At 42.0% G+C, this 72,089-nt stretch overlaps 12 non-coding genes and 1 pseudogene across 12 annotated transcripts; 3 read left to right on the forward strand and 10 right to left on the reverse strand.

Annotated features, from left to right (window-relative positions):
* Positions 1-19,167: 19,167 nt before the first annotated feature.
* Positions 19,168-19,238, reverse strand: trnag-gcc (transfer RNA glycine (anticodon GCC)). Its single transcript has one exon. It is a non-coding gene; the product is annotated as a tRNA-Gly (tRNA).
* A 1,347-nt stretch (positions 19,239-20,585) lies between these two features.
* trnan-auu (transfer RNA asparagine (anticodon AUU)) lies at positions 20,586-20,659 on the forward strand. Its single transcript has one exon. It is a non-coding gene; the product is annotated as a tRNA-Asn (tRNA).
* Positions 20,660-21,329: 670 nt separating this feature from the next.
* Positions 21,330-21,401, forward strand: trnaq-cug (transfer RNA glutamine (anticodon CUG)). The gene has a single exon. It is a non-coding gene; the product is annotated as a tRNA-Gln (tRNA).
* Positions 21,402-22,353: 952 nt separating this feature from the next.
* trnar-acg (transfer RNA arginine (anticodon ACG)) lies at positions 22,354-22,426 on the reverse strand. The gene has a single exon. It is a non-coding gene; the product is annotated as a tRNA-Arg (tRNA).
* A 1,391-nt stretch (positions 22,427-23,817) lies between these two features.
* On the reverse strand, positions 23,818-23,890 carry trnaf-gaa (transfer RNA phenylalanine (anticodon GAA)). Its single transcript has one exon. It is a non-coding gene; the product is annotated as a tRNA-Phe (tRNA).
* Positions 23,891-24,798: 908 nt separating this feature from the next.
* trnat-ugu (transfer RNA threonine (anticodon UGU)) lies at positions 24,799-24,873 on the forward strand. Its single transcript has one exon. It is a non-coding gene; the product is annotated as a tRNA-Thr (tRNA).
* Positions 24,874-26,215: 1,342 nt separating this feature from the next.
* trnav-cac (transfer RNA valine (anticodon CAC)) lies at positions 26,216-26,288 on the reverse strand. Its single transcript has one exon. It is a non-coding gene; the product is annotated as a tRNA-Val (tRNA).
* A 389-nt stretch (positions 26,289-26,677) lies between these two features.
* trnae-uuc (transfer RNA glutamic acid (anticodon UUC)) lies at positions 26,678-26,749 on the reverse strand. The gene has a single exon. It is a non-coding gene; the product is annotated as a tRNA-Glu (tRNA).
* A 412-nt stretch (positions 26,750-27,161) lies between these two features.
* LOC145362415 (Ig heavy chain Mem5-like) lies at positions 27,162-59,066 on the reverse strand (annotated as a pseudogene).
* On the reverse strand, positions 28,394-28,466 carry trnav-cac (transfer RNA valine (anticodon CAC)). The gene has a single exon. It is a non-coding gene; the product is annotated as a tRNA-Val (tRNA).
* Positions 28,887-28,958, reverse strand: trnae-uuc (transfer RNA glutamic acid (anticodon UUC)). Its single transcript has one exon. It is a non-coding gene; the product is annotated as a tRNA-Glu (tRNA).
* Positions 31,377-31,450, reverse strand: trnan-guu (transfer RNA asparagine (anticodon GUU)). Its single transcript has one exon. It is a non-coding gene; the product is annotated as a tRNA-Asn (tRNA).
* Positions 31,860-31,930, reverse strand: trnag-ccc (transfer RNA glycine (anticodon CCC)). The gene has a single exon. It is a non-coding gene; the product is annotated as a tRNA-Gly (tRNA).
* Positions 59,067-72,089: the final 13,023 nt, after the last annotated feature.

A 72,089-nucleotide genomic window follows, 5' to 3' on the forward strand; every position in this document is an offset into this window, starting at 1 on the left:
TAACAGAAGATGCGGAGTGGAGTCCTGTAGGTGGTAATCTGTTGTCTCTCAGACAGCTCACTGACAACTCCCGCAACAGAGCTGGTACCAAACAGTGTTGGTTTGACCCTTTCCTCTGGACAATACTAACAGTTGGCAGAGGGAGATCCTGATGCCCTGAAGCACAGAATCTCTATTATATTTACATCTCCATGAGTCCTCTCATGGCAGGAATGTTGTCAATATATGCACCAGGTAAAAACTCAAACAAAGGCCAGTAGCAAAGGAAAAGCCAAGCAAGCTGCCTAATGACTCTCATCCTGTGACTCCGACATCCAATATTATGAAATGCATGAAAAGGTTAGTCATGGCATGAATCAGTTCCGGCTTCCCAGATTTCCTGGATCCACTACGGTTCACTACATCCACAACCGGTCCAAAATCCCATCTCTCTGACACTACAGTCAACCCTGTAACACCGACTCATGTTTATCAACGACAGCTGAGCCATTAACACCATTATTCCTATGCATGCGTCTGTGTGTATGTGTATGTGTGTGTGTGTGTGGCGGCGTGTTGTGTGTGAGCACCAGAGTACCTGATGAGTGCTCCTAAGTGTGTGTTATTCCGGAGGCTTACAACAATGTTGGCTTCTGAATTTGTGTGTGAGTGTGAACAAGTGTCTAAATCTGATTGCTTCTACCAGTAAATGTCTCTATTAATACATGTATGTTTGTGTTTCTGTGACCCCAGGAAAGTTTGTGGTGGTACAGGGGATAGTGTTGTTGCCTCATAGCACTAGGCTCCCTGGTTCAATTTCAGGCTTGGCTACTGTGTGTGCAGAGTCTACTCGTTCTCTCTGTGTCTGCGTGGGTTTCCTCCAGGTGCTCCGGTTTCCCCCAAAAATCTGAAAGTTGTGCTGGTTTGATGCATTGGCCGTGCTAAATTCTCCTTCAGTGTACCTGAACAGGCGCCGGAGTGTGGCAACTCGGGGATTTTTATAGCAACTTCATTGCAGTGTTAATGTTTGCATACTTGTGACATTGATGAATGAATTTCAATATGAAACATGTTTTCTCTTGAGATCCTGCTGTGCAAACATGATCAATAAAATGCATTCTGCAGCGTGGTGACTGGGTGGGCAATTGGCAGTGAACTGGCATTACATGTAGATGGTAAAAAACGATTCTGCTTTATATTTTTCTCACAAAGGATTAGTGTTAGGTCACATGTCTATGGATAGTCACAGCACACAGAAGACACCCTAGCCCATAGGCACTGAGACAATTGTCAGCGGCTGAAAGAATTAATAACTGGATATAGTGATTCAACAGAAACAACAAGAGCAGCAAACCCAGTACAGTAAATGACAAGGAAATCAATACAGTTAAACAGCCTTTCTAGAATTAGGAACTGGGGACAGAACTTTACAGCCTCACTTTTCCGAAAACTGCAAAATCCTCCCCGTGTTCAACAGATCTTCCCATGCTCTGACCCTTGCTTGCTTCGATTCCAGTGGCAGTCGGACTGGTACAATTCCAGACAGGGACTTACCCGGAACTCCAACAATCGCCAAGATGGGATAGTAAACGTGCTGAATCACCTTCAGTAGACTTTCAATCCGAAAAGCTAATGGCATCCTCCAATTATCTAAGGTTAACAAATAAATCCAATAGTATAAAGTGTTGTCGGTGACTGGAAACTTCCAATCCATTGTTCCCAGATTCTGATCAATTGTTGGAACATTCTGGGTCATTGTCCCCAGATTCTGATCTCTCCTCTCGCTCCCTCTCTCTCCACAGCCGCTGATCGCTGTTAGTGTTGGAGTTGTCGCTCCCGCTGACTCAATGGGACAACACACTGAACGGAATCCCTTATTATTAGAAGGGGGAAATCCCTCCAGGCACACTAATCAGGTCCATGGAGACTCACATCAATTACAGTCACTAAACAAACAGTTTCACCTCACCCTGTTCAATCCAACACTTTTTACACGCAAAGAAGAGAACTTACAGCCTAGATGCGGCGTTGAGGTTCAGGGAAGTATGGAAAGTTGGAAATAATGGAGAGGCAGACATGACAGTGCAGAAGGAGGCCATATGGCCCATTGAGTCTGCACCGAGTCTCCGACAGACCACCCTACCCGCATTGGAATGATCATAGTATATGTTTTCTTTTAAGATCAATGTAAAGGTTTAAGTGTGGAGACCTGAACGCACCTCTCAATGCACAAATATTATTGGTTTCGAGATCATTTACTTTAGCATTAACATAAACCCATTTATATTATATCAGGATATGCCCGTAAATATTACCGTAAGGATAATATACATCATTGAACTTTTTGCCATTCATCGCCTCCAATAGCTTTGTGACTTGATTCATTAAACGCTAAAATCATTCCTTTTTTTTCAGGCTTTAGAGTAAGAACAAAGAAAATTACAGCACAGGAATAGGCCCGTTTGGCCCTCCAAGCCTGCACTGACCATGCTGCGTCAACTGAACTAAAATCCTTCCCCTTCCAGGGTCCATATTCCTCCGTTCCCATCCTATTCATGTACTTGTCAAGATGCCTCTTAAAAGTCACTACCGTATCCGCTTCCACTACTTCCCCCGGCAATGAGTTACAGGCACCCGCCACCACTTTTGTAGAAAAAAAAATCTGCCTCGTAATCTCCTTTAAACCTTGACCGTCGCACCTTGAACCTGTGCCACCGAGTAAATGACTCTTCCACTCTGGGAAAAAAAAGCTTCTGACTACCCACTCTGTCCACCCCTCTCATAATCGTGTAGACTTCTATCAGGTCACCCCTCAACCTCTGCCATTCCAGTGAGGTCAAATTACGTTTTTCCACCTCTCCGCCCAAGTCTCCAATCGATCCATATCTTGCTGTATCCTCTTATGGTCCTCACCGCTATCTGCAAATCCATCAACTTTTGTATCATCCACAAACTTGCAACCGTTGTGTCATACACAATGTTGCAAAAAGGGAAGTTCTCAGCTCTGATCCCTGAGGAATGCCACTTGTCATAACCATCATTCAGAAAAAGACAACCTCCCACTGCTACACTCTGTCTTTTTTGACCAAGCCAGTTTTGTATCGACCTTGCCAGCTCACCTCTGATCCCATGTGATTTCATGTTCTGCATTAGTCTGCTAAGAGGGATCTTGTCAAAGACCTTACTGAAGTCCATGTAGATAACATCCACTACCTTCTCCTCGTTAATCATCTTCCTCAAAAACACTCGATCAAGTTAGTGAGACACGATCTCCCCTTCACAAAACCATGTTGCCTCTCACTAATGCGTCCACTTACTTCCAAATGGGAACAGATCCTTCTCGAAGTATCCTCTTCAATAACTTTCCTACCGTTGATGTAGGGCTCATGGCCTGCAATTAACTGGATTGTTCTTGCCACTTGAAGCATAGGGAGCAAAGTCACTAGCGACTGCATTGTGGTGGCACAGTAGTTAATAGTGTTGCCTCACAGTGCCAGGGACCAGAGTTTGAGTGCTGGCCTTGTTCACTGTGGGGAGTTTGCGTGTCCTCCCCTGTGTCATCATGGGTTTCCTCCAGGTGTTCCGGTTTCCTCCCTCAGTCCAAAAGACCTGCTTGTTAGGGTGCATTTGCCATGCTAAATTCTCCATCAGTTTTGCCCGAACAGGCGTCAGAGTGTGGCGACACTTGGATTTCCACGTATTGATATAAGCAGACTTGTGACATTACTAAATAAACTAAACTCCTCGTCGCCATCCAAACCAAAGATATATTCCAATAACCTCAGCGAAAGTTAGGGAGGGAATGGCCTAGTGGTATTATCATTAGACTATTAATTGAAAAACTCACCTCATGTGTGGTGGATCATTGGGTCGAATCCCACTACAGCAGATGGTGGAATTCGAACTGAAGGAACTTGACAGTTTATTGCTCTCAGAATCTGAGGCATTGCTGTCTAATCTTCTCAGGTTTTTATCCAGTATTGGAACATCGTAGCGTATTGATCTCAGATTATGATCCAGAATTGTAACATTGCAGTCTATTGTTCTCCAGTGCTGCGGAATTTTTGTTATGAAGTGAAGTTGAATAGACTGGGGAATCCGCCTCCCTTTCCTATTCTGGCCTACACATCACTCCAAATCCTCATCACTATGCTGATTTCATAACTGTCCTGTAAAAGGGTTCAGCAAGCCATTGAGTTGATTGGTAACTAGACACAAGCTACAAATGCTGCCCGGCCAGCGACATCACGTCCATGAATGAATGAAAATAAAAATAGCCATTCACATTGTGTTTGCTTTTTTATGGAAAATGTTGACACATCTGGTGTATTATTATTATTTAAAATGGGTTCCTTTCCTTATTAACCTTACCTAACCAGTGGATTGGTGTGATGTCTCACAGCACCAGGGACCTGGGCTCGATTCCTGGCTTGGGTCACTATCTGTTCAGAGACGACATGTTCTTTCCGCGTCTGGGTGGGCTTCCCCCGGCTGTTACGATTTCCTGCCAAATTCCAGAGATGTGCGGGTTAGGTGGATTGGTCATGCAAAGTTACCGCTTCGTGTCAGGGGGATTAGCGAGGGTAAATGTGTGGGGTTATGGAGATAGGGCATGGGTTGGTTTGTGTTCAGTGCAGACTAGAATCGCCTCCATCTTCACTGAAGGATTCTATGATATTCCCTATGTTATTAAGGCAGGTGTGGTTCAGAACGGGAAAACTGAACAACCTTTACCCAAAGACAAGACATTGCACATATTACAAATGCCATCTCACAACAGAACATTTTGTGAAACTGAGGGAAATGGAGAGCATGTTTCATTTCTGTGGTCTTTTATTCGGAAGAATTCAGATATTTAGGTTTTTTCTAACCAGTGCAGAGTCAGGGAAAAGACAGAGGGAGAGGAAGAAAGAACAAATGGTCTTGTGATAAGAGGGAAGGCTGGAGTTTTTTTTTATTATTTGACAAAGGGAATGATGCTCAGAGACAATAAGGAATCTCACAACACCTGGTTAATGTCCAAAAGGTTTATTTGGAATCGCAAACTTTTGGAGCGTTGCTCCATCCTCAGGTGAGTGGAGAACTGGGCTTACAAACACGGCATATATATACTATAAACAAACACAGATGCAAATGCAAGTAAGTAGTTGGAATGCGAGTCTTGACAGGTAATTAAGTCTTTAGAGCTACAGAAAATGCAATTGTTGAGAGGATGACTCACAGGTTAAAGAGGTATGAATTGTCTCAAGGCAGGATAGTTAGCAAGATTTCACAAGCTCAGGTCAAATACTGAGAACGATATGCAGTATAGCAAGAACTCAACGTTGAGGCCGCCCTCGTGCAGAACTTGGCTATCAGTTTCTGCCCGGTGATTATGCATTGCCGTGTGTCTTGAGGGCCACCTTTGCAGGACACTGACCCAAAGATCGGAAGATGAGCGGGCTTGACTGCTGACATTTTCCCGGATCAGCATTGCATCGACCTCCTCAGAATTTAAACACAGGACATGACCGACACATTATCCTTCATCATCCGGTACTTTCACGGACCAGAAAAGCTATGAGATCTTCTTCGGAGCCTTCAACATGTCATCGATGAAGACAAACATCTGGTCAAGGCCTCCCCATACCCCCAATACCTGCCTTCAGACAACCACACAACCTCAAACAGACAATTGTTGCAGCAAACGACCCAGCCTTCAGGAAAATAGCGATCTGGACACCAGACAACAACCTCTGTAGGACGTGCCGGATCATCGACATGGATATCACCATCACAAATGAGGACACTATCCAGCAGGCACACGATATATACTCATGTGACTCTGTCAATGCGGTCTACCTTACACACTGCAGGAAACGATATCCCGAGGTGTGGTACATTGGTGAAACAATGCAGACGCTACGACATTGTATAAATAGATACCGCAGGACAATCACCAGGCAGGAGTTTCCCCTTCCTGTCAGAGAACAGGTCAGCAGTCAGGGGCAATCAACCTCTGACCATTGGGTCAGCGTTCTCCAAGGCAGCTTTCAAGACACATGACAACACCAAATCACTGAGCAGAGACCGACAGCCAAGTTCCACATGTGTGAGGATGGTTTCAACCCAGATCTTGGGTTCATGTCACATTACATTTAAACCCCAACATTTGGCCTGAGCTTGCAAAATTTTAATAATTGTCATGGTTTGAGACAATGCATACCTCTTTAACCTGTGATTATCTCACCCTCCATTCGCATTATCTGTAACTGTAAAGACTTGATTACCTGCAATTCTGTCGATCTATATAGGCCCTGTTTGTGAACTCTCCATTCACCTGATGAAGGAGCAGTGCTCCAAAAGTTCATGTTACCAAATACAGCTGTTGGACTTTAACTTGGTGTTGTGAGACTTCTTTCTGTGGTGACTCCAGTCCAATGTCGGCATTTCTACTTCACGGATATCACCAACAGCACAAACCGTCGCTTCAAAGTGGAGGGGATCTTCAATTATATCATTTACATCGACACAGACATCAAATTCCTACAAAATGCAAGAAAGCAAACAAGGTCCTGAAAGGATACAGATCACGAACTCAGTCAACACGACCTACTATACAGATTGTGCCAAGAGATGTTGCCGTTGCATCTCTCTCACACTCCTCAACCACCTTGCACACTAGCTCTACAGCGGATGCCACAACGTGGAAACTAAGATAGAGGCAATATTCTGAACTTGCGCTCAGGACACTGCAGACCAGAAAGTAGAGACCACCAAGCAGAAAAGACAGCAGAAGTACACCACCTACATAAACAACAAGAAGAGGAAACCTGACAAACTCGGCATCACCACCAGCAGCAACCAAGCCTCCCCGGTACCACAGTAGAAAACAATACCACTACAGGGAAGTCCGTTGTCAACTTGTCGGACTACACCCTTCAACCAGATGAAATCGAAGTTCTCAGTCGAAGGTCCAATTTCTGTCCCATCACCAGAATGGACCCACTGGTTTTGTGGCAGACACAGAGGAAAACTTTAGTTGAATGAGGCTCTGGAAGTTCATTGACGACCCTTGAAGCCAACCCAATGAAACAACCAGATTGTATCACTATAATCACGTTTACAGTGAAAAAGGTTTTCAGAGTGTTTTTTAAGGGTAGGAAAAAGTGAATAAAAAGACGCTTACATCTTTTCCAGTAACTTACGGCGTGGAATGGTTGTGAATAGAATACTTACTTTGTTATTCCTGCTAATAAAGATGTCTGTTTTCGGCTAATCATTCCATTACGTTCTATTTTATTATTTTGAATACTTGTTCAGAATTCATTCAAAAAATTTATTCATAACTGAAGATAAATCTATTTTTGTCTGAATTTTTCAACAATTATTTACTTTTCAGACCCTTCACAAACAAAGACCAACCCTGCTTATATTCTGTTCTATGCATCTTTAATATATGTATTTGCTTATTTCACTTCAACACTCCAGTGCATTTGGGGCACAAACTAACTTTGATGTCTCACACACGCTGCAAAATCCGCGAGGGTCGTGAAATTTAATGCGCATTCGGCTGAGGTCTTTTAATTGAATTGTACCAAGTGCATTGTCAAATACTGCCATTGAGTTTTACTAAATGCAATCACTGCCACTCCAACATTCTGTCTCAAGCTGCTGTCTAGCACCGACCCTAAATCCTTGGAAGTTTAGCGTTAACATTTTGACCAAAGAGCAAAGAACAACACAGCATGGGAAACAGGCCCTTTGACCCAACGAGCTCACGCTGCATTTCAACATTATGAGTGCCCTCCTCTACCCATGACCTTTGTCTACACCTACTGGGGAAGATTTTCAACCGCCTTTGCCAAATAATCCATTCATCCATGAATCTCTAGTCCAATCTGTTCAATTCACCATTGCTAAATCCAATAATGAATACTGTGCAAAGGGCGCGGGACTGTTTGGGCTGAGGGTCGAGCTGAGCAGGAGGGTGGAGTTGTGGTGAGGTGGGGTGGAATTGTGAAGAGAGTTCACGGGTGTTGAGTTTTGATATTCATTTCATTGAGGGAGTTGTGTTGCAGTTGAAGTGAAATGCAAACATCCGCGCAAGTTAACAGAATGGTACAAAACTGGAGGTCAACATGATGTCCAGACTGGTTCATTAGTATTAGCTGATTTGAATCCGGATTTTTTCTGGACTCAATTCATTTTTTTATTTGTTTTTACAATTTCAATACACGTTTTAATCAGAAATGGTGACACAAAATATGTCTACACTGTGTATGTTTCACTGAGATATTGTTTTGTGCAGAACACGAGATAATCACCCTGTTCTAACGAAAAATATGTTTATTCTGCAAGTAATTTCACAATTGCAGTAAATGGAGATCTGATCACATTCTTTAGATCCTCTCTGAATTGTGTCTGGGTCACTGCGTAAATGTATGTATTGGTGCAGCAACTCAGAAGTTGGAGCATAAATCCTAATTCCCGCACAAATGCAGGAATATAGAAATAAATTAAGTTTACATTATATCATCGTTGACAAAAGGAGTGGATTAGCAACACTGACCATAGTAGGATAAAATTTCCTGATAGAGCAAAAAGTAAGATAATGGATTTTCTTCTCTTCACTGTCTCTGGGTCCTTTGAAGTGTCCATGCACTTGTGGCTCTGAAGTCTCCTGCGGAATTTGGTCGACCCTAGAATGTGTCTAATGGTGAAAACATTCAGCAACAGAATCAACAAAAAAGGAATGAACGGTGTTAAAATATAATGCAGATTTTCAACTGCTCCCCATGCTGCAGATGAGAGGGCATCAAAGTCTACATAACAAAAATGGGGAGTATTCCACATCGCATATCTATCACCATACATGAAATACCAGAAAATGTTCTTTACACTGAATAGCACACTCACAGTTCCGAGAACCACTGTTGCAGTTTTCTCAGTGCAGTATTTTATTTTCAGCTTCTGACAAGTAATAGCCACAAATCGATCAAAGGTGAATGTGACAGTGAACCAGACAGAGCAATCAGTGACTGCATAAAGCAGCACAGCATGGATATTACATATTTTAATGTGGTAAATGATTACAAATTCAAACTTAATGGGAATTTGCCTCAAAATGAGATCGATAATAATGACCAGTAGATCCGCTGCTGACACGGAAATGAGGTAACGTATCACACTTTTGGAAAGACCACACTTCCCTCGTGACAGGATAAGAATCGTCAATACATTCACTGTAAGGAAGAGAAACACAATTTACTCGTATTTTAGACTGAGCACAAGAGAAGCAATCTCTCAGGATCCTCGGGAACAGCTGAAACATTTTTATTAAATCCACCCCAGAATAGAATGAGTTCACCTATTCTGCTCGAGACAACGTTCACAGCAGAAAAGCCCCGCAATGATGTAGCCGGACGCCACATTCAGCAGTTCATAAAATCTCCAATTTGCTGCCTTCTTCAGATTTGTATATGGGGGGAAATGGTGCCAGTAGGTTTGGAGCAAATATTTCTGGTCTGGATGACTCTGCTTTGATTGTGCTGAAGGCTGTGCAGTTGAAAATGTTGAATCAGCTGATTTGGAATTGATTGTGAATCATAGGTGGCATTCTCTGGGTTGCTGCCTAGTACCAGAAGGGCTAGGAATAACGAGATCATGCAGCTGAATGCATGGTTGAGGGATTGGTACAGGGTAGAGGGCTTTACTTTTGTAGACCACTGGGAGGTATTTATGAGAGAAGGGCAACTGTGTAGGAGTGATGGGGAGAATTTGAATGGGAGAGGGACAAGTGTCTTAGCAGGGAGGTTAGCTGGGGTGTTTAGGAATGGTTTAAACTAATAGGGAGGGGGGGTGGGGATGTGACTGATAGCTCATTAGACACTGGGGCCGGGAGTGAGTTGGGTGAAAGGAAAATTATCAGGGAGAAGGAGGTTCCGAGGGACACTGGTGGGTTGGACTGTGTCTGTTTCAATGCGAGGAGTGTGACAGGAAAAACAGATGAGCTTAGGGCCTTGATGTTTGTGAGGAAGTTAGATGTGGTGGCAGTAATGGAGACGTGGTTACGAGAAGGTCAGGACTGGCAGCTGAATGTTCCAGGGTATAAGTGTTTTAGGTGTGACAGAGGAGGGTTGAGGAGAGGTGGTGGGGTGGCACTGTTAGTAAAGGAGAACATCACAGCAGTGCAGAGGGAGGAAATATGAAGGAGTTAGGGATTGAGTCGCTGTGGGTGGAGTTGAGGAATAAAAAGGGAGAGATTACGATGCTAGGGATATTACTATAGGCCACCCAACAGCCCGAGGTCAGTGGAGGAAGGTATTTGCAGGTGCAGATAGGTGCAGAAAGAATAAGGTGGTTGTAGTGGGTGACTTTAATCTTTCTGGAGTGGATTGGAAGGGGCCTAGAGCTGGGGGTACGGAGGGAGAGGAGTTTGTAAAATGTGTGTTGGAAGGGTCCCTAGAGCAGTACGTAACTAGCCCGACTAGGGAGGGGGCTATACTGGATTTAGTGTTGGGTAATGAGCCGGGGCAGGTGGTTGAGGTAGAGGTAGGCGAACATGTGGCTAACAGTGACCGCAAGTCCGTCTACTTTAGCATAAAAATGGAAAGGGATGAGTGCCGTCCGAAGGGGAGGGTGCTGAACTGGGGGAAGGCGAGCTATAGCCGGATTAGGAGGGAGCTGAAGGACACTGATTGGGAGGGACTGTGAGCTGGCAAGTCCACGGTTGGCAAGTGGGAGGCTTTTAAGGGCAAACTGAAAATGTTGCAGGAAAGGCATGTTCCGGTTAAGCGGAAGGATGGGAAAGGTAGAATTAGAGAGCCATGGATTACAGGAGGTATCGAAGACTTGGTCAGGAAGAAGAGGGAGGCGTATGTTAGGTCAAAGCAACTGGGAACGGAGAGTGCGCTGGAGGAATATAGAGAGAGTAGGAGGGAGCTAAAAAAAGGGGGAGTTAGAAGGGCGAAGAGAGAGCATGAAATGGCTTTGGCTGATAGGATTAAGGAAAATCCAAAAGCATTTTACTCCTACATTAGGAGCAAGAGAGTGGTTAGAGGGAAAATTTGTCCTCTTAGGGACAAAGGAGGGGAGTTATGTATCGAGTCGGAGGGAATGGGGGAGATCCTGAATGAATACTTTGCGTCGGTATTCACGAAGGGGAGGGGTTCGGTGTCATGTAGTGTCTTGGAGGGAGCTGTAGATCTGTGGCAGGAAATATCCATTACGAGGGAGGAAGTGCTAAGGTTTTTAGGTAGCATAAAAACGGATAAAGCTCCGGGGCCTGATGGTATTTATCCCAGGCTGCTGAGGGAGGTGAAAGATGAAATTGCTGGGCCTCTGACGCAAATCTTTGTCTCTTCTTTGGACACTGGTGAGGTCCCAGAAGACTGGAGGGTAGTTAATGTGGTACCGCTGTTTAAAAAAGGTAGTCGGAATAACCCTGGTAATTATAGACCAGTGAGTTTGACATCGGCGGTAGGAAAAGTATTGGAAAAAAATTTTAGGGGTAGGATGTATGAGCATTTGGAGCGTTGCAATCTGATTAGGGATATGCAACATGGCTTTGTTCAGGGGAGGTCTTGCCTTACGAATCTGGTAGAATTCTTTGAGTAGGTGACAAAAACGGTTGGCGATGGGCGAGCCGTTGATGTCATCTATATGGATTTCAGTAAGGCGTTTGACAAAGTCCCTCACGGTAGGCTGGTAGAAAAGGTTAGGGCACATGGGATACAAGGACAGGTAGCTAGGTGGATTGAAAACTGGCTGGGCAATAGGAGGCAGAGAGTAGTTGTCGAGGGGACCTTTTCGGGCTGGAGGCCAGTCACCAGTGGTGTGCCGCAGGGCTCAGTACTGGGACCTCTCCTCTTTGTAGTATATATAAACAACTTGGAAGAGAGCGTACGTGGTGTGATCAGCAAGTTTGCGGATGACACCAAGATGGCAGGATTGGCGGATACCGAGGAGGAATGTCAGGTGACACAGCAGCATATAGATAGGTTGGTATATTGGGCAGATAGGTGGCAGATGGAATTTAATCCTGACAAATGCGAGGTGATGCATTTTGGAAGGAATAATGCAGAGAGGAGCTACGTGATAAAAGGTAGACCGATTAGGAGTATAGAAATACAGAGGGACCTGGGAGTGCAGGTTGACAAGTCTCTGAAGGTGGCGACACAAGTAGAGAAGGTTGTGAGGAAAGCTTATGGAATGCTAGCCTTTATAGGAAGGGGTATAGAGTATGGGAGCTGCCGTCTAATGCTTCAGTTGTACAGAGCGTTGGTTAGACCGCATTTGGAGTACTACGTCCAGTTCTGGTCACCTTACTACCGGAAGGACGTGGAGACTCTGGAGAGAGTGCAGAGGAGGTTTACCAGGATGTTGCGTGGCATGGAAGGACTGAGTTACGAGGAAAGGTTGGAGAAACTGGGGCTCTTCTCCTTGGAAAGACGGAGATTAAGGGGGGACATGATAGAGGTATATAAAACACTGAAGGGAATAGATAGAGTCAATAGTGGTAGGCTGTTCCCTAGATTGGGGACAATTACGAGAGGTCACGATCTAAGGGTGAAGGGGGAGAAGTATAATTTGGATATGAGAGGAAGATTCTTCACGCAGAGGGTCGTGGGGGTATGGAACGCATTGAAGAGTAGGGTGGTGGAGGCAGGCACGTTGCACTTGTTTAAGGTTTACTTAGATAGACACATGAGCGAAACAAGGATGGAGGGTTATAATAGAGGGTATTAAATAGGGTCAAAGCCTCGGGACGACACCGGAAATGTAGAATTACATGTTAACGTTTTTGTCTTTTTATTCCGCAGGTGGAGGTCCACCTCGTTGTCCAACGAGGGGCATGCACACGGTGGGTCGTGCGTGGGCTGCTCTTGGAGGATCCGGGAGTGGCCTAGTAATTCGTGTCGCTGTGTGTGCTTAATCCTGGACCAGCAGACGGACACCACAACAGCTCAGTGACTAGCACTGCTTGCTGTGCAGATGCATGGATTTGGGCCTGTGTGTGTGGGAGGTTGCGCATTCTCTCTGTGGTTGCGTGGGTTTCCTCCGGGTGCTCCGGTTTCCTCCCACACCCCAAAGATGTGCTCTTAGGCTGATTTGGTGTACCAAATTGACACTACTCTCCCCTGAATCTGGCTAAATTAGGGGTTCCACTCACATACACACAGGGCAGGGTAGGTGTAGGGTGATGTGGCGGCGCGGGCTCGTTGGGCCGAAGGGCCTGTTTCCCGTGCTGGGTTGTTCTTTGTTCTTTATCAGGAGGTACTCCAATGCAAAGTGTAGGAACATCACCTGATCTCCTGATTTGGTACTTACTGCATTCCGGGCTGAACAATGAGCTCAACAACTTCAGATCATCTCTTTTCCTTCATCTTAACCCTATTTCCTGTTATTTTGTTTCATTTCATATATCGTATTTATTCTTTTTTTCACTATTATATATCTTCATAATTTCCATTTTACCTTGTTTATTTATAATCTCACTTTCTATCTTGTTTCCCCCCACTCCCTCCACCCCACTCGGGCCTTCTCTTACACTTCATTTATCCTGCCATTTACACATTCTGATCTCCTAATGGACAACCAACAACACCTTTCTTAGCCATGCTCACTACCATTGAAATTCTGCCTATTTTTGTATGTATATGTGACACCTTTGTCACCCACCACACACATGTATCCCTCACCGTTACAGTATCAATCTCGTCCAAATGTCTTTGTCTTCAGCTCTGACAAAGGGTCATCCAGACCCTTCTGTGATCACTATAGGGATTCACTGATTCATTCTATATGCTGAAACACCAGGAAGCTCATATAGGAAAACAGAACATTACAGGCCCTTTGGCCCTCAATGTTGTGTCGAGCATTGTCCAAACCCAAGGTCATGCTATCCCACTCCCTATCATTCTGGAGTGCTCCATGTGCCTATCAAATAACCGCTTGAAAGTTCATAAAGTGTCCGACTCCACTATCACAGCAGACAGTGTATTCCACACCCCAACTACTCTGAGTGAAGAATCTACCTCGGACATTACACCTATATCTCCCACCATGAACCTTTATGTTATGCCACCTCACACTGGGGCAAAACTATTCACCTGTTCTCTGTGTGGTGAACAATGAATTGATCCATATCAACTGACTGTGAATCAAACCGGAACCGTGGAGGTAAGCGGGTCGAACCTTCATCACTGGTCCTCCACTGAGTTGGAGACATGGGAAACCCATGGGTTCTCAAGATTTCAATACCGAATTTTTTTTACGTTTTGGTTCTGTTTTCCTTATAAATTTCTTTATTCACACATTAGTTTAGGTGTACATAAACAGGAACATATTTGAAGGATGACCTTGTGTGGCATTGAGAAATGCAGGAATTGTTGGAGTTAAATGAAACTTTCGTTTTCTATCTCATATTTTCAAATCTTAAACACATTAACAAATAATCTCAGCAGATAATTCACTCCATTCTTTAACTCAGTCCTGAAATTCCTCTGAGTCCCTGCATAAATAAACGGGTTGACGCAAGAACTCAGAAACTGAAGCACATATCCGCTTTCCTCCAAGATAAATGACCATTCACTAGTATCAGGATCTGAGAAATAAGGGACCTTTGCAATTTGGACATAGAGAATCGTCACAAAAAATAACGCATATGAGAGAATGAAACTGCCCGAGATGGCAAAGAGTAAAATAATAGACTTTCTCCGTTTCTCCATCTCTGGGTCTCTCTGTTTTTCTCCATTACTCTGTGCCCGGAGCCTGGTGCGGGTCCGATTGGCTGCGAGAATGTGTCTGATAGTCAGAGCATTGAACAGTAAAATCAGAATGAATGGGATACAGGGCATTGAAACTGTTCGAAACAAATCGTAGGCGTTCCATGCGAGGGATGTGTAAAATATTTGTTTTATAACACAGAACCAAGGTATGTTGTTAATTATATATAACGGTTCAAAAATAAAATACAGGAAGGATGTTTTCAGAGAGCTCAGTGTGCAGACGGTCACTATGACCCACGCCGCTGTTTTCTCCCTGCAGTATTTGATTTTCAGCTTCTGGCAACAAATGGCCACGAATCGATCAAAGGTGAAAGCAACCGTTAACCAGGCAGAACTATCAATGCTTGCATAGGTTATCACAACATGAAGACTGCAGATTGGGGTGACTGACAGAAAACTGCCAGGGAAATAAATCCCAGCAATCCGGTTTAATATCACGCTGGTAATAATGACCAAGAGATCTGTCACCGCCATGGACACCACATAGTAAATTATACATCTGGAGAGACCACAGTTTCTTCGGCATAGGATTACAGCGACTGCCAAGTTAGCTGTAAAATAGAGAAGGCAGGAGAATATATGCACAGCGACATGAGAGACAAAATGTTACTTTCTCAACTCACATCAAAATGATACAAGATTGTGCATGAATCTGAAAATCTTATGACTTCATTCTACATTGCAAACTATCCCTTGTTCAGGTTTCCATTCACATGATCACAAGAATTATAAATAAGGTGGGTCTTTGACATAGAATTGCATCATGATGCAATACAATATAATGAAAGATAAGAAGATATTGAAAACGCATAAATGCACCTTCAGGAATAGTCAGCAGTTTCCAACAGAACATATTGAATATGGAATTATAAAAAGCATTCATTTCAATATTCAACTGGAAAGTTTCCATCTCGCTCAGTTTCAATAGTTGTCCCACCTGGCGAATTATTCTTAAAATATTCACTGTTGGAAATGCTTGCATTAAACCCAACTCTAAATCTTCAATCAACGAAGGGGGGACTAATCGGCTTTTCTCTGAATTTACAGAGGAAATACTGAAAGGGGCTCCAAACCTGCAAATGAAGTGTAATTACTGATGTATAATGAATCTCTATAACTGACAGATGCAAAGGACACACTTGGAAAGAGTATTGCTCTAATTGCAGGGGTTAAAATATACAAATCTGAGTGAAGTGGATATTTGAAGATTAAGAACTCGCAAGCAGTACTGGGTCCTTTGAACCTCTCTTCTGAAATTTCTGAAACAGACGGGAAAGCATTTCCAGAATCACTTATATTCCATCCAAAATATACCAACAGTTACCCTGCCTCCGTCAAAATGGTCAAAGTAATCAGGAAAGAATCGAGAGAAATGATGACTTGTGCAATGAGTGTCGAGGGTCGAGACTGGAGACAAAACAGTGTGCTTTGCTTTTTATTGGTGTGTACCAATCATTCACCAAAGCGCCGCTATTGCAATCCTCCTATATTGTCAAAAACCCATTGATACCGAAGGTGTGTCAATAAAATCTTTCATGATATTCAGACAGCAATTGTTCGTACGAATCAATCAATTTCTCTCAATATCAACAACATGAAAGAAATCTAGAATTTCTAGATAACAATACAGGAACAGGGAGAAGACAATAACATATTTGCATGTACAGGGAGGTGACAATGCGATAATTCTGGAACATCAATGATACTAATAATAAAAAGTTACACGTTTGCAATGGAATGGCTGTAACTTCCAATAGCAGCGCCAGTAATTCTGCAGAAATAGAGTGATGTTGTGGTTTCCGAGTGAAAATTCGCAACAGTTAGTGTGTCAATGTCGTAATTGAACTACATGTACAACATAATAACTTTCAAGGGTCCGTCTACAATTGCATTGCTACGAAAATATAACTGCATTTCTAAATTGATTTCGCAGTGATAAATGGCAAGTTTGATGGGAGGGGGGTGGGGGATCCAAAGTACAGCACAGGTCATAGACTGGCAGAACACAGTTGAATGAGAGACATTATCATGTCAATACCTTTTTCTGTTACTTGAGTGAAATGGCACTGCCTAAAACGACAACGTTCACAATTCATTCAGGAAATTGTGCCAGAATAAAGCTCTTAAAATTTATAAAATTATCCTGTGAAAGAGAACAAAATATCAGTTGACCCGAAGAATCTATATATTTTAGGGGAAAATTCATCACTCTAAATGATAGAAGTGAATGCCATGTGTTGGGGATGTGCTAGTGATAAAACTGAAAAAAAAAACGTTACAAGCTGAACAAAGACAGTACATGATAATAACAAAACTGTACCTGGAACTCCAATAGCTGCAATGACTGGATAGTAAATGGCAAACACCAGCCCTTTTGGAGGTACATGCATTTTTATCGGCGGCTTTGTGCATGCATGGTATGACAATAAATGTTGTAACATTTATACATAACGTGAGGCTCCAGGGAAATGATTCTTTTTATATTATTCACATTTAGTGTGAAAAACAATTTCGTGCAGATGCTACCCAGCTGCTGTTTATGTTTTGATCGAGTATAATTTTTTTTTCAATGAATTCTCAAACCTCCTTGAGTGAAATACCCAGAGACTAAGGCATAATCTAGTTTCCCTGGATATTCGTGTCAGTACAGAACATAGCTGCTGGCTTCTGACTGAACATAGAACATAGAACATAGAACATTACAGCGCAGAACAGGCCCTTCGGCCCACGATGTTGCGCCGACCAATTAAAAAGCAATGACCTTCTAACCTAAACCAATCCCTTTCCATCCATAAACCTATCCACGGATCTTTTAAACGACCCCAAATTAGGCGCATTTACAACTGCAGCAGGCAGGGCATTCCAATCCCTCACCACCCTCTGGGTAAAGAACCTACCTCTGCCATCCGTCCTATAACTACCACCCCTTAATTTAAAGCTATGCCCCCTTGTGCTAGCTTTCTCCATCCGAGGAAAAAGGCTATCACTGTCCACCCTATCTATACCTCTAATCATCTTATATGACTGCATTAAGAAATGCAAATAGTCCATGGAAAACGAAAAGAAATGTTCAAAATCCCGACGAAATGATAGGACGCAATTTAGTTCCAAAGATCTCTCATTGAGTCAACCCACTTCTAGCCATCTATTCGTGACCATGGTAAGGGCACTTAACTATGGCTACCTTAGGAGTCGCCTTTCTTTACGAATATGTTAATTTTTGCCAGGGCATTTCAATTACATCAATTTGGCCAAGTTTAATTTCCAGGCCATCCCACTTACTTTCAGGCCGAACGTCCCCGGCTCTGCACAGCTACATTGGATGTTGGGGTACTCTGCTCAGCATCTGTCATGTAGAATAAACGGTTCCAGTCCAACCTGGTTACAATCGGCGTGTACATGCCCAAACTGGCTTGCGTCTGTTCAATGTCGACCGGATTCATCCCAGCAAATTCTCAAGTGCCCGAGAGATCTACTTCACAAGGCTCAACTGAGTGTTGTCAGGCCAAATTCAGTATTTTTATATTCACTACGGACATCATAAATCACTTAATTCTGGCAAACGCATCTATATTTTCAGTTGTCGATGTCTATTTGAAAACGATTTTTTTTCGCCTGACGAAAGTCCAGCTCAACGAAGGTACTGCCATAATGGACTGGACAACTTCATTGAACTAATTGAACCAACATTTCCGAGTCTGAGCTAAGATCCGAGGAAGGGTCTCCCAGACTCGAATCTTTAGCTCTATCCTCTTTCCACAGATGTTATCAGACCTGCTGAGATTTTCCAGCATTTTCAGTTTCTGTTTCACATTCCAACATCCACAGTATTTTATATTTATCTTCGTTGAACTAATGGTTGGTCTGATATAAAACATAAAAGGCTTCAAATTTACAGCGTGTCTTGTCAGTGTAGTTTCCTCTGATGCTACGGGACTGGTGGAGGACTCCATTGATATTCTGCTTTGTTTGAAGTACAATCAAAAAACCGCTGTTTGTTTTAAGAAACATGCAAACTGTATAATGGAGAAGCGAAAGAAATTGAAGACGAAATATTAGTTTAGAGGAGACAAGAAGGGAAAAAATAGTCCAGGGCTTTGACGCAGAAAGTGAGAGTCTATTTATTGGTCTTGTGAAAGAGTTTAAGAATCCAATGTTTATCGTCACTCACATGGATTACAGAACATATGAATAAATCGGCGCACATCATTGTTGAGGGCACATTTCAAACACTTGGTTCGGTTTCCTGAATATTCTTTCGTTTCTGGTTAAGATCAAAGAGAGACTGAGGGAGAAAAAGGGAAAGTGATGCTGATGTTGAAAAGTAGCATGAGGCAAATGGTAAAGAGATTGACGTAGGTGGGCAGTACAGAATTGCAAAGAAACAGTGTTGATAGAATGGAGAGAAAACGGACTTTGTATTGGCCGGGAATCGAACCCGAGTCTCCCGCGTGGCAGGCGAGAATTCTACCACTGAATCGCCAATGCTACTCTAACTCATCGCATTCAATGGGTTGAACTTCGAGAAAGCTGCTCCAACATCTGCAGTGATGACCTCAGAAATAGTTTTATCCAAGGCTTCCAAGGTGGAGAGAACTCATCGTTTCTGCAGTGCAGTGATTACCACATTCACCTAACGAAAAATTCCCTGTTGGGACTTGGGCAGAAATATATTTTCTTCATCAATCATCAATGGATTGTTTTTGTTGTTTTTCAATTCCACCCCCGTTCTGGTGATCCCCAGATTATGAGCTGGTTAAGGGATTAGACCACTGGACGATCTTCTCACCAAAACGCAAGTGCTCCAGGTGAGGGTCGAACTCACAACCTCGGCATAGCCCGCTGGCTATACTGCTATATAAGTACCGCGCAGCTAACCGATTGCTCCCCTAGAGCACTATACTTTACTGACTTTTGTGAGATTAATAAAGGCTCCCGCAGCGTTACCTCCGTTAATAACCGTTATTCGAGGCCACATTTCAGACCGGGAAACAAACCCATCAATGATTCTCTTTTCCCCGGCTCCACAGTGAGTGAGACAGGGAGAAGCAGCAGGATTACATCCCGCAGTCTCAAATCGCCAGCAGAAAGCGGCGACTGCAGCTTCAATCAGTGGGTTACTGCCCATCCCCGGGACACAAGGTCCAACCCCGTTCAAACCTCCCCATACACCGAACACAAGCTCAGCAAAACGCAGATAGATTTTATCCCGCTCACTGAACCTTCGAGTAGCATTTACACAACACCCGAGTGATTCACAAACAAAATTCACACCAACTTTCCAAAACTTTTCAGTGATAAATTCCTCCATTTGGTTGAAAAGCTGAGTGTTGGGAATCTGGAAATGAGCACCATGGGATTTGTGTTATCCAGTGACTTGTTTCCCAGGGTTAGCCTCAGGTTTGTAATTCCATTTGTATTGTAAATTGAAGCGAATCTTATATCAAAATTAGAAGAAAACAAGAGAACTATTGAATCTTGGAAGAAATCCTGAGGGAAATGGATCACAATATTCGGAAGGAGGTGCAGTTATGAATGGTGTTATTGATGATTGAGTGGAAACCATTGGATGTTGGGCTACTGGTGGTCGGTTCCCTTCCCTCCCGTTAAATTCCTCCCTGTGATAAGAGAAATGGATTTATTTTACCTGCCCGTTCATAGGAGAAAGGGAATAACCAACACACTACAGCAGTGCTGCGGGATCAACGGAACTAAAGAGACTTGTATAGAATTATAAACAGTGCGGTCATGCTGCAGTTCTGGAACAGGTTTTCAGAAACAGAATTGTGGTCATTGACACACTAGTTTAGAATGTATTTAACGGTGATCGTTTTAGTCTCTGCGGCGCAATTGGTCAGCGCGTTCGGCTATTAACCGAAAGGTTGGTGGTCCGAAACCACCCAGGGACGGAATTTCATTATTTTCTCACCATCAGCATTCATCGGCAAACACTTGCCTGTTTGCAAAGTGTCCGTGGGTGCCAATAAAAAATAGCTCTCAATTGTTCCCGGCTGTACTGTTATCTGGAGTTACCAACATTATTTAATGACAACTGACTTCAAACATATTACATATAACATTATATATATGCTTCCATTATACTATTAAAGAAATACAATTGAAACATGAACTTGTGGCTAAGCATTTGTTCCAATTCCATGTTCCTGCTTCCATTCATTCCTGGATAGATCATAAATCTGTCTAACCCAAACTGGAATGTGTTCAATGATGGAACATCGGAACCTTCTGGAGTAGAGAATTCCGAAGATTCACGAGTCTTTGAGTGAAGCAATTTCTCTTCATTGCAGTCCTAAATCATCAGCGCCTTATCCTGAGATTGTGTCCCCGTGTTTGAGATTCCCGGATCAGGAGAACTAATGTTTCAGTTTTGTAGTACTATTTATTGTTTCTCGCTAAAGATGTTGAGATTTTCCAGCATTTTTATAGGAGGAACCAGTGAGGGCAATGCGAGTATGAATGGGTGTTGGCCATTGAGGGGATTGCGCAACGGGATTTACATTTCTCTCTGCTATTCAAGGCGGCAGAAATATTGAACGAGGATTTTCAATGCGCGTGTGTGGTTCCGTGGTGTAATGGTGAGCACTCTGGACTCTGAATCCAGCGATCCGAGTTCAAATCTCGGTGGGACCTTGTTTTCACATGCAGATGGTTGATTTGCTGAAGAGTGTTTTGTTTAAATGTATCACAAAGCACCAATCGAGAGGACAATTTGTCAGCCAGTTCAATTGGTCTGACAATGCACAGTATGATAATCCTCTGGTGCCAGGTGTCTGCAATGTCAGTGCTTTTCGTTTTTTTTTGCTGATTTTTAATTCCTCTGTTGGAAAATAAAAAGAAGCGGTTTGTGTCGCATAATAGCAATTCGACTCGAGTCTGGCAATTATTGAGCAAGTGTGTGTGTGTGTGTGAGCGTGAGAGAGAGAGATAGAGAGTGTGTAGGTGTGTGTGCATGTGTGATGTCCCCGACTTGCCCCAAATTTTATAAATTGCCGCTCCCCCTATAAACTTGCCCTAATCTAGTTCACCTTGATTAAATCACCCCTCAATCTCCTCTCCAATGGACAACAATCCCAGCATCACAAACCAGAAACTTCTGGCTAATTTGAATTTTCAGAATAAAACTTACTCCGAAGAAATTCCTCCATCTGTTTTAACTGAAATTTGTCAACTTTTAAAAAAACTCTGTATTTTGCTTCTTAAAATTAAACATGCTTAAAAGAAATTCGTCAACAGATTTCATCAACTTTTTTTTAGAAAATATTTTCACCATTCTGAAAAATGTAATGTTTCCATGTTTATTTTTCGAGAAATTTCCAACTTTTAAAAGGTAGCTTAAGCTTGCTGACGTATTTTTCCCAAATACTTGAACGAGAATTTTTCATTTAAAAAAGAAACATTTTTCTTTCAAAAGAAAAGTTTTTTCTTTATTTTGTCAACATTTTTTTTTTGAAAAATAAGTAGCTAAGATAAATATCTTCACAGAAGCTGATTGCATTTGGTCAACATTTCCCTGAATTGGTCTAAAATTAATGAAAAAAATATTTTTCATCAACACGAACATGGAGTTTTTAAAGTGATATAGCGAGCCAGCCAGGAGTCAAACCTGGAATCTTCTGATCCGTAGTCAAACGCGTTATCCATTGCGCCACTGGCCCACAGCAAAACCACCTGCAGCACTATTTACATATCCGTCCGAAGCTTCAAAATTGGCGGAAACATGGTCAAAACATATTCGATTTAGTGAGGAAATGTTACATAATTGAAATTTGCTATTCTCACTCGCAGTCATTCTACTTTGCCTCGAATTGAGTTAACCTGCTGTGTTGGAATCCGAACCCTGGTTCTCAGAGCGTCATTTGCTTCTCTGCGTTATCAATCCAGCGTCAACAACATGGCTGGAAACCGCACCCCTCCCGCCAGTGAACCCACTATTGAATATTACCTGAACACAGATCTCACAATCATATGACATTGGCTCTTACTTCAGCCTCAAAATTCATTCAGGAAAAGACAAAAGTGCTGAAAATTCATGACAACACAGAGCAGGAAAGAAGATAGACCGATTCTGACTCAGCACACATTTTATCAGTTCGTTCAGTGGCTAAAAGAGCTGGTCAGAGGCTGGGAATCCTGCAGGAGTAACTTACCTCCTGACTCCCAAAAAACATCGAACATAGAACAGTACATCACAGTACAGGTCATTCGTCCCACGATGTTGTGCTGAGCTTTGTCCGAACCCAAGATCAAGATCAAGATCAAGCTATCCCACTCCCTCTCATTCTGGAGTGCTCCATGTGCCTACCCAAGAACCGCTTGAAAGTTCCTAAAGTGTCCGACTCCACTATCACAGCAGTGAGTCCATTCCACACCTCAAACACTTTCTGAGCAAAGAACCTACCTCGGACATCCCTCCTATATGAACCTTATAGCTATGCCCCCGAGTGACAGCTACATCCACTCGAGGAAATAGTCCCTGAATCAGTGGAACAGTCCACCATCAGTCCACCATCGACGTGGCACAAGTCAGGAGTGCGATAGAATGTTCCCCACTTGTCTGCATGATGCAGGAATCCACCAAAGGCACCTTACACAGCACCTTCCAAACACAAGACCACTTCCACCTGGCAGCCCCCCCGCACCCCTCCAACACCACACAGACAACAGCATCACCAAGCCTCTCAGCTTTCTGTGTGGCGCCAATGTTACTTGCCATTTGTCAGCTTCAAACATAAACATAAAGTAGCCGACTGCGGACTTTCGAAATCTGAAATAAAAACAGAAAATACTGGGTAATGTCAGTACGTTTGACACTATCTGTGGAGCGGGAATCAGAACTAACTGGTCCCGTCCAAGATGGGTGTGGGCGCCTGCCATGTGGGTGTCCGAGTGGGCTCTTTCCGTGCTCTTAAACTCTGCCTTTTTACGGAGCCAGTCAGCAGAAAGCCATTTGGTATTTGTTTTGTTGCAGTTTGTGTGAACTGATGTTTGAAGACAGTGTGAGGCAAAATGTACTACCAATTAGCACAGAAAATCAGTAAAGTGCTCCTGCCGAAACCCGGGATTGAATCAGGGACTTTTAGATTTTCAGTGTAACGCTCTACCAACTGAGCTATTTCGGCTGGCGTGTAAGGCGGAAGCTTTCGTCTGCCAGATATCTAAGACAGCAATGATTTCTGCCCATTCGTTAATGCATCATTTTCATCTCTCTTCAAATAATCTCAACCAAATGTCCTCAGTGATAAAAACAAATTACTGCGGATGGGAAAAGAGGAAATGTTCCAAAATCTCCCAATGTCTGACAGCACCTGTAAGGAGTGAAAAGGGCGGACGTTTCGAGTCCAGATGACACTTTATCAAACGGAGTTACTCCGATCGAGAAGACAGACAGGAACACAGGCTGAATGGCTGTTTGTCGATATAAGCGACAGAATTGCAAACATTGAGACTGCAATCCTTGCCCAGAGGATGGATTGGGACTTTCTAACTGAGGTTCAAATTCTGTCATTTTCACCTCCCGTCATTTCTCATCGTGATTTATTTTTGTTGAAAATTATTGGAAATAAAGCAATGGGTGCAGAGATGGTCAATTCATTACAAATCTCTCACATCAGCAACACTGAGGGTCCAGTGATCAGGATCGGCGCCGTGACGCGGTTTCGATTCCCAGTCACGGAGTGAATCATTTTTTGTTCAAGACTTTATTCAACGAAAACACGCCCCACAGCGTCTGTGAAGGGAACAACATCTAAATCTTCCAGCTGGATGAACTGGCATCGGAGCTGGAGAAGTCAGAGATGTAACACTAACGATAAACTCTGAAGAACATACATGTCAGATACACAACATACATGTCAGATACACACACAGCACACATGTCAAATCATGTCACTTTCAAGGTGTGTCTTTTAACTTCCTGCTCTCCACCTCAGACATTTCCACATTCATCAAAAACCCCCCACCACAAACCCCATCCTGCTCCTCAATCCACTGATAATCTTACTAGTACCGGGAGGTACTGACAGCATTTGGCTCCATAGCTCAGTGGTTAGAGCACTGGTCTTGTAAACCAAGAGTCGCGAGTTCAATTCTCGCTGGAGCATCTATCCAAAGTTTAGCTAATACAAACTGTTAGAAAAAGGCAAATAGAGTGGGAGACGAAACGGAGTCCTCTTATGAGTGGAGGGGCAGATTAGATGCTAATTTGGAAAGCAGAACGATGTTCTTCTTCGTGAAAAGAAATCGAAAGAGCAGAACATATTTGACGAGCTGAGAAATATAAATGTTGATATTAAGAATAGAGTAGATGCGTTTGTACAAGGAATGTATAAAGTTAGCATGTAGGTGCAGCAGATATTTGGAAGGGAAATTACATTTTGTTCTTATTGCCGGCAGACTGGAGTTTAAAAATAACGTGGTGTTTCTGCTGTTACACAGGATTTTGTGGAAACCAGGTTGAATATTCTGGGCAGATGTGACTTTCACATTTAAAAAGGGATATGCTTTGCATTAGATCATTAGAAACGGTAAAGAGAAGGTTCACCAGATTGCTCCCTGGGGTCAGTGAGTTGTCCTGTGATGAAATTCTCTGGAGTTTAGAAGAATAAGCGGTGATCTATTTAAACTTACACAGTTCTGATTCGGTTTGATAGGATGGAGGCTGAGAGATTTTCTTTTTCTCTGCTGGTCGGGAATCTAACCCCCTGCGGCACAGATGAGGGGCTGATCATTTAGGGCTAAGATAAGGAGAAATTACTTCACTCAAAGGGCAAGAATCTTTGGTATTTTCTGTACCTGACAGTTATGTATGCCCCATCATCGAGCACATTTAAGGTCGGGATAAACAGGTTTCTGATCTCTTGGAGAATTCAGGGATACGGGGAGCTGTTGGAGAAACGAAATTTTATCCCAAGATCAGCCATGATGACATTGAATGGTGGAAATCTCGATGGACCGAGTGGTCTGTTTCTCCTCCTATGATTCCTGTTAGAATAAAAACAGAAAGGACGGGAATTTCTCAGCAGGGGTTGCAACTAATGTGGAGCAAGACAGAGTTAAGTTTCCGAGTTCAATATGATTCTTTTCAAACCAGCAACTGAGTGTGAATTATAACAACCAGCACAACATCGAGATTGCAAACACTTCCAGTATCACTTGTATCTGTCTGTTTGAGCACACAATACGCTCAGATATTTCAGATGGTGATTAACCATATTAGTCTGCAACTATAAACTCAATAAATGCTGTTGCAGACTGAACCAGATGGGAATAAATGCTCGTTGTCAAAATCGAACTTTCCCATCAGTGCACCTTATTTCACAGGAAGTATTTGAAGGTGATGTCAGAGCAATGATAACATGTTTTCTAACACCGAGGTTCGGATAATGTTGAGCAGTAAATTGAAATTAAACAATTTTCCCTTCCCCAACATAAGAAAGCTTAACGATTGTTTCTACCCGGTTTCAAACCGGGGATCTTTCGCGTGTGAGGCGAACGTGATAACCGCTACACTACAGAAACATCTGGAAACACCATAGAGCAAATCTGCCTGCCTGCAATGTTCAACTAGGCTGTGTTGCTACAGGTTCCGATGGTTCGACTGAGAGCCCATGTCACTGAATTCAGGAAGATAACCGTTACTTTCAATCTGATTGTACAACTTATCCCTCACATCAAAATTGAAAAGCGTTCGTCTGGCAAATATCTAAGGGAGAAATGATTTCTGTCCATTCATTAATGCATCATTTTCATCTTTGTTCCGATAATCATTCGCATTTTGTACCCTGTCGCTCCCTTATTTCTTTGTTCTTTAAATCTGACATTTCCAATTCAGGTACTGAAGAGGAAATCTCCCTGATCCCTCCAGAACTGGAAGTAACACAGGATTGTTGTACCGCAATAAATCTACATTCCCTAACCGGGAATCGAACCCGGGCCACGGCGGTGAAAACGCCGAATCCTAACCACTAGACCACCAGGGAAGCTGATAAATGCTTCATAAAATATTAATTTATCCATGAACCACCTGCCTTTTGTTCTGTTTCTGTCTTTTTATTCACCAAATACAAGTTTCTTCTTCACATTGCCATGTTTATATCACACACAAGTGATATAAACTTGTGGCCACAGTGCAGAATCCAAACCACTGATCCAACAGGGAAGCTGACAGTGACTTTCCCAATCAGCGGATCATCGTCATTTTAGCCTTTCTCTTCGTTCTCTTCCGTCACACAATAGGCAGGTTTCTCATTATAAAAACATACTCTGCTTATTTCCACACTTGACACCTGTCATCGAGCCCATGGTGGTGAAAACGATGGCGTTGCACCATTGGAACACCCGGGTTCCGCCATCACCAGCTCAGTGTTACCTTGTTACTCCGGGACCCGGCAGTCAGAGTGTTCTCCCACCCCCAGTAAGTCCCCAGAGTTCAGAAGCTGTGACATCTTCTTCAGAACCTTCAGTGTATACTTGATGGAGACGAATATCGCGCGAAGCCATCTCCACGCCCCCACTACTTCCCTTCAAAAAACAGAGCAACAAGAAATTAAGAAACGACGAGCTTAGGGACAGTTTAAATGATGCAGCCCCTTCAGTGCAGCTCATTGAACAGAAGAACATATGAACATAAGAAATAGGAGCAGGAGTAGGCCATCTAGCCCTTCGAGCCTGCCCCGCCATTCAATAAGATCATGGCTGATCTGTCGTGGCTCAGTTCCACATTCCCGCCCTCTCCCCATAACCCTTAATCCCCTCGCTTATCAAAAACCCATCAACCCACGTCTTAAAAATATTTAGCGAGGCAGCCTCCACCACTTCAACGGGCAGAGAATTCCAGAGATTCACCACCCTTTGAGTGAAGAAGTTCCTCCTCAGCTCCGTTCTAAACCACCCCCCCCCACCTTTATCTTGAGGCTGTGCCCCCTAGTCCTACTGTCCTTTCTGAGCGGGAAGAGTCTCTCCACCTCTATCCTATCCATCCCATACATCATTTCTGTTTGTTACACAGTTCAGGCTGACCTAATTCAGAGAAAGATCAGGCTCAATCCTCCCGATGGCCTTTCCCAACTCCATTTCGTTAAACGAATTTCAGTAACATTTCCATTAAATAATATGATTGTGACACATGTCAATGTGGTTGTTTGGCCAAGCGGTCTAAGGCTCCATTCTCCGTGGAGATGTGGGTTCGAATCCCAACGCGAGCGAAATGGATTTAAATTTTGATCCTTACTGCTTTTGTAAGATTGAATGCAGGAGTGTGTGCAGTGTCGTTTTCGTCATGTGATTCTTCTGTGAAATGTGCGCCTTTTCCTCTAGTTCACTTACAGTATTACTTGTATCTGACTGTTTGAGCAGACACTACTATCAGAAATTTCTGATGGTGATTAACCATATTCGTCTGCACCTATAAACCCATTAAATTCTGTTGGAGACTGAACGAGATGCGAATAAATGCTCGGTGTCAAAATCGAACTTCCCCGTCAGTGCACCTTATTTCACAGGAAGTATTTGAGGATGAAATCAGAGAAATGATAACATGTCTTTAACATCGAGGTTCGGATAATGTGTAGCAACAAACTGAAACCAAATAGTTTCCCTTCCCCGACATAAGCAAGCTTAATGATTGTTCCTGCCCGGTTTCGGGCCGGGGACCTTTCGCGTGTGAGGCGAACGTGATAACCACTACACTACAGAAACAACTGGAAAGCTAATGGAGCAAATCAGCCTGTCTGCAATGTTCAACTGCGCTGTGTTGCTGCAGGTTCCGATAGTCAGACTGAGAGCCCATGTCACTGAATTCAGGAAGATAACCGTTACTTTCAATCTGATTGTACAACTTATCCCGAACAGCAAAATTTAAAAGCGTTCGTCTCGCAAATATCTAAGGGAGCAATGATTGCTACCCATTCATTAATGCATCATTTTCATCTTTCTTCGAATACTCTCAGCATTTGTATCATCAGCGCTTTGTAACCTGTCGCTCCCTTTTATCTTTGTTCTTTAAATGTGACATTTCCAATTCAGATACTAAAGAGGAAATCTCCCTGATACTGATTCCGACAGAACTGGTGCAGATCGGGAAGTAACGCAGGATTGTTGTACAGCAATAAATCTACATTCCCTGACCGGGAATCGAACCCGGGCCGTGACGGTGAAAGCGCCGAATCCTAACCACTAGACCACCAGGGAAGCTGGCTAATAGTAAAATATTAATTTATCCATGCGCCACCTGCCTTTTGTTTTATTTCTACACGGGGACACAATCCCAGGATAAGGTGCTGATGATTCAGGGCTGAGATGAGGAGAAATTGCTTCACTCAAAGGCTCGTGAATCTTCCGAATTCTCTACTCCAGAGGTTTCTGATGTTCCATCATTGAACACATTTCAGTTTGGGTTCGACAGATTTATGATCATTCCAGGAATGAATGGAAGCAGGAATATGGAATTGGAACAAATGCTTAGCCACAAGTTCATGTTTCAATTGTATTTTTTTATGTTTAAAGGTATAATGGAAGCATATATATAAATATATATGATATATATATGTAATGGTGTACTGATATATATGTATGTATATATAATGTTATATGTAATATGTTTGAAGTCAATCGTCATTAAATAATGTTGGTAATACCAGATAACAGCACAGCCGGGAACAATTCACAGCTATTTTTTATTGGCACCCACGGACCCATTGCCAACAGGCAACTGTTTACCCGTGAATGCTGATGGTGAGGAAATAGTAAAATTCCGTCCCTGCGTAGTCTCGAACCACCAACCTTTCGGTTAATAGCCGAACACGCTAACCAATTGCGCCATAGAGACTGAGACAGCAGCAATTTGTGACCAATGATCACGCAATCTGAAGCTTAATTTCATTATTCATGCACTGGGCTTTGCTTTTATAAGGGCTACAATTAACCTTGTCTCATTTATGACTGTTCATGGCAGTGTTCACTACAATCACACATTTGGTGCAGTCTTGTACAGTAATGCACTATGCCATGTCTCTTTATATACTGCGTTTGACTCATTTGAATCATTATTGCAATAGACTTTGCAACTGTGTACACTACATTACATGCCGCTTCATTTATTAATACATGTAGACATGCCATGATAAATGCTACAAATCATCGTCTCTGAACTATTATTACTTAGTCAAGAGTTCACTTACGTTACATTAGGTTCCATCTCAGATATTATTGTGCTAGGCTCGATGTCATGCACTACTGAACACACCGGTGTATCACTGAAAAAGAAGACACTTTCTCACTAATTGTTTTTCTATAAAATGTGTCTAATAGATGGAATCGAACCAAGAGCGAGTGAGAAGAATAGATGGATATGAACTAAAAAGTGCAATATAATTGTGTGGATGAAATTGTGTTATAGATCAGAGTGAGTTAGGGCTCGAATTGTGCTGAAGTTAAAAATTATAACAAGGAACTATATTTACATATACACAGAACATATTATAGAAGCAGGGTTCGGCTGGATTCCTGAACGGACTAAGGAAAAAAATGAGAGCCGAGGAATGGAAAATCCAGCGAAAAAGAGACTTGTGTCCAATTATAATGAAATATTATTTGATAATGTCTGGATGATAAAATGGACAAATCTTTAAATCACTAAAAGGTAAGGTTATTCAATAATTAGTTGGTAATTGACATGTTCAGTAACCGGAAGGTAAATATGAATGCAAGTATTAAATTCACTATCCTTCGGCCAGATTTTCCTGTGAATGTTACTGACAGATATTAATGCCATTGCTTTACTGATTGTTCCCTTTCCATGGAAACAGGGAAATAAATTTTCCTCAAATATCTTCTCAAACCTGCTGCACTGACCTTGGGATTAAAGTGATACAACACCACCATCTGCTGGCGGACAACAGCGACTGCAGGCGCTGATACTTGTGAGTCTGAGAACCGGTTACTGAAATATGAATATTGAACGATATTGTCCGAGATCGGAGTTTGTAGAAGGATCTCGGCTGGCGTATTCGCCCTTTTTATAACCAGGCACCGCAGATAAATCGTGTTCTTCATTTCCCATTGGGAGATAATGTCTGGAGATTGAAGTTGGGATTATTTGAAACTTCAAACTGTACATTCGATGCAGTTATCAGACGTTAATCAAATTCAGAATCTTAGTGGGTAAACATTGCTGCCCTCTGCAATTCGTTTGTCAGACATTTTCACGGTTTAGTCTCAAAAAAGGCACAAAGAATCAGACATTTACAGGGACACACACACACACACACACACACACACACACACACACACACACACACACACACACACACACACACACACACACACACACACACACGCACACGCAGGTATTGGAGCCTACAGAGATACAGGGGGGCATACACAGATTCAGGGACACATATAGATGTAGGGGCACACTAGATTCAGGCGCAGACATATAGAGATCCTCGTAACTCGAAAGATACAAGGGCACACACAGAATCAGAGGCATATACAATGTCTCAGCTTGTACACTGCCGAATTCTCTCTCGTAGTTCCAGACTTTTCAATGAGTTCAAGCAGGCAACTGTTTGCCCGTGAATGCTGATAGTGAGAAAAATAGCAAAAATCCGTCCCTGAGTGGTCTTGAACCACCAACCTTTCGATTAACAGCCGAACACGCTGACCAATTGCGCCACATAGACAGCAGTAATTAAATATATTCTAAACTAGTGTGTCACTGGCCGCAATTCTATTTCTGAAAACCTGTTCCAGAACTGCAGCATGACCGCACTGTTTACAATTCGATGCAAGTCTCTTTAGTTCCGTTGATCCTGCAGCACTGCTGGAGTGTGTTTCTCCTATGAACGGGCAGGTAAAATGAATCCATGTCTCTCATCACAGGCAGGAAGGGAACTAACGACCAGTAGCCCAAAGATCCAATATATTCCACTCAATCATCAATAACACCATTCACAACTGCACCTCCTTCCGAATATTGTGAACCATTTCCCTCAGGATTTAGTTCCAAGACTTAATATTTCCCTGGTTTTCCCCCAATTTTGACAGGAGATTCACTTCAATATACAGAGTAAATGGAGAAAGAAGAAGCTTTGCATTGGCCCGGAATCGAACCCGGGCCTCCCGCGTGGGAAGCGAGAATTCTACCACTGAACCACCAATGCTGCTCTTGCTAATGCAACCCCCACATGCTCTCTCTTCCTTCACACTCAGCAGCATTGTAATTTCCTTACTTTGTCCTTTCGTTCCCCAAATGCCCACAAAAACTCTCACTCAAATCTCACACGCAATATCGCACAAGCCTCTCATGCTGTTCAACACCTTCCTTTCATTCACAACCGCATCTCAAACTTTCAACCTTCCTCCAAAACACAAGCACTCTACAACAATCCCCCTCTCACACCGTCTCATTCTCCCAAATATGCCTCTGCTTTCACCACATCAGTCTAAACACGCTTAAAACGTATTCAAATCATTTGCACACTGTCTCTTCCACTCAACTCATATCACTACAATACGCCTCATGCCATTCTGCAAAAGCTTTAAGTTGCTACATTTCTTCAAAGCTGGTACCCAGTGCGACACCAGGCCAAACTTCCACTTTCAACACTTGATGGCGCCTATATAGGGTTACAAGTTAGCTCGGAATGAGTTAAAAAAATAGGGCTTAGGCGAGCTAGGAGGAGGCATGAGAAGTCCTTGCCAAGTTGGATAAAGGAAAACCCCAAAGCTTTTTACTCTTACGTTAAAAACATGCATTAAATCTTCATATATCGAGGCCAGTCTGTGACATCTGAAAGCAATGAATCCTAACGACGAGACTACCAGCATCCCGTCTACCTGATTCTCCCAGATACTGGTTACAGGAATGTGCACAGCGCCGATTGTCCGCACTCACACACTCCTTCCTGTCTGTTAAGACGTGAAATTGTTTATATTTTCCACATTGGCTTCCAGTGTGATGAAAGCAGAGCTGTGATAAGCTGATGTTCTTCAGTGGATTTACTGCAGAAAGGTTTATATCAATTCGATGCAAACATTGGCGTTTGAATGTGGTCAGTTACAGTGAAATTTAATGCAGTGGAAGGGAGCCTACTCGCTTTTACAGGAGGAACCAGCAAGGGAAATATAAATATGAATAATTGTACAACGGGACTGGTATTTATCCCTGCTGTTCAAATTGGCACAAGTATTGATCCACGATTTTCAAATTTCACCACATGTTGGGTTCTGTGGTGTAATGGTGAGCACTCTAGACTCTAAATCCAGCGATCCGAGTTCAAATCTCTGCATGAGCCTTGTTTTAATTTGCAAATACAGATGATGGATTGGCTGAAGGGCGTTTCGTTTAAGTTTATCACCAAATCCTAATCGAAAGAAAAAATTGACAGCCTGTTCAACTGCTGTTACTCAATTCAAGGGCAATTAGGATTGGTAGTAAATGAATAAAGACAATCTCAATAATGGACCTTTTCCTCACAAGTAAAAGCAAACTTTCTGACAGTTCTTGTGCCTGAAACTTTCGAAACATCGAGCTAATATGTAACAACTATCCTAATGATCACAGGTGGGCCAGTGGCGCAATGGATAACGCGTCTGACTACGGATCGGAAGATTCCCGGTTCGACTCGTGGTTGGCTCAGTACAAACCTTTAAAAGGTGTTTACTAATTCCTTGTTACTTTCGATGAAAAAGTTATTCAATAGCTTTATACTTATTCAGACAAATGCTGGCAAGCATATTTTCAGCTTCTCTGGAGAAAGTAATTTTTGGAGATTGCTAAAGAAGAGCAACCGACTATTTTAAGTTATTTTTTTCGAAAAAAAAAATCGTTTAATAAGATTAGGATATTAAATAAATGCTAAACTCAAATGCATTTTGGACAAAATTCAACATGTCTTAGAAAATTTACAGAATTTTATCATTTTTTTCATAAAATTCCGCATTTCTGATTTTGGAGAAAGCATTTCAAGCTGAGGTCAGTGCAAAGATAATATGACTGTAACATCGAGTTTGTGATAATATTCAGCACCAAACTGAAATCATACAGACTTCCCTCACCCTAGCATGTTTCAGATGTTGATGAACTATGTTAGTCAGCGCCTAAACCTATTGAATTGTCCTGTAGACTGGATGACTTGCTGATATGTGCAGGTGTCAAAATAGGAACGTTTCATTCCTGGCATTGCATCAAACAATTTATCATTTCTTATTTCACACAAAGCATTTGAGGCCGAGGTCAGAGCGAAGGTACTATGGGTGTAACATCGAGATTCAGATAATGTTCAGGAACAAAATGGCCGGGCCGATGAAGGCATGCTTTAAGGTGCGAGGGGCAAGGTTTAAAGGAGATGAATATGGCAGATTGTTTGCACAGAGAGTAGTGGGTTCCTGGAACTCGCTGCCGGGGAGACATAGTAGAAGAGGATGCAGTTGTGACTTTTAAGTCAGTTGACAAGTACATGAATAGGATGGGAATAGAGGGATATGGTCCCGGAAGGATAGGGGGTTTTAGTTAAGTGGGGCAGCATGGTCAGTGAAGGTTTGAAGGGCCGAATGGCATGATCCTAGGCTGTAATTTTCTTTGTTCTTTGTACTGCCGTTCTTCTTTACCGAAAACTGAGCTTCAGACTCCGTAGCTCTATGTTTAACCACTCCATCTCTGACATCTCCAGTCACACAACCCTGTGAGATGTCTATACTGATCTTATTGTGGCATCATGAGCGTTCCACATACAACATGACTTGTATCTATAAATTCTCATCTTGAACGTTTCAATTGAAATTTCAAGGCGAGCAGAGCTTTTTGAGCAGAATGGTTCAGATTCCCATCCCCTTTTAATGTGAACAAGTTATTTCTGATTTCACAACAGGGGTTGTCTATGAAACAATGACTGAACACAGGGGGTGAATGTGAGAAGCTGAAGTTTCCAGTTGAAGAGGTTCCCAGTGTCTCTGAGCAGCTGAACTGGGGAAGCCTTTGGGCAGAGACTGTCCTGCTGCTATTTCCCTTCCTGACCACCGGGGGTCGCTGTAACACGCCCGGGCGCTGCCCCGCCCAGTGTCACCTTTGCCCACTCCGGCCCGGCCGCTGCTCGTTGGCGGAACATCCGGGTCCTGTAGAGAGGCGGGGACAGCCGCCATATTGCAGTGACGTCACCATCAGCCCCTCCCCCGTCGAGGAAAAAGCGACGGTTCAGAAATGTAGAAAGTGAGAGAAATTCCCACCCGGAAAGGAATTAAAATTAAATAAAATACATATTTTTATAAAGAGGCAGGTGGCGGAACCGCGCATGTGCTGTAGTATTTTCCCAGAGCGCACCGCGCGACAGTGATTGAAAAACAGACGGAATAAAAAATAGAAACGATTTTCCCGAATGGAGAAGGAACCGAAAGTCTGACGGGTGAGGATGTGAATAATAATCATCAAGATTCAACATATTAAAAGATTAAAATGTAACTGCCTGGGCGCATGTGCGGGAGGGGAATTCCCCCAGAGTGCAGCGCGTGGGACGCCGTCTCCCCTGGCAACGCAAGATGGACGCCGGCCGTCTCCCCTGGCAACGCAAGGTGGACGCCGGCCGTCTCCCCTGACAACGCAAGATGGCCGCTGGCCGTGAGTGATTGTGGCGCAGGCGCAGTGAGGTCTGCCTGCAGCCCATTGTCCAGATTGCCCCCCAGTGGATGTGGTGGGGATGGTGCAGCAGATGGAGCAACAATCCCAGTTTCAATGGGTGGAGAGAAGCTGCAATGCTGCTCCCTGTTGTTCACTCCTCTCCCCAGTCTCAGCATTGCAGAGTGTTTAAACAAGAGGGTGCATTGTCACAGCAGCAGCGTCTCCACGTCCTTCCGGTAGTAAGGTGACCAGAACTGGACGCAGTTCTCCAAATGCAGTCTAACCAACGTTCTGTACAACTGCAGCATTAGACGCCAGCTCTTATACTATATACCCCTTCCTATAAAAGCTAGCATTCTGTAAGCTTTCTTGGCAACCTTCTCCACCTGTGTTGCCACCTTCAGAGACTTGAGCACTTGCACTCCCGGGTCCCTCTGCATTTCTATACTCTTAACTGGTCTACCCTTTATCATGCAACTTTCTCTACATTATTCCTTCCAAAACGCATCACCTCGCATTTATCAGGATCAATATATATCTTGAGAAATTTGCCTACCTCGGAATTACTCTCGCAGAGATATTACCACGATGCCACTGTCACCCTTTCAACATTGATAGAGTACTTACAGCAGAGAAGAAGGCCGCTTTGAAGCGTCATGTGTGTGTTGGCCCTCTAAAGGTCCAGTTCATCCAATAACACTCTGTACCCCACAGTCTCGCATTTAGTTCATTTTCAGACAATTATCCAATCCCATTTTGAACCCATTAATTGGCTCTGCCTGCACCACACTCTCAAACAGCACATTCCAGGTCTGGGTCACTCACTGTCTGAAAATGTTTTTTCGTGATGTCTCCACGTTTCCTTCACCAATTTACTTCAACCCGTGCCCTCTGTGTCAAAATCCTTCTGCCATTGAAAGTTTCTCTCTATCTACTCTGTCAAAATCCCTCAGGATTTTGAATGCCTCATTAAAGTCACATCAGCAACTTTCTGTCAAGAAAATTAGTCCCAAACTCTCCAAAATATATTCGCCACTGAAGTTTCTGATCTCTGGAACTATTCTCGTGTTTTTCTCCTGCATCCAGTCCACTGATTTTACATTCTGCCTTACGTTCGGTCAGTTAGTGCCTGCTTGAACACATGAAACACAATCTTTCTTCATGCCCTGGAGTGAAGATTCGGAGCAAATTCATGTCTCATTTCTGGCGGACTAAGGGGAATCAGACAAGGTTAAGGGCAGTTTAAATGCTGCTGGTCCTCCATAAGGACATAGGAAAGGAACATAAGAAATAGGAGCAGGAGTAGGCCATCTAGCCCTTCGAGCCTGCCCCGCCATTCAATAAGATCATGGCTGATCTCAAGTGGATCAGTTCCACTTTCCCGCTTTCTCCCCATAACCCTTAATTCCGTTGTCTGTCAAAATCTATCCGTGTCTTAAATATATTCAACGAGGTAGCCTCCACCACTTCAATGGGCAGAGAATTCCAGAGATTCACCACCCCTTTGAGTGAAGAAGTTCCTCCTCAACTCTGATCTAAAGTGCACCTCTCCCCCCCACCCCCCCCCCCCCCCCCTTTATCTTGAGGCTGTGCTCTCTAGCCCTGCTATCCTTTCTAAGCGGGGAGAATCTCTCTCCCTCTACCCTATCCATCCCTTTCATTATCTTATACGTCTCTATAACATCCCCCCTCATCCTTCTAAACTCCATGACAGACCAGTTTATGAGTGAATTCACCGAGGTTCTCCTCATTCTTCTCTCATTCTGTCTCTGGATTTGATCAGAAAAAGGCAGAGATGAAGGTGTCTTTACACGGGTGGGTCACTGGGTGGCACAGTGACTCTGTCTCTAAAGGGTCCTGATTTCAACCACATCCCACCCATGACTGGGGGGGACATGCCTGTCTGGGAAAGTGGTGGGGGGGAACCGTATCATAAGGAAATGGAGTGGAGTTGATGGGTTTAGGAGAACGGAATTAAGCCAAGACAGGGATGGTTAAATTTTTATTCAAAATTTATTTAAAAATTCAGAGAATATTTTACAGCAAAATTGTTTTTTTTTAAGTTACGAAAGTGAACATAGCGATCGAGGTTCACATTGAGAACAGGAGACATGTACAGAGAATCCGTCAATATTTGTACATCTGTTACATACACCAGAAAGAGAAAACAGATCCTTAATAGAAAGAGGAATTAACAAACGTGAATAAGGAATGAGAAATTATTTATACATGAAATTTAAACTAGGGGAGAAACTATTAACCACAATAACATTATAACAAAAAAAACTCGTACTTTTCACACTGAAAACTGAAATAATGTCTAATGTTGCCTCAGTTACAGATCCAGAATGATAAACTGAGAGATATTTACTGATAGATTCACCGAGAGCAGATATTGTATTGAAGCCATACGCAGATCTTTATAATCAGCTGAGGGAAATCTGCAGCGTCCAAAATTCAACCCATCATTTGATCTGTAAAATAAAGAGACAATATTGAAGCAGATGTTTCTGATGCGGGACATTAATGTTTTTAACCAGTGAAACATTGAGAGATGTTTCAAATCCATTCTGCCAGTTTGAAATGTGAGTGAATTGAATCATCTCACCTTCATCAGAGTGACGGCAGTGCTGTAGAAAATGCTCAGGAAGAACAGGACGATGAATGTGGAAGCGGTTGTCCAGATGTTGCTGTTATCATCCTCACTGTCTTCAATCCAGATGCGGTCGGTGGGGTCTAGGGGACAGAGACCAGGAAATGGAATTAGATTACTTTATTTATCCAGGGAATCTTATTGTTTTCTTTTCCCTGTTCTCCTTCATAAACTGTTCATTCATTCTCATCTCTAATTTTCAATGTATATCTCCTGTTAAATTCAGGACACTCAGTAACAGATCTCCATAACTATTTTCACACCTGCTCCTTATTGGTATTCCTTGGAGAGTCCATGTCAGAAAGCACTGAAGGTGTTTTCTTGAGAATCAGTTCATTTTGAACTATTTGCCACGAACTCTTATTGAAGAATGTTCTGACTGATCTGGAGGAACATTCCCCTGTCAATGATTGTTTCCACAGATGGTGACTGGTCTGTAAACTGTGAATGCTGCTGTTTAAGGTCTGGGATGCAATTTCTAATCTTTGCTTCTTTACGGTGGAGATGTTTAGTAAATCATGAGCTTAATTCAGTTTCTCAACGTGTTTGGCGGTGTTTTGAGAATTGGGATAGTTATCGGTGTGTATGTCCATTCAAATTCACACTTCAATTTTACTTTCACCATTTACCTGCCGTTTATATTTAAGATTGTGTGTGTGAGTGTGTGTGTGTGTGTGTGTGTGTGTGTGTGTGTGTGTGTGTGTGTGTGTGTGTGTGTGTGTGTGTGAACACTTCCTGAGCTGCATTAATCTTTGGTCCTGAGTTAATCTGTGTGTATGAGGGATTCATTTGCCTGTGTTTGTTGATTTGTGTAGTTGTGTGTCTGTGTGTACAATTTATTCTTCAGACATTGTGGATAATTTGTATAATGTATTCTTCAGACACTGTGGATATATGACTATTATTGTGTGTAGTCTCTGTATATTTATTAATGCCACTCTTAACGTGTGCCCGTGTTTCTGCCTATTTCAATGTGTGAATTTCTGTTACTCGAGTAATGTTTCCTTCCCTTTCTGTGTTTGTCTGTTTGTGTGTGTATCTGTTAACATGTTAGTGCATGTAAATCCGCGTTGATAGTTATTTATAACAATGTGTCAGCATATACCTGTGTTTCCATGTGTAGTACTGTGTCCCGTGGTGTTCTGTTTTGTATGAGCATGTGAATGTTTGCATCCACATGTTTGTGTGAAAATATTTTGCTCTCTGTTTATCTATATGCAGTGTGTTAATATTGTTACATGTATTTCCCTGTATAAGTGATAATGTGTATAACATTATGGGTCTCTATATCAGTATTCATTTCAGCGAGAACGTGTGAGAATATGCATTTGTTTGAGTGTGTGTATCTGTTTGTGTATGTTTTGGACCTGCATGCGTGTGATCTGTCCGTATTGTGTGTATGCATGTATGTGTTTGCGTTTGGGTCTGTGTACCTAGTCACGTATGTTTAGGTAATGCGTATTTGTGTGTTTGCATGTGTTTCTGCGTGCGTTTGTATATATTTGATAATTTGTGTGCATGTTTTGTTTTGTGCCTTTTTATACAAGTACGTGTCTGTGTGTGCGGGTGTGGGTGCATGCCCCCTTGTGCATCCATGTGTGCGTGTATATGTGTGTGTGTGTGTTTGTGTGTGTGTGCATGGTGCGTGTGGGACAGAGAGAGCGAAAGAGGAAGGGAGAGAGAGTATTTGTGCATGCATGTATTTTTGTTTGTATACGTGTGGTCCATTAGTGTATTTGTGGGAGCGTGCTTGTTTGAGTTTGTTTGTGCGTATATTGTGTATTTTTCTGATCCGTGAATGTGCATTTTTATTTATGAATGTATCTGTGTTTTTGTTGTGGATGCATTTGTGTGTATTGTGTATTTGTGAGATTCTGTGTCTGTATTTGAATGTACCTGTCTATATTTCTGTGTGTGGGAGTACGTGTATGCGTTTGTGTGTGTATATTAACATTCTGTATTCGTGTGCATATGTATGAGTATGTGTATTTGTGCAATTGTGTCCACGTGTCTGTGTGTGCGTGTGTGTGTGTGTGTGTGAGTGTGTGTATGTGTGTGAGTGTGTAGTGTGTCTGTATGTGTGAGTGTGTGTGTGTGTGAGTGTGTGTATGTGTGTGTGAGTGTGTAGTGTGTGTATGTATGTGTGTATGAGTGTGTGTGTGTGTGAGTGTGTAGTGTGTGTAGTGTGTGAGTGTGTGTAGTGTGTGTACTGTGTGAGTGTGTGTATGTGTGTGTGTGTGAGTGTGTGTATGTGTGTATGTGTGTGTGAGTATGTGAGTGCGTGAGTGTGTGAGTGTGGGTGTGTACGCCTATGTATGTATGTATAATTGTGACAGTTGTGTGCAGTATTATCAGTGTGTGTATTTTTTTTAACCGTTGCTCCAAGTTTCACCGACAATAGTGAACTGAATATGATCCAGACAACCCGGACAATGGAACATATTTTCAATGTTTTGCTGTAGAAATGTATTTTATGTGAGGGGCACGGTGATATCAGGAGAGAGAATGAAATAATCCATTGATGTATCTCAGAGACCTCAGGGAGAGAACAGTTAAAACCCGGGGAGGAATCTATGACTTGTTTAAATTTGTATTCTGGGAAATCAATGCCAGCACATGGTTAACAGGAACAAGAGTGTTGAGACATTTTAAAATTATGTTGCATTAGTATATATATATTTCAATGAATAAGATAATGATACTTCAAAATCTGTAGCAAGTAAACCGGAAACTAATTTGTACTGTTGGCAACTGGGTCCTTATAATAGAGAACTGTTCCCTTCCAAACACGGGAGAGGGAGGAGAGTGAGCCCAGAGTTTCCCTCTCTCTACCCGGTGGTACAATGTCCCTGATGGTTCGAACCACTGAGGAGGTGGAGGTGAGTGGATTAAATAATGACATTCCTCCTCTTTTCATTGAGGAAGTTTTGGGACATGGATTAGCTCCTGCTCCTCCCCTCTCTCTGCCGGGTTAGTGGGAATCCAGGATGTCAACAATTTCACTCTCCCTCAATCCGATGGGGGGAAGATTTCTCCATGTTTTTTGTGTGACCCTCACTTCAGTTCCCAGTGGGTGTGGTGCAGCAGCTTAAAGAGGTGGTCAATGAGAGAAGCAGGGACACAGAGATCTAAATGTTGTGTTTGTGTGTCAGACATGTTAAAAATGTCGGATTGTTTCCCCCTCAGCGGGAGGAAAGTCAGTGAAGATATTTTGCAGAATCCTGTAATGAATGTGTTCTATTCTATCCCTGACCCACTGTCTATCTCCGCAGGGAGCACTGGTTCAACAATGTTGGGTCCGAGACATGAAAATATCTGACTCAAATCAAAGATATGGAAGTAAAACTGAAAAACAACCAATTAAACAATTGGGTATTTCATTGATCGTTAGAGGAAAATGTTTTTATTCTTTTTATTGTAGTTTTTAATGGAAGTGAGTGACTCTCATTGACATGAATTAACCGTGTCCATCAGTGCAAGGGAAATGTTCACAAAACTGGGTTTACCGCTGGATTTGTCAACTGTTCTGTTGATGATCTTCAAGGGGATGGCTTCATGTCCCACCACACAGGAGTAAGAAGCGCCGCTGGACCATTCCTCTGCTGCAATGGATAACAGGCTGTACATGAAGAAGGAGCTATCGCCGTTCTCCGCCACCACCTCGGTGTTCCTGTAGTTGCCGGGATTCACCGGCTTGTCGTTGATGGTCCACTTGACGAAGATCTCTCGGGGGGAGAAACCTCTCACTAAGCAGCTGAGGGAGACGAAACTCTGAGCGGAGACGTCTTCTGCCGAGGGCAGGAGGACAGAGACGACCGGTTCCCGCGGATTTGGATCTGCAGAAAATATACAATAAATGTCAATAAACTGGAGAATTCTGGAGACAATGAAGCCACTGGTTAGATATCAGGAAAATGTGCTTCGCTTCTGATTTTAACTCTTCCCATTTTTGATTTGCAGCTTGGAGGAGAGGTGAACACAATTGTTTTCTCAAATAACTCAGGGGGGGCGAAGTGGAAAGATTCTGAATGTTTACAGCGCAGAATCAGGCCATTCGGCCCAACTGATCTACTTTTCCTTTTTGGTTTTCTGGTTTTTGATTCTCCACATCAGGCTCCTCCCTTCTTCGATCCAAACCCAATAACATCGCCTTCAGTTCAGTTTTCACTCATCAACACATCAAACTCCCCATAAACATATCAATCGGCCCAGAGTCGTTTAGTTCAGGGGAGAACATTAATGCACTGAAAACTAAATATTGAGTAGTACACTTTCACTGGCGATAGACACAGTGATGCATTTACATAGAAACATAGAACAGTACAGCACAGTACAGGCCCTTCGGCCCTCAATGTTGTGCCGAGCTATGTCCGAACCCAAGATCAAGCTATCCCACTCCCTATCATTCTGGTGTGCTCCATGTGCCTATCCAATAACCGCTTGAAAGTTCCTAAAGTGTCCGACTCCACTATCACAGCAGGCAGTGTATTCCACACCCCAACCATTCTCTGAGTGAAGAATCTACCTCGGACATCCCTCCTATATCTCCCACCATGAACCTTATAGTAATGCCCCCCTAGTAACAGCTACATCCACACGAGGAAATAGTCTCTGCACATCCACTCTATCAATCCCCCTCATCATCTTATAAACCTCTATTTAGTCGTCTCTCATCCTCCTCTGCTATAAAGAGAAAAGCCCCAGCTCCCTCAACCTTTCCTCATAAGACCTACCCTCCAAACCAGGCAGCATCCTGGTAAATCTCCTCTGCACTCCACTGTCACAGCAGGCAGTGTGTCACTCTCTCCAATGCTTCCACATCCTTCTTACAGTGAGGTGACCAGAACTGAACACAATATTCCAAATGTGGTCTCACCAAGGCCCTGTATAGTTGCAGCATAACCCCACGGCTCTTAACCTCAAACCCCCTGTTAATAAACACTAACACACTTTAAGCCTTCTTCACGGCTCTATCCACTTGAGTGGCAACCTTCAGAGATCTGTGGATATGAACCCTAAGATCTCCCTGTTCCTCCACATTGCTCAGAACCCTGTCGTTGACCCTACATTTATTGTTTCAATCTCTCAGCTCACCTGTTTCCTTGTGGACAGATGTTCTTAGAGGAGTCGGCAGATCCTGATGGCTCACCACGCACTCAAACACAGCCGCACTCAGCCAGGCTTGTGTGGAGATGCTTAATTTGCTGATCACGCTGTCACGATCCGCTCCGGGCTTTTTGGCAATCTCTGATTTCAAATACTTCCTGTCTCGGATCCAAGACACGTTAACGCCATCAGGAGGATTAGAAATGATGCAGGTTAAGGTCGCAGTCGCCTCCAGTAAGACCTGTTCTATTGGTGGTGGCTGTATCTTCACTGTGGTATCAAGGCACTGGGGAGGATCTGTGAATGAGAAATGGAAATGAACCCTAGTTCCCCTTCAGAAGCAGGACAGCAGTCTTCAGCCTGAAGGAGACAAAGTGGCCTTCAATATATCAATCTCTAACTATCGCCTTTCACCTTCCATGGCGAATGGGAAACCAGCTTGCTCTATGGAATTATTCCCTGTATTAAATATTGGAGCAGCGGTAACATTTCCATGAATCAGGATTGGAGAATTCCCAAACAAACACACCATCCTGAACTCAGGGAAAAAGTACTGACCGTTGGTTTATAAATAGGGTGGATGCACTTTCTAATATTTTACCCCTGTGCTGTGACCTGTGAAACAGTCTCACACCTACTGTCTCTCCAAATTTTACCAGCTGTCTCAGGAACAAGCTGACATCAAGGCCACCTCACTCACTATATTGCTTCAAACCGAAAGGGGGCACTCTTTTAAGGGGAGGCAGTGGCATATGGTGTTGTCAATGGGCTTATAACCTCGGGCAAGTCTCTGGGGACACAGATTCGAATCCCATCATTGCAAATGTGAAATTTGAATTTTGTAAAAATCTATAATTAAAAGTTGAAATGGTTCTCATGAAGCTATTGCTGTAAAACCCCTCCTAGTTCACAAATGTCCTTAGCAAAATCAACCTGCTGTCTTTATCTGGCCTGGCATGCATGTGACTCCAGATTCACAGCAACGTGAGTGACACTTCAGTGCCCTCAGGTTTGGGAAATAAACGCACATCTCAGGAAAGGATAACAAAAAAATTGTTTTTCTGATGAAATTCTGAATGAAATATTGTCCTAATGCAGCAAACTACATGACAATAACTTACAAGTTGTTCTATGCTTTGTACCAACTTGAATAGATCCCTAATTCTGATTAACATCAGAATGATATATGTTGTCCTCTGTTTGAGTCTCTTACCCTGAGATGCGCTGATGTCCAGACGCTGAGTGTGCCCTTGATGAGTGACCTGGCAGGTATAGACCGCTTTGCTGAACCATTCCCCAGCGGAAACTGTCAGCCGACTGCTGGCCGAGAAGTTCCCGTTCATTTCACAGGGGGGAGAGGTGACAATTCCTGAATGCGTGGGTTTCCCATTCTTCAGCCAACTCACTTCCATTGACCCTGGCTGGAAATCGATGATTAAACAGACGATGATTGCGAATTTCCTGTTTGAGATGTCTTTACTGGAACTCACGGTGATGATAACAGTTGGATGGATCACAAGCAGAGGGCCTTCAGAATAAAAAAACAGATCAGTCATTTCCTGCAGAAGATGTGGATCAATTAAACTTTTGTCAACAGAGGGTAGTAAGGGCGTGGAATGCCCTGCCTGCAGCAGTTGTGGACTCGCCAATTTTAAATGGTCAGTGGATAGGCATATGGATAACATTGGAATAGTTTAGGTTAGAGGGTCATTAGATTGGTTCCACTTGACGGCGCAACATCGAGGGCCGAAGGGCCTGTACTGCGCTGGAATGTTCTATGTTCTATGTTCTAACTCATTTGCAGTCAATAGACACTAACTGGACCAATCCAGAGGGCAGGATTATGCACATCTATTTAAATGAGTTATAACCAAGGTCCTACATGTTAATCACAGTGTTTCTGTTTTACACAAACTCCACAACACTTACATGGCATTTCAACACTCTTGACTGTGTTGATGTGTCGAACCTCACAGTCAATTGTGGGGCATTCTCCCGCTGAGTCGCTGATGGTTAACTGGCTGCTCATGGTGTAGGTTCCATCCGTATTTCTCACTGACGGGAACGTCTTAGACCCACTGGTAAACGGCTGCCCTTTTCTCTTCCAGGTTAGTTTGGCAACATCTGGAGAGTAATTCATCGCCAAACATCCGAAGGTGATGGAGCCGTCGGAGTTCTGTTGCTGACAGGAGGAGACCAGGCCGTAGAGAGTGGGCGCAGATGGTGTCGCTGGGAAAGAATAGCCAATTGAATACGTTAGACTCGTGCGTTTATTAAGTCAACAAACATATTGTTACAAATAGGTTTCTGTATTAGATATAGCTCTTGGTGTTAAAGGGATGAAGGGATGTGGGTAGTAGGTGTGATCAGGATAGTGATGAGCTCTGACCAAAGTGAATGGCGGAGTAGGCTCCGAGGGCCAAATGGCCAACTCCAGCTTCTATTTTCTATGTTTCTATCTCGAACATTGATTAGAATTATGAACTTATCCCTAATATTTCCCGAATAAATCTTTCATCCGCCTTTGAGATGATGTTACTTCTATCATTTGGGAATTGTCATCTCTGTAGAAACTCATATCCCTGTCTCCACTTCTATCAAATTAGGAAGAAAAAAAACACATTCTGTTAGTCTCACAATGACATGTCATTCATTGGATTAACAGAGAACAGGAAAATTTTTCTCCATTATTGCAGCAACTATTTATTTCTCAAACAACAGCAGTGTGTGACAAACCGCTGTTTATTTCTCAAACAACAACACTTTGTGATGAAGAAGTTCTCCCTCCATTCAGACTATCCACTCACCTGATGAGGGTGCTCCAACAGCTTGTGATTCCAAATAAACCTGTTGGACTTTAACCTGGTGTTGTGAGAATCCTTCCTGTGCCCACACCAACCTCACTCCGGCATCTCCACACTAGTTTTGGAAATTGCCTGGGTTCAATCTGATTGGTGCCCCTTCCTCTCTCCAACTCACTGCCTCTCACTCCACAAAACAGAGATTAGTGACTTTGCTTCAAAAATACCTCCGGAATGAATACTTACTGAATGATCAGGAAACTCTAAATGTGATTATAAATTCAAATAAATCCAACATTGACTTAATGAAGGATCATACATTAATAGCAGGAGTTTCCCATTCGGGCCCTGAAGTCTCCTCCATCATTCACTGAGATTACAGATGAGCTGATTGTGGTGCTAGCTCTATTCTGAACCCCCTCACTCCGCCCATCCATCACCCGCTCTCTGCCCATTTCCCCAGCTCTTTGCCCTTTCCCCTGGCTCTCTGCCTTTCACGGTGGCTCTTTTCCCCTTTTATCCAGCTCTCTGTATTTCCACCTGGTTGTCTACGCTTTCCCTCAGCTCTCTGCTCTCTGCCCCTGCTCCCTCCCCTCTTTCTCCTTTCCCCCAGCTCTCTGACCTTTCCCCCTGGCTCTTCTGCCTTTTCCCCTGGCCTCTCTACCCTTTCCCCCATCTCTCTGCCCGTCCTTTCAGCTCTCTCCCCTTTCACTGGTCTCTCTGCCCTTTCCCCTGCTCCCTGTCCTTTCCCCTCTCTGTCTGCCCTTTCCCCTGACTTTCCGCCCTGTTCCCCGGCTGTGTGCCATTTCCCTCTGCTCTCTGTCCTTCCCCCAGCTCTCTGCTGTTTCCCCTGGCTCTCTGCCCACCCCCACCCCGGCTCTCTGCCCTTTCCCTCGCCTCCTGTTCTCCCCTGACTCTTTGCCATTGCCCCTGTCCCCGAGCCCCCAGCGATTCCCTCCAGCTCTCTGCACTCCCAGGGCATCTCCCACCTTTGAACACCAAACTGCCACTTGAGATCTTTCTTCTCTCTCGTTGCAGACCTTCCCCACACAGATTCAGTGAGTGTGAGTGAGAGAATGTGAGTGTGAGTGATTAGATGAGTGAGAGTGGATGAGTGATGGTATATGTGTGACGGAAGGTGAGTGAGTGAAGTTCTTTGAGTGAGAATGAGTGATTGAGGGTGAGTAAGCGTGGGTGAGGGTGAGAGAGCGTGAGTAAATGAGGGTGTGTGAGCGAGGGTAGGTGAGTGAAGGTGGCTGAATGTGAGTGAAGGTGGCTGGATGAGTGTAGGTAAGCAAGATTGAAAGAATGAGGGAGAGTGAGTGAGGATGTGTGAAGGTTAGTGGAGGTGGGTGATTGAAAGTGAGTGAGATTGAGTGAATGGGGGTGATGGAGTGAATTTAACTGAGTAAGTGAGGGGTGAGAGTGAGTGAGTCAGGGACTGTTACTGAGGGTGGTGTGTGAGAGTGTGTGAGGGAGAATGTGGATGGGTGGGAGAGTGAGGGTGAGTGAGTGAAGGTGTTTGAGTGAGGATGAGTGATTGAGGATCTGTGAGTTAGGTTGCGTGATGTTGAGTGATGATGAGGATGTGAGGGTGTGTGAGTGAATGTAAGTGCGTGAGTCTGAGTGAGTTTGAATGGGTGAGGTGGCGCATGTGAGAGAGAGACAGAGAGAGGGTCATTGAGCTTGAGTCTGTGGGGGTGAGTCTGGGTGATTGAGGGTGGTAGGTGAGTGAGTGAGTGTGAGTGAGAGTGACTGAGACTGGGTGAGTGAGGGTGGATTAATGGATGAGTGAATGAAGGTGAGTATGAATGTTAGTGACTGACTGAGGGTCTAAGTCAGTGAGTGAGGTTTAGTGAGTGAGGTTGAGTGAGTGATGGTGTATGAGTGTGGGTGGCTGAGTGACAGGGAGTTAATGAGGGCGCGTGAGGGTGAGTGCGTGAGGGTCAGTGAATGTGGGTGCGTGACTGAGGGTGTGAGAGTGAGTGAATGTGAGTGAGTCAGTGAGGGTGTGAGAATGAGAGAGGCAGGGTGTGTGATTGAGGTTGAACGAGTGAGGATGAATGAGTGCTTGTGGGTGAGTGAGGATGGATGAGAGTGAGTGAGCGAATATGAGTGAGTGAGTGTGAGTGAGTGAGTGTGTGAGGGTGTGAGGATGAGTGAGTCAGGGCGTGTGTTTGAGTGAACGAGTGAGGTTGAATGAGGGTGTGTGAGTGCTTGTGTGTGAGATTGGCGATGGATGAGAGTGAGTGAGTGAATATGAGTGAGTGATTCTGAGTGAGTGAGTGTGTGAGGGTGAGTGACTCAGGGTGAATCAGGATCAGTGAGTTTCTGAGTTTGAGTGCATGAGTTTGAGTGCTTGAAGTTGAGTGCATGAGGTTGTGTGCATGAGGTTGTGTGCATGAGGTTGTGTGCATGAGGTTGTGTGCATGAGGTTGAGTGCATGAGGTTGAGTGCATGAGGGCGAGTGCGTGAGGTTGAGTGCATGAGGTTGTGTGCATGAGGTTGAGTGCATGAGGTTGAGTGCATGAGGTTGAGTGCATGAGGTTGAGTGCGTGCGGGCGAGTGCGTGAGGGCGAGTACGTGAGGGTGGATGAGTGAGCAAGGGTGAGTGAGTAAGCGTGAATGAGAATGAGTGAGTGAGGGTGAGTGATTGTGGTTGAGTGAGTGAGGATGAATGAATGAGGGTGAGTGAGTGAAGGTGAGTGAGTGAAGGTGAGTGAGTGAGAGTGTGTCAGTGAGGGAAGGTGGGTAAGTGAGGGTGAGTGAGTGAAGTTATTTGAGTGAGGATGAGAGATTGAGGGTGAGTGAGTGAGGGTGAGTGAGTGAGAGTGTGTCAGTGAGGGAAGGTGGGTAAGTGAGGGTGAGTGAGTGAAGTTATTTGAGTGAGGATGAGAGATTGAGGGTGAGTGAGTGAGGGTGAGTGAGTGAGAGTGTGTCAGTGAGGGAAGGTGGGTAAGTGAGGGTGAGTGAGTGAAGTTATTTGAGTGAGGATGAGAGATTGAGGGTGAGTGAGTCAGTGTGGGTGAGGGTGAGAGAGTCAGTGAGCCACCTCCTCCTCTCCCTCTCCATCGATCTTTTCCCGATTCTCTCCATTGATCAGCTTTCAGTAACAGGGCTGTGTAAAGTCAGGAATCAGTGTAGATCACCGGGCAGCTGCTTTAATGTCGGGGCCTTTCTTTCAGAAACACGGATCAGTGAACAAATAGACAGACTGAGGGAGCTGGAAGGGAAGCTTCCAGCAAAACTAGGGTCACACAGGAATCAAACACCAAGTTTCCACCAGTATTGGGGAGCCAGGCGGACTTAGTCTCAGCCAGATCCCTTCTTATTGATTGTGTCTTTGTGTCCGGTGTAACACATGGAAATCCCTACTTCTGACCTCCTGTTGGATGGAATGTGTCACTGATGAAGCAATAGAAGATTGTTGGTCCCAGAACAGTCCCCTGCCGAACTCCTGCAGTGATATCTCAACTTAGATGTTTGACCTCCAACAACCATCACCATCTTGCTTTGTGCTAAATATGACTCCAAACAGAGAAGAATTTCCCGCTGAAACTTATTCACATGAGTTTTACTCGGGCTCCTCGATCCCACCCTCATTCAAATGTTAGTGGGGGAGGGGGAGGGGGTGGCCGAGGTGGCACAGTGATTAGCGCTGCCGCCTCACAGTTCAATTCCCGATATGAGTCATTGTGTATGGAGTTAGTAAGTTCACCCCGTGTCTGCTTCGGTTTCCTTCGGGTGCTCCTGTTTCCTCCCACAGTCCAAAGAAGTTTGGGTTTAGGGGATTGGCCGTGCTAAATTGCCCCTTAGTTTCAGGAGGTCTAGTTAGAGTAAACACATGTGGTTATGGGGATAGGGCTTTGGTGGGATTCCTGATGATGCAGACTCGATGGGCTGAATGGCCTCCTTCTGTACTGTAGGATTTCGTGATTCTATTCTATGATGTAAATGACAGTCTCTCTGACACATGTGAGGTGGAAAGTGTGTGAGAGAGTGTTTGGGTGTGTGTTTGATAGAGAGAGAGGGTGAATGTGTGTGTGAAGGTGCCTGTGTGTGATAGACTGTATTTGCACATGTGTGAGACAGTGAGCTGCGTTTGCAAGAGGGGACAGTGTGCCTATTGGAAAGCAAAATAATCTGTTCATGAGTGTGTGGAAATGTGCATGGGATTGTGTGTGAGTGAGAAAGATGTGTGCAATGTGTGTGGGTGACAGAAGCAAGTGTGTGTGTGCGTGTGTGTGTGTGTGTGTGTGTGTGTGTGTGTGTGTGTGTCTGCGTGTAAGAGAGAGTGTGTGCGGACGTGTTTGCGTCTGAGTGTTTTTATGTATGAGATGTGAGAGACTGATTGAGAGAGCGAGAGTAAACCTGTATTTGTATTTGAGACAGAGTATGTAGATCGTAAGGGAAAGAGAATGTGTGTGAGATATCGTATGAGAGAGAAAGTAAGTATGCGTATGTATGTGTGAGAGAATATGAGCGTCTGTATGTGTGTATTTATGTGTGTGAGAGTGTGTGATGTGTGTCAGTCTCTATCTGGCTGATTCAGTCTGGAAAAGCACCCTCACTCCACACATACTCACCCACTCACACAGTAAGTGGGAGTGATAAGTGAGCACAATACGGACTGTGGGGCAAGTGTTGGAAAAACATTTAAATCTTTCACAAGTCAGTCACAATTAAATAATTTTCTCTTTCCTCAATGAGAGAAACTTGTAAAACCTCACGCAATCTGACGCAATCCAGGGCAAAGCCACCCACAAGATTACCCATCTCCTCATTCACCCTATTCACTCTCTCCATCACTAACAAGCAGTGACAGCACTGTGTGTATTATATACAACATGCACTGCAGCAACTCACCAAGGCTCCATAGAATACACTGTCCAAACCCGCTGCGTTTACATCCTAACAGGACAAGGGCAGCAGCCACATCTGAAACACTATAATCTGTAAGCTTCCCTCCAAAACACACACCATCCAGACCTGAAACAATATCTCAATTCATTCATAATCGCTGGGTCAAAATCCTGGAGCTCCCTGCCTAACAGCAGGGCGGATGCCTGCAGCATATGGACTGCAGTTGCTCAAGGATGCTTCATATCAACACTTTGTGAAGGAACAATTAGATTAAAAATTCTGGCCGAGCAAATGTCTCTAAAATGCCTTGAGAAGATTAAAAATAATATGCAAGTGAATTTGACCCTTCAACTGTCAAACTAAACAGTTCAGGGGCTGCTGTAGTACGGAACAGAATGTACTAAATCTCACTCTGTATTTGTTCATCGAACATTCCCAAGGCCGGTCCATCACTGCTTAAAAATCACCCAATTCTCCCTCTACAGCCTGATGTTTCTGCTTCTCTGATGGACACAATATGCTTCAGGGATTTAATTTATGAGCCGCCGAGTCAAACAGTCACATTCCCACAGATACAAGTGCATCGAAGAAATAAATCAAATTTCACTTCCTGCAGTACAGGAGAAGGAACCAAAAGATTTATAACCAGTCAGGGAGATTCCTGGTCCCAACACAGTGACCACACGCCCAGAAACAGAGCAGACACAAACAGTTCAACAGTCGATTTCCTAGCAGAAAGATCTGTTCAATCTGTCAATTTCAAACTGTTGGATTCTCATTGATCAATAGTCAAGTTACAACAGAAAATCAATAACCTATTTTAAATTAAACGGGTATTCATTTCAGAACTCCTCTCGACTTTTAATTATTTCTCTCTGCCTGTCTCACTTCGCGAAAATTGTGTAAAAATGTAATTTCGCTGAAAATGAGCAAAAATAACAGATTCAGGACAGTTCAATGTCCCTAACAGAGATACAGTGACACAGTAACAGGTCAAATTCCCTAACAGAGATAGAGTGACACACTAAGAATTAAACAAACCGGGGAATATTTACATTGAAAATCGTTACCTGATTCGATCTAATTTCTTAATTAAATGTAATCAACAAAATAATCAAGGCAAAACAACTTATCGAGCCGAGCACAGCTGAGTAAAGAAATGTTTTGTTTCTGAATTCATTTTGATACAATTAAATATTCTCTAAAACTGACGCTAGTGCAATATTCAAGGTCTTTTGTTTTGAATTCATCAGCGTCAATATTACATTTTAAGTTATTGTTAATTGTCCTGCCAGCTGATTTGAACTCTGTAATAAAACGAGTTTTCAATCATTCAAAACGTGCTTCTGCCCCCAACATTGTTAAATAATTAGGTTCCAATTAAATCTCAATGTTAAACTATAATTACAAATTACTGAATGGAAACATTCAAACATCTGTCATTCATTTACTTAAATCTAATCACATTGTAATATTTTACTCTTTCTCTTTTACTACAAATGTCTTACTATAACCATCAATCGTGTTAAAAATGCAGATTTCTGAATTTGTATAGACTGTAACGGCCTGGCCGTTTGAAATCAATAATACTGCTTCCGAGATTTAATAATTTAGACCACCCATATAACTTCATTATTGAACACATTGTTTAATTAAAGAACATCTGAATTAAACAGTGCAAACACAAAGACGATAATTGATTCAAATCCTCTGTAATGCTAAAAACACGATGCAGAATATAAGTCTCAACCTTTTCTTCATTATAATATTTAATAAGAATTAAACATAAGCTTCAGTTAGTATGAATTCTTCCATTCTGTCATTTATTCTTCCGAGAATTCTATTCTTTGTTTAACATTAATGGGAGACATGATGTTATTAAGTGCAGAGCTAATATTATTTTTATAATATTTATATTATCATATTATTTTTATATAAAGTAATCTTTTTGAATTTCAAGCATTTAATTGTTAATCTGTAGCCAGTTCCTGTTGACACTTTACTACAATTCAAACACAATCATTTGAACAATTTTGCTTGAGTGTCAGCGAATTCCGTCTGTCAGAAAACTGTGTTCAGTCTGTCAAATTTTTATAAACTGTTTGATTCTAATTGATCCAAGGTCAAATTACAACAGTGAAAAAAATCAATAAACATTTTAAATTAACCTGATGTTCATTTTAAAACTCCCTTTGCCTTTTAACTATCTCTCCCTGACTGTCTCAAATCTCAAAAACTGGGCAATTATTTTTTCTGAAAATGAGAACTTCGAATATAACAGATTGAGGTTCGTGTAATGTCCCTAACAGAGATGCAGTGAATTGTAATTCATGTTTTATGTTAAACTGTCAAACTAAACAGTTCAGGGGCTGCTGTAGTACGGAGCACAATATAGTAAATCTCACTTCGTATTTGTTCATCGAACATTCCCAAGGCCGGTACATCACTGCTTAAAAATCACCCAATTCTCCCTCTACAGCCTGATGTTTCTGCTTCTCTGATGAACACAATGTGCTTCAGGGACTTAATTTCTGAGACGCAGAGTCAGACAGTCACATTTCTCACAGATACAAGTGTATTGAAGAAATAAATCAAATTTCAGTCCCCGAAATACAGCAGAAGGGGCCGGAAGATTTATAACCATTCAGAGAGATTCCTGGTCCCAACATAGTGACCACACGCTCAGAAACAGAAGACACAAACGGTGCAACAGCCGAGTTCCCAGCAGAAAGATCTGTTCAATCTGTCAATTTCATTCAAACTTTTGGATTCTCATTGATCAATGGTCAACTTACAACAACAGAAATCCAATAACCTGTTTTAAATTAAACTGGTATTAATTTGAAAAAAAAAAAATCCCTTGACCTTTAATTATTTCTCTCTATCTGTATCACCTCTCGTAAAGATGTAATTTCGCTGAAAATGAGCAATCAAAAATATCAGTTTCAGGGCAGTTCAATGTCCCTCACAAAGATGCCGTAACATTATAAGAATTAAACAAACATGGAAACAAAAACATTGAAAATCATTACATGATTCGAACTAATTTCTTAACTAAATGTAGTCAACGGAATAATAAAGGCAAAACAATTTATCGAGCTGAGCAAAGAAATGTTTTGTTTCTGAATTCATTTTTGATACCATTAAATATTCTTTAAAACAGATGATATGTTGTACACCAGTGCAATATTCAAGGTATTTTGTTTTGAATTAATTAGCTCCAATATTATATTTTGTTATTGTTAATTGTCAGTTAGTTCTCCTGTTACTGATTTGTACTTCGCAATAAAATCAGTTTTCAATCATTCAAAACGTGTCTTTGCCTCGAACATTGTGAAGTAATAAGGTTTCAATTAAATCTTAAACAATAAACTTCAAATTACTGAGTGGAAAGATTCAGACATTTGAATTTCATTTGCTTAAATCGAATCGCATTGTAATGTTTTTCATTTCCACTTTACTTCCAATGCCTTATTATAACCTACAAACGTTTTAAAATGCGTGCTTCTGTATTTGTATTTGCTGTAACGACCTGACGGTTTGAGATCGATGAAACTGCTTCTTAGATTGAATAATTTGGATCATCCATATAATTTACTTACTGAAAATATTGATTAATTTAAGAAGATCTGAATTAAACAGTGAAAAAATCAATGAGGACAATTGATTCAAATCCTCTGCAACATTGAAAAATGATGCACAAAGTAAGTCGAGACTTTTTCTTCAGTATAATATTTAATAAGAATTAAACATAATGTTCCAATAGAATCGATTCTTCTATCCTGTCATTTATTCATCTTTATTTAACATTTATTCTGTTTTCAGCAGTAATGGAGCCATGATGTTATTATTAAGCGTAGAACAAATATTACTATATTACAAATATTGTTAAATAATATTATTATATTTGTATATAAAATAATCTTTTTGAATTTCATGTATTAACTTGTCAATCTCTTTCCAGTTTCTGTTGACACCTTACGACAATTCAAACACCATTAATTGAACAATTGCTTAGTGCTAGCAAATTCCACCTGTCAGAAAACTGTGCCCACCCTGTCAAGTTTATTCAAAATGTGGGATTCTAAGTGGTCAATTGTCAAATTACAACAAAGATTCAATAACTTATTTTAAATTAAACAGATATTAATTTCAAAATCCCCTTCAACTTTTAACTACCTGTACCTCTCTGTCTTAAATCTAGAAAATTGGGCATAAAATATATTTTTTCCTGAAAATGTTACATCAAATGTAACAGATTCAGGTTAGTGTAATGTCCCTCTCAGAGATATAGTGACACAGTAAGAATTATAAATCATGTTTTATTATAATCTGCTACTATTAGTTAACATGAATAAAATGTCCTGGCATGCATTTTTTTTGACACTTGTTTGTTTTATCTTGAAAATAATTTTTAAACGTAGTTTGCCTTTTGTTCATTTAGCTGGAAAAAGTGTAACCGCTCAGGATCACGGTGCTCAACAAAATACAGAAGCAATTGAGAAACACCAAACCATTCCAAAAATTTTGAGATGACATGAGTAATTAACTACCTTGACATCCACCTACAAATGAATTGGAAGGAATGCTGTGCCTCCACAGAAAGAATGTAATAATCGGACACAAAAATACCAAATAGCCACGTCTTATTCTCTAAAATTCGTATTTAAGTGAAAGCGAACTTCATTGGGATATAACAATTAATGCAAAGTATCTTGATGAACTGAGCACTGCTGTGGAAACAGATTGTTCTCATTGAAACAGTTTCCGGAATTATCACAAAATATTTCCAGCATAAAAACATTTCTGGTCATGTTAGTTGTGTGTGAAGCACAGCAGAACTATTAGGAGGGAATAATGAATAATGATATTAATATAAAATGATCTTTGGTGAACATGGAGTTATATTACCTACTTAAAAATATTTAATTTATATTAATTTTACGATTAAATTTGTTAATGAGAAGTCTGTAGTTGCAGCAACGACTTAGTGTCCCAGTGAACGTTGTATGTTATGATTTATTTTAATTTGTAAACGTTCGTTTAACTTTAATTAAAAATGCTGTAATATGTTTGCTTTTGTTTTCAAAACCTGCCTGTTCTCTCCCTGCAAGGATTTTCAAACTCAAAGATTGTTTGCATTCAACCAGAAAACATGTAACTGCTCAGTGCCACCCAGTTTAAACAATGCAGAAACACCAAACCATTTCACACATTTTAACATTCATAGCGACCGAACCACAGAACCTCCTCAACAGAAACACACCAAAACACATCACTGAGGGAATGAATCTGTTGAATGTATCCATTCAATAAAATCAAAAATATCATCGCAAGAAAATTTCAGTATCCAATCCGGCAAACCAGCTCGTCACCAAATATATGAATGACTAAACTAAACAGAAATCTGGAATAAGAGCAACAGCATTGTGAGGAGGTGAAATATGTACAACAAATTAACATTGAAACTTTACCACATTCTATTCATATTGGGTCATATTTCAAAAAGATTTCAAACATATTTAAACATTTACCTGCAGCCATCAGGTAAAACATTGCACCTACCCCAAATTGGGTATGCAGTGGCAAACTGTGTTTTGGACGAGTGGCGTAAACCGTGGTTTGATTTTACCAGCAATTATCGGTTACGATTAAAAAAAATACAAATGCAATAAAGCCTGCCTGATTTCTTTGTGTAGGCACACGTCAAATAGTTTAAAACCCGCAGACTCTGGATTCAATCACAAAGTGTTTAACCGCTCAGTATGACGGAGTGTGAACAATGCAGAATCGCCAAACCATTTCACAAATTTCACTTCTTCAATGTCACCCAGACAGACAATCTCCTCACCAGAAAAAATACATCACTGAGGGACTGAACCCCGGTTCATGCAGAAACAGCTCAATTCTACAAACTGTTTCAACAGAATCAAATTTCACATTGGCGGAAAGTCTCAATTAAAAATCCAGCCAATCCGCCCATCACCAAAGTAACTAATAATTAAGCTGAGCACAACAATAACATAACAAAACCAGCATTGTGATTAAGCCGAAAATGTTCATAACATTAATGCAGAAACTTTAACACATTTTGTTAAGATTGGGTTAGATTTCTAACACTTGTGCAGTAGATGGTGCAACTCGCAGCCACGAGATGTCACCGAGATTAAACATTGCAGAAACGCCGAACTGTTTCACAAAAGGAAGACATTTAATGTAACCCAGCCAAACAATGTCCTCAGCAGATAAACACCAAATCACAAGAGACTGAATTCACCTTTTATCAATTAACAGAATTCTATAACCCCAATTTAAGCAGGAGCACCTGAAACATTGTAAAGATTTTCAGCACAGAATCCACCAAACCACATTTCAGTGAACAAGTGAATTAATAAAATCGAGAAAAATGTAAAACAAAAGCTCAAATAAAACACTGACTAAATAAATGCATGGTTTTTACCTGCAGTCACCGTCACCATGGTCCCTTGTCCCCAGTAGCCCATAGCGTCACAGTGTCACATTCTCTAGGCTGGGCCATACAATAACCATTCCTGCACAAAATAGACAGAAATCCATCAGTATTTAAACAAAATCACAAGCCAGAGGGAAAGTAAATCATTGCATTTTTCATGAAATTATTACTATCCTGGTGGATACCGTTCGCTCAACATAAATAACCTTAATGTTTTATATTTCACATGGGATCACATGATCAAGTTATTGAAAACACTATTTGATAATCAAATAGTTATCAAAAAAATTTCATATTAATTCTCACTATTTGTGTAGTGCTGGGTTATAAATAATACAGCACTGTAAATAATGATGGATTGTAAAACAAAGCACTGACCCAGACTCGGTCAATTAGCGCTGAGGGGTTTTTGTATTGACAGCAACTGTTGTGCCATCCATATATCACATTGAGACACAGCATGTCAAATACCGTGCCTGCCTGCTCACTGTAAAATACGGAGATTTAATTTCACTGTTCTGTGAAAAATCTGATTCTGCCTCATCCACGAGCGAATGAGTGAGTTATTTCAGTTTGACCTGGTCATTATATTTAGAAACGGTGTCGGATTGCTTTTAAACTCTCCGTGTAGATTGAGCATGTCGGTCAATATCGATTTTATGGAAAGAGTTTTATACCTAATCACAAACTAATATTACGTCCACACATTATCTCTTTGAAGCCTCGTTTACTTTGGAAATGCTGCTGTGATACTGATTACCAATTTGAACAATCCCTTTCTCTGAGGTTTTTGTATGAGGATGTCGCTGTGCTGAGCACTGTGACCCACTCCTGTAGTATCACAATGACACACACCCGCACAAAAACTGCACTCACTCTCTGTTCAGTACTGCCGCTCAATATTTACTTCAAATAGACCCGTATTCCGAATGTAATTTACAATTTATGCAGCTGTTTACAAAACACAATCTAGAAACACCTCCTCCAAGTATCAGAAATCGTAAAACGAGCATTATATCCAGCTGAAACAGTAAATATAAACAGAGTGAAAATCTCAGCCCATTATGTCTGTGTGTTTTCCTGATTTAATGTTTAATTTTCACTACGTTAGGTTTGTCAGAACTGGTTTGTGTTTTGGTTCTGATTACTGGCGCTATTGTTATATTTAAAACAGATACTGACCTTCAGGTTATGATGGAAGTTGCGGAATCCCCTCCCGGGCTGTTCTTGTTCGGGTCCATCCCTGGTTCCTCTCGCTGTGGTCACTTGCACAGTAATAGATGGCGGTGTCATCGATCTTTAGGCTCGTCATCTCCAAAGAGAAGATGTTGTTTGAAGTGTCTTTGGACGCAGTAAATCGACCCTGAATTGATGGGGCGTAGCTGTTGTCAGATGAACTATAGTAGTAAAGCAGCCACTCCAGCCCCTCTCCGGGAACCTGTCGGACCCAGTACATGCTGTAGCTGCCAAGATTGAACCCGCTGGTTTTACAGGTCAGTCTCAGGGAGCCTCCGGGACGCCCGGTCTCTGCCTCTGGCTGGGTCAACACAATCTCCGACTGGACACCTGTAAAAATAGATCAAAAACACCAGGGATTAATCTTAGTGAAATGATTGCTGACTCTGGAACATTCCAGAGAGAGACTAACACTGAGACGGTAACAGTGAGAGACTTGAACAATAATAAAAAAATACTCACCAGATAAGAAAGTCAGCAACAAACTGAGAGAAATGGCCGACCTCATCTTTCTGGTGATTTGGGGGAAATGGTTGTGTCAGGAACTCAGTGAACAAACCAGCTCTCGGACTGTTGGATTCCGGTCCCAGTGAGCGGTATTTAAATACCCGGCAGAAGGGGGCGGCTTTCCAGGCGCCGCCTGTTGATTCCCTGCTGGAGGCGGCGCCTGGATCCACGTCCCACCTTCCACACCCTCAACAGAATGGACTCGGAGATTTACAATAGATTAATATTAAAATGGACATTTTATCTGTATCGGGATATTTGTTTGGCTAAAATGTTCATGGTATTGTCCGCATTATTTCTGATGATGATATTACAGTTCATCACCTCTTTACTTTTAAAATAACTAATTCCATTGTAAATATGGTGATTTTATTACCACACCCCCAACAAGAAAATAAATCTAAAAATGATGAACTAACATTTTGGAACATTAGACAATTTTGCAACAATTCCGTGTCTCTGCCATATTACAATAATAAAGCACAATTTATCAGAAGAAATACCATCGATTTCTGTAATTAAATGTGTAGAATATACAAAGTGATTCTATTTACAGTGCGGATGGCTATCACTGTACAATTTGGGTTTGGAGATGAGAAGAAACTCTCACACAATACAATGTTTCTCCTTATATTTTCAAAATGTCCCAATCTCGAAGACAGACCTTTGAAAATAATGAGAATCCCAACCTCCTGATAATTAAATAGTGAGTTGACAGAGAAACATAAAATTAAATTGATTTTTGACGGAGAGGTTAATGAATCGGAACGGACACTGAGATCATTAAAGTTCTCCTTCAGCATCCAGATCATTACAGCTCACTCTATTGGCCACTGGCTGTCTAACATACACTGGTATTGGGAACACAGGATATCAGGACTTTACCGCACATTGCACAATATCACAAAAATAAATGTTTTATCTTCCATTGAATCAGGTTATGAACTGATCATTTCTCCACTCATTGGCAGCTATGAGAGGAACTCTTCAATAACAGAAATCAGATTATACTGTACAATAGAACACGGTGCTAATCAGGGACAAGAGACGCTGCTGTTTCAATAGGATGCAGAAATTTCAGAATATTCCAGGAATCCCAGGTGTTCATGTCAGTTTTATGATGTTGTTTTAATATTATTTCATGTCATTGCACCGATTTTACTTCACTGGGAACTGGTCCCACCTACATCTCTCTCTCTCTCATTTCATGAAGTGATTAATAAACAGAATTTAATTATTGGAATGAAATTTACGCGGAAACTATACACATGAAAAAAATCATCCGGTCACTTTATTGTTTTGCGATGCTATTTACTCAGATAATGAACAGGACACTGAATGAAAATATTTGATGAGAATGATTACGATTTAAAATGTGTCTTTCTTGTGGGGATGAAACATTTACTGTTTAAATGTCTGAATCCCATGCTGTCCATTCAGCTTCACGCTAATCTGTCCCACACAGTATTTGGCAGCAATCCAGGCTGGTGTCAAATGCTCAAAGTTATTGACAGGAAACATCTGGGGCTGTTTGTGCAGTACATCAAAGATCAGTTTCATCAGCACTGACCGCTTGGCTACAAGCCAACTTAAAACCCTGCATGTTGTCAGTCAGGTCTATTTATAAACAAATCTACACAGCAACAGTACTGGAGGCACTTGAATTTTTGGAAGTTATAAATCTAGATGATGTTTTCCCATCTCTAAAGAAAGGATTATTTTCCACCTTCTCTGGTACCCTATTAACAACAATGATGATTTTTCCATCACATCAGGATATTGTGATGGACGGACAGAAATAATCACAGGCTGACTGAGAAATGGCTCAGAGAGATGATACATGATGTTATATTTGAGCAGGCACATTTATATTTTATTTCCTTTTTTCTTTCCATGGGATGTTTGTTTGGAAAGACCAACACTCTTTGCCTGTCCCAAATTCCCTTAAATTGACTGGTTTTCTTGGACACTTCTGTAGATATTAAAGAGTCAGCTATTTTGCTTTCAGTCTGCAGTTATATCCTTGTGAGACAATGTAGCGATGGCAGATTTCCACCATTGGGGAATCAGAGCGGTTCCAATGATCGCAATTAGTATCCATTCCAGATTTATCAATAGAATTCAAAATCTACCTGCGGGAACGGCCCGACTTAAATCCCTGTCCTCACATCATTGCCCTGGGCCTCTGGATCACTGGATCAATTAAAATAATTGATTTCACCATCTACACAAACAATAAATGTATGACTGTGTTGACACAGGAATGAATGACATTTGAATGACTGATGGATGAATGACTGTTGGATGCCTGAATATTTTGATTGAGGAATTAGTGAACGGATTGGTGGATTCATTGATAAATGGTACTGAATGATGTTGTTCTATATTTCCATATTTGTGTTTGACTACTTCATAAATTGAAACAACTCCTTTATTCAATATGTGCCCATCTAATACCTTCAATCCTTCCAGAGTGTCTGGGTGAAATACATGCCGAGTTTGTCGGGAGTTAGCAAGCTGATCCTCTTGAAGAGTCGGGGGAGATTTTCCTGCAGTTCGGATGGTTCATTTCTCTGCTGATGCTGAATCTTCACATCCAGGACAGAAAGAGAGAGCGTGATTTGGTTGAGGAGGAATGATTGTACTATATAAAATACTGGCTCTTTCATATACAACAAATCAATCAACACACCCTCACCCAAATTAGTGAAGGCAACAGGGTGAAAAGTAAATAAGGTGGCAACAGAAATATTTGTGAAACTTACTGGAAAACTACAAGTGTCACTTATAGGCTTGTACTAGGCTTGTACTCGTTGGAGTTTAGAAGAATGAGGAGAGATCTCATTGAGACGTATAAGATGATGAATGGGATGGATAGGATAGAGGTGGAGAGACTCTTCCCGCTCAGAAAGGACAGTAGGACTAGGGGGCACACCCTCAAGATAAAGGGGGGGGGCGGTTTAGAACGGAGTTGAGGAAGTACTTCTTCACTCAAAGGGTGGTGAATCTCTGGAATTCTCTGCCCGTTGAAGTGGTGGAGGCTGCCTCGCTAAATATTTTTAAGACGCGGGTTGATGGGTTTTTGATAAGAGAGGGGATTAAGGGTTATGGGGAGAGGTTGGGAATGTGGAACTGAGCCACGACAGATCAGCCATGATCTTATTGAATGGCGGGGCAGGCTCGAAGGGCCAGATGGCCTACTCCTGCTCCTATTTCTTATGTTCTTATGTCACATTATTTCCCAAAACTGTGTAATAATGAATCGGAATTTAAAGATTCAGTAACTTCACATGAAGTACAGGTTGTTTCATTTATATCATCACTTTGAATTTCATTCCAATAATTAAAGTCTGTTTATTAATCACTTCATGAAATGAGGGAGAGAGAGAGATGTTGATGGGCCCAGTACCCCAGCGAAGTAAAATCGGTGCAATGATATGAAATAATATTAAAACAACATCATAAAACTGACATGAACACCGGGGATTCCTGGAATATTCTGAAAGTTCTGCACCCTATTGTCAGGGAAGTTGCATAAATTTCCTGTGAGATGGCAATAACAGAAATAATAGATACTATTTTGAGACACACTCAAGCTGCATCAATTCACATAGTGATCCTAAATATCATAACAAACTTCTTCATCCTAAACTAATCAACATCCCAATCACGAACTATATCCTAAAAAAATCCTAATCCCTATCCACCCACATCATTTCTCAATGTCATCACTCTCTTCAATTTCCTCCAAATAACAAAAAAAATCACACTGACTCGAAACGTTGGCTCTATTCTCTCTCCACACATGCTATCAGACCCGTTGAGATTTTCCAGCATTCATTATTTTTGTTTCAGTTTCCAGAATCTGCAGTATTTTGCTTTTATAAAACTGATGAACATAATTGGTGAACTAATTGTTTATCTGTATGAATTGATGATAACTGGTGAATTGGAACAACCTCGCCTGAAAATTCCTCTCCAAGACACTCACAAACCTCACTTGGACCACTCCTTCACTTACGCTGCATCGGAGTCCAGGAGCACCCTCCCTAAGAGCACTGTCGGTGTACCTACACTGCAGGTTCTGCAGCAATTGAATAAGGCGGCTCACCACCAGCTTACCGAATGCAATTAGCAATGGGGAATAAATGGGGGCCGAGGCAACGTCGCTTTCCTATCACAGAGTAATTGTAAATATACTCCTCATTATATATGAATGGGAACTGGTGAATTGAATTAATAAATTGCAAATGGATGGTAATTGGTGAAAATAATTACTATCTTTCTGGACTTTTTTTAATATTCTCCTTATTCGGTCCAGTATCATTAATTACTCAGCACTGTCTCAGTTCATGTCTAAGAAGTTCCTATATCAGTGAAACTGTGCGAGACACTGCCTCAGTTTTATTTTCCTTGACAATGTCATTTTTGAAAATGTTTCTTTCACGGGATATGGGTCTCATTGGAATTTGGCATTTGACCATCCCCACATGGCACTCGGCACTAACTCATTACTATTTTCTTGAAACAGGCCCTTGCTTATATTAAAATACAGCCTGGCTCTGTTAATACTCTGCTAGGCCAGAGCTCAGTTTACATTGCACACGGCATTCTCTCTGGTTATGTAATATTTGATACTCACCCTGTATATATATTTCACTGCGGCAATTTTGTTCCTGCACTTAACTATGCCTCTCTTTGAATTATATTTGTGTTACTCCACGGTTTTGTGAGAAGAAGAGATAATATGTTGGGATAAAAAAGATTGTTATCAGACAAGATCCAGAAACGGGCAGTATTGGATCACCAGTATTTTATTGTGCTGTAATTTTCTTTGATTTTTTGTTCTTCATTGACCGTGCATGCTACACAGGACTTGATATCCATTTTCACTGCAGCCAGCAGAAGTAGATTTCAGATTTCTTTTCCAGTGTCCAAAACCTCACACGGTTTGCCCTTGCAGAAGGATGCAGAGAATTGTGTTCTCCCAACCACTTTAATCATTACTGGCATTGACCAGTGCAGTAAAAACTGAGACCATGTCTAGTACAATATAAACGTGGATATGGACAATTGCAGAAATCAGATTGCATCTACTTTGATACAAACAGAGAGAGATCTAAATTAATATGAACAGAGACAATGTCTCGTTTAATATAAACAGAAACATGGTGACATATAATATCAGCAGGGACAGCGTCGAATTTAGTACAGACAGATAATATATCCAATGTACGATGTGCAGAGACAGACAACATAACATTCTACATGCAAGATAAAAAGACTTAGGGTCCAGTGGAAAATAAACAAAGGCATGGCTCATAATACAAGCTGACACAGGGTAAATTTACTGTAATATAAAGAGACTGGTTCAATCCCCATGAAATTTGTAGAGACGGCCGACTGTCCCATCAAAATCATACAGGACAGGAGTAACATGGGGTTAGCTGCAGAATGCAAAGTCCCCTCTGTACTGGCAAATTAATAACTCCCAAAGCAGGAATAGCATGAGTGAGATGCAAAGTGAATCTCCCTCCAAACTATCCAATTCAAACATTGTCACAACAGTATACTGTCTATAAACAGAGTGAAACTCCGTCTACAAATCTGTTCAAACAAAATTAAGACAGAAAGAGCATGGACACTCTTCTGTGTAAGAACTCTCCTGCACTCTTCCTTCAGAGATCCAGGAGGCAGGTTTAAATTAGTGTTAGGTGTAGGGGAAAGAGCCGTCTACACAGTTCCAGAAAACACACCCAGGCCAGGTACAGCAGAGATTAGATACGGATTAAATCTTCCCTGATAAAGATATATCAACATTCATAAATCAGAAACGATGAGTTTAGACGCAGCGTAAATGTTCCTCTACACTGTCCAGTCAAATACTCCAAGGACAGGGACAACACCGGCTAAATATAGGGAAAGATTCCACATTGAATCCTTATCCGAGGTTAGGTGCAGAAGGAAATGTATCAAGCATTTCAAGATCATTGGTTTCTCAAGAGATCTTTTAGAGTAAATCTCACTCACAGATTCCAATTTATTGAATTATATTCTTTTAGAAACCTGTAACTGTGGCTGAGAGAATACATTGGGCAGACATTGACTTTATGCTGTGGAGTGAAACGATGAACCATCGTGGAGAGAAAAGACACAGAACCAGACAGGAGAAAGACATGGAAAGAGATGAAACACAGGAAATTTCCATGAACACATTTGCCATTTTATTTCGGGATCAGAAGGATTATTTCCTAATTCTGAACATAGATATCATCATAATGTTTTTCTTCACATAACTGATGAATAAATAATGTTGAAAAAACAACCATTACTGGAATCCGTTGATTGATTTGCATGGTTGTCTCTATTTCTGTGCTGTGTTGGTGGGGAAATATTTGTTGTGTTTTTGTCAGTCAACAATCTAATTTGGAATTACTATTTTTGTATTAATTTCCATAAATACTCACTGTTTACAATGAAATGTTCATGACAGAAAAAACAGATAAACCGTCACTTATTGATCAGTTTCAACTCAAAATAGCGATTTATTTTAAGAATGTTAACTGTTGGTTCAAAATGAATAAAACTTTTTGAACATTCATAACACCGGCTGTATTTAATTAAAATAAAATAATACATTTCATTTCAGAATTAGTTCTGAAAGTTCTGATGTCACAATTAATAAAACATCTCTGAAGAGGCAGATATTCCACTGAATGTTAATCTGATTGAGGATTTAATCTGTTTAAACTAGACAAGTTAAATAAAAAAACAGATCTGATGTCTGAAATATTCCTTCACAAATAGCGATCACAGTGACACGAGGGAAGAGTAAAAAATGTGGTTATCACTAAGAGATACAATTATTTTTGCTCCCTCACAGGCGACAGGGAAGCGGGTTCGATTCTAACATTGGGTGACTGTGTGTGGTTTTCACATTCTATCCATATCCATGTGGGTTCCCTCCGAGGGCTCCAGTTTCCTTCCACAGTCCCAGGATGTGCAGGTTAGGTGGATTGGCTATGATAAATTGCCCCTTCGCGCCCAATGATGTGCAAATTAGAATCATAGAATCCCTCCAGTGCAGAAGGAGGCCATTCGGTTCATCACGTCTGCTATCCGGCAGAGCATCCTTCCCAGGCCCAATGTAAATTGTGTATGCTAAATTTCCTGTTAGTGTCCAATAATGTGTAGGTTCGGGGGATTAGCCTGTGAATATGTGTGGTTGCCGGGATCGGATGAAAGCTTGCCGAGGTAGGATGCTCTGCTGGAGAGCCCGCTGCAGAGTTATTGGACCGAATGACCATGTTGAACTGTAGGGATTCTATGATTTTATGCTACTATGATCAGGCAGAGGAGTGATTATATTCACATTAATCTCAGCGATTCCAAAGTATTACTAATTATGGGGGAACTCGAATGTTAAGAACATTTTACCCGACCTCATGTCGCCCCAAAGTTCTTGAAACTCACTGATGTACCTTTGCTGAATTTAGTCACTGTTCTCATGTTGCAACTAACCAGGCAAGTTGCGTACCAGAAACTCCCACAAACCGGGACGTAATAAATGGCCAACAAATTTGCGATTTTATTTGACAAATGAGGATTTGGGTAGGATATTGGACAGAACAGACTTGCTGTTCATAATTATATCAAGAGATTTTACATCCTGGCATTGATGTTAAATACGAATCTGGTTCTCTCTCTCTGATGATGCCCATTGAGATATTGAGTAGCACTGTTGCTGTTTTAGTTTTAGATTTCCGGAATCTGCAACAATTTGCACTGATTTTGTTGAATCTCTGGATGCGAGCGTCACTGACAAAGCTAACATTAATTGGTGATCGTGAACCATCTTGCTGAAACCTGCCCTCTGGATGGGTGACTTTCCACTGCAGCTTTAATACAACTGGGTGGATTTCTCGGATATTTCAGTGGTGGTGAAGGGTTATTTTCATCACATGGAACTGGAGTCGGTGTAGGACAGATAGGGGAAAGATAGGAATATTCGGTTTATAGTTATTTGCAAAGAGATGTTGTTTGAAGTATAAAAACAATTCTGTGGATTCTGGAATTCAAACCCAAAGAGAAAATGCTGGAAAATCTCAGCAGGCCTGGCAATATTTGTAAGGAGAGGGAACAGCTGACGTTTCGAGTCCAGATGTCCTGAGACTGTCCAGCATTTTCTCTTTACGTTTTTTTAAGTGTCTTTGGGTGGAATAAATTGATTCTGAATCTCTGGGGCGGAGGAATTGTGGGTTGATCCAAGACTATCAGACTGAAGGAGAGACTATAAACGCTATGAGGGACGGGTCGGACCCAGACCATCCAGTTGCTGCCCATATTGAACACTTTGTCTTTACAGCTCAGTCTCAGGGAGCCTCAGGGATGCCCGGTTTCTGCCTCTGGCTGAGTCAACACAACCTCCGATTCGACACTTAAAAAAAAACTATGGAAAGAAAACACAACTCACCCCGGACATACTCTCTCACCTTTTTCCACCGGGGACTAGGTAAAAACAAAGTCTGAGGACACTACAAACCGACTCAGAAACAATTTCTTTACAGCTGCAATCAGATTTTTGAATGATCTACCTCGCATTAAATTGATATTTTTCTAGACCCGAGCTATGGCTGTAACATAATATTCCTCACTCTCTCCCTTCCTTCTCTATGCACGGTATGCTCCGTCTGTACAGTGCGCAAGACTGTGTACTAATATGCGTGATAATAATAATTGAAATGAAATATATCAAAAAACACCGAGGATTATTCCCAGTGAATTGATTGCTGACGCTGGAATATTCAAGAGACAGACTAACACTGAGGCAGTAAGAGTGAGATCCATTGGAACGTCTCTGCTAGTCCAAAAGGTGAAATTATATTTGAGCCTCTGTTATAGAGAAAAAAACAATTTGATCGTAAATCAAGTCCCTTAATTCTGCACCCCTTCACAAGAGAATAGACATAAAGAAGGTGACATGACCTTATCAGGGTAAAAACGTCAGTCTGATTTGCACATTGCAGCAAAAATATAATCCATCTGAAGAATTATTATCGATTTATGTAACTAATTGCTGGAATGATTTTATTTCAGGTGTGGGTAGCTGTCACTGTAATTTGGGACTGGATACAAGAAGGAGGGAAGAAATGGCCTCATGTTATCGCTCGGCAATTAATGCACAAACTTAACTAATGTTCTCAGGACCCGACTTCGAATCCCACCGCCACAGATGGTGGGATTTAAATTCAGTAAAAACATCTGGAAATAAGAATCCACTTATGGTCATGATATCATTGTCGATTGTGTAAAAACCTACCTGCTTCACTAATGTATTTTAGAGAAGGGAATCTGCCGTCCTTACCTGGTCTGGCCTATGTGTGACCCAAGAGCCATAGCAATGTGATTGGCTCTCACTGCCCTCGGACAAGAAGTAGGCAATCAATTCTGATCATCCAAAGGTGCCCATGTCCATAGAATCATTACAGAGCAGAAGAAGGCCTTTTGGCCTATCAGGCCCAAACCCACAACATTCCCACCTAAGTCTATCCCCATCACCCCACGTATACTCCCTGCTAATTCTCTTGACACGATTGGACAATTCATCATCGTGGATCAACCTAAGCGGCATATCCTTGAACAATGTGAGTAAATGAGCAGGCAATTGGAGAATATGCAGACTCCACACAGACAGACCCAAACCGGGAGTTGAACCCGGGTCCCTGGCGCTTTGAGCTAGAAACCCTAACATATATGCCACCGTGCCATCCACAAATTAATTCAAAAAGGACAATCCTCATGTGATGCAATATTACACGTTAGATTTCCCCAACGGCTCCTTTACCCTGTGAAAATTAACACTGAAAGAAAACTGGTTGACTTAAAATTAATTGAGTTGACAGCGAAACATGACATCGACATCAACCTTTGACACAGAATTTATAGAATCCGAACGGACATGGCGATCAGGAAAGTTCTGTGTCAACATCCAAATCATTGTTGCTCATTTTATTGGCCATCGGCTGTCGAACATTCACTGGTAGTGGGAACTCAGGATATTAGGACTTTGTGGCATATTGCACAATATCACAAAAAATAAATGTTTTGTCTTTCACTAAACCAGGCCGTTTCTTCACTCATTGGCAGCTATGAGACCGACTGTTAAATAATCGAAATCAGATTGTGCTGGACAACAGAACATGGTGCTGACCAGGGATAAGAGAGGTTGTCTTTTTAAAGAGGTGCAGAACACTGAGAATATTCCAGGTATCCGCGCTTTTCAAGACAATTGTATGATTTTATTTTACTTTTAATTATTTCCATTTTGGGGCCATTGCACTGATCTCATTGGACTGAGGGGGTGGGGAGGTCAAAGTCTCTACCTTGCAGGTCATGAAGTTACTCACAAAGTGGCTTTAATTGTTGGAAGGACATTTATTTGGAAGTTACACAAATGAAATAGCATCTGGCCAATTTACTCGTTCCCCATACTGTTTAATCACAGTGCAGCCCTTTAAAATATTTGTTTGGAAGGAATACCATTTAAAAACGTGTCTTTATTCTGTGAATGAAGCATTTATTGTATAACTGGATAAGTCCCATTTTATCCTTACATATTCACGTTAATCTGTCCCACGCAGTATTTGGCAGCAGTCCAACCTGCTGCCAACTGCCCGAAGATATTTACAGGAAGCATCTGACGGTGTTTGTTCAGTAAGTCAAAGATCTGTTTCCTCGGTACTGAACAGTTGGCTGCAAGCCAACTTCAAACTCTTAACATTGTCAATAGAGCCTATTTATAAACAAATCTGCCCAGCAACAACTGGAGGCAATCTTAATTATTATTTTTTAAAGCTGTAAACCTATATGAACGCTTCCCATTTCATTGGAAAAGAAAGGTACCCAGATTCTCTGGCACCTTGTTAGTAACAATGATGATCTCTCCAACCCAACAATACACTGTGATGGATGGATAGAAGTAAATACAGGCAGATTGTGTGAGTTGATTCAGAGAGGTGATATATCTTATACTGCATAAATATGTCGGCTGGTGTTTTATTTCACTTTATTCTTCCATGGGACGTGGGGGTCCCTGGAAAGAACAACATTTATTTCCTGTGCTTAATTCCTTTTCAGCTGAGTGGTGTGTTAGGGCATCTCAGAAGGCATTGCCCAGTTATATATATGGCGGTCCATCTTGAGTTACACCCTGCTGAGACCAAGTAGGGATGGCAGATGTCCTTCACTGGGGAATCAGAGGGTTATCTCGTCGCTATCAGTATGAATCAAGATTTAAGATTGAATCAAGATTGAATTCAAATTCCACCTGCTGCCATGGTCGGATTTAATCTCAATTTAATTTAGTTTAATTTAACTCCAGAGATTCACCACCCTTTCAGTTAAGAAGTTCCTCCTCAACTCCATTCTAAACTGCTGCCCCCCACTTATCTTGAGGCTGTGCCCTCTCGTCCTGCTGTCCTTTCTGAGTGGGAAGAATCTCTCTACCTCTACCCTATCCATCCCATTCATTATCTTATACGTCTCTATAAGTTCCCCCTTCATCCTCCTAAACTCCAACGAGTACAAACCCAGTCTATTCAGCCTCTCCTCATAGTCCAACCCCCTCATCTCCGGTATCAGCGTCGTGAACCTCCTCTGCACTCCCTCCAAGGCCAAAATATCCTTGCGGAAGTGCGGCGACCAAAACTGCACACAGTACTCCAGCTGTGGCCTCACCAGTGCCCTGTACAGTTGCAGCAAGACCTCCCTGCTTGTATATTCTATCCCCCTCGCTATAAAGGCCAGCATCCCATTTGCCTTCCTGAACACCTGCTGCACCTGCAGACTGGGTTTTTGCGATTCGTGCACAAGGACCCCCAGGTCCCTCTGCACCAGAGCAAGCCGCAGCTTTTCGACCTTTAAATAGTAATCTCTCCTACTATTGTTTACTTTTGTGAATTTAATTATTTTTATTTATTTTTGTGAATTTTTACTATTTATTTTTGTGAATGGAGAATTATTGGTAATAATGGCGTCAGGCGATGACCATCTCCAAAAAGGGAGAATCTGACCGGTGCCCCTTGTCACTCAGTGATATTGCAACACTGAATCAACAACCATCAGCATCTTCGAGGTTATCATTGGCTAATCGCTATGTTAGCTGGGTATATACATGCCCCAGCTGGAATATCAGCTCAGCCTGCTGTGAGTAACCCACCTCCTAACTCCCCAAACCTGTGCACCACCTGCACGACACATATTAGGAGACAAAAATGGTTCTCTCCACTTACTTGAATAAGTACACCTCAATCAACATTGAAAAATCCTCATCCCATTCAGGCCAAAGCAGCCAGCTTGACAGGAATAACATTTGCAAATGCTCACTCCCTCCACCACACAGAGCATCATTATGTACCATCTACAAGTTTCACTTCCGAACCTCACCAAGGCTCCTTAGGCAGCCGCATGGTGGATTGCCATTTGCAAGGACAGGGGTAACAGTTACCAGGGAATATCACCTATAAATTTCCCTCCAAGTCAGTCATATACCTGATGTGGAAATATATCATCCTTCCATCACTATCGCGGGACCGAGATCCTAGAACTCCCCCTGTCACAGGACTGTATGGGTATCTACACCACAGGATCTGCAGCAATTCAAGAAGGTAGCTTACACCAGTTTACTAAAGGCAATGAGGAATAGGCAACAAATACTGACTAGGCCAGCAACGCCCATATCCCTTAAATTAAAACATCAACATATCAATGTTTATGAATGGATGATAACGAATGAACACAATTGGGCATCTTTGTAAATGGATGTCAATTGATGGAAATAAATATCAACTTTCTGAACATTTATGACCTTCTCTTTCTCTGCCAGAAGATAGGTTCCGTTCCACAGGAGATTCATGATTCAGAAACATCGCACTATCCGAAGACAAGGCGGACAGAAGAGACGGTAACATCTGTAGGTGTATCTCAATCATAACATTACGGGACAGGCCTTTGATAGGATGACAATTTTGTTACTCATCTGCTTGAAGACCGGGATTAAGCTGAAGCGCAG

This window comes from Carcharhinus amblyrhynchos, unplaced genomic scaffold (assembly GCF_965287045.1).
Source record: "Carcharhinus amblyrhynchos unplaced genomic scaffold, sCarAmb.v2.hapA scaffold_38, whole genome shotgun sequence".
Taxonomy (NCBI): domain Eukaryota; kingdom Metazoa; phylum Chordata; class Chondrichthyes; order Carcharhiniformes; family Carcharhinidae; genus Carcharhinus; species Carcharhinus amblyrhynchos.